Source organism: Rhinoderma darwinii, chromosome 2 (assembly GCF_050947455.1).
Source record: "Rhinoderma darwinii isolate aRhiDar2 chromosome 2, aRhiDar2.hap1, whole genome shotgun sequence".
NCBI classification, from domain to species: domain Eukaryota; kingdom Metazoa; phylum Chordata; class Amphibia; order Anura; family Rhinodermatidae; genus Rhinoderma; species Rhinoderma darwinii.
In genome coordinates this window covers 399,415,242-399,487,330 of record NC_134688.1, presented here as the reverse complement: position 1 = coordinate 399,487,330, position 72,089 = coordinate 399,415,242, and positions in this window count along the sequence as shown.

Here is a 72,089-nt window from a genome sequence, read left to right as displayed (position 1 = left end):
AAGGAGACCTAAAAATGTAGAAACATTACAAAAAATTTCAGCTCATCTCATTCAAGGTTGCAGTCAGGGCCGGACTGCCAATCTGGCAAATGCCAGATGGGCCATTGTCTTCAGTGGGTCGGTCTCCTGCTCATCCCAGTCAGGCTTTTGTAGCTCCTTTACTTTCTCTCTGACCTGTCTCTGCATGGGTCAGTCAACCAATCCCTACAGTCTCGGTTGTGCACCTGATAGGTATAACATCACAGCAAGGATTAGGGCCTCTTGAGAGAAAAGGTGGGGCCTCCCAGATTACAGTACTGTTTTTAACAGGAAGCAGCAGTGTGCTTGTCTACACATGTATACAGGTGAAGGGAGAAGAGTGAGGAACTGTAGGATGGGACTGTATGTTGGAAGGGGTGAAGGGATGGAAATTATGTTTTTTACATGGGATTGTATGTTGAAGGGGGCTGAAGGGAGAGGAAGGATGTTTTGCACATAGGACTATATTTTGGAAGGGGGTGAAGGGATGGAAATTATGTGTTTTACATGGGAAGGGGGTGAAGGGAGAGTAATGATGTTTTCCACATGAAACTGTATGTTGGAGGCAGTGCCGGCCTTCGGGGTGTGTGACCTGTGCAATTGCAGAGGGTGCATCACTCCTGCAGGTGAAAGGGGGAGGCAGGCTAGCTTCCTTGCCCTGCTTGTGATTCAGAAACGCCCGTGCACGGCGACTCTGCAGCTGCCTTTTCCGTCCGGGCGCTTATTCTCTCAGTGGCGTCACTACCACTGTAGCAGCCATAGTGGCTGCTATTGGCGACACCGGGCATGAGGGTGCCCGTGCCGCACGCCGGGACCACCCCCCCATGCCCGGTGGCGCCGCTAGCAGCCGATGTGGCTGCTACATTGGTAGTGACGCCACATTCAATAGTATCTGCGTCCTTAGGACGCAGATACTATTGAACACTATAGCAGAGCAGGGAGGTATGTTCCTGCTCTGCTAACTACTAGGCTACAGGCCATTCGGCCTGCAGAATATCAGGCGCGGGGCCAAGATCCCTGCGCAGGCGGGCGTATTGACATCACTGGATCGTGCCGGCCTACGCAAGGATCCCGTCGTCGGCATTGTGGAGCTGCTCCATTCATCGTGGGAACGGGGCCTGGGTGGGTAAAAAAAAATTGGTTTGGGGGGCACTGTCTACAAGGTGGGGGCTGTATGGCACTGTCTACAAGGGGGAGGTGGGGGGCTGTATGGCACTGTCTACAAGGGGGAGGTGGGGGGCTGTATGGCACTGTCTACAAGGGGGAGGTGGGGGCTGTATGGCACTGTCTACAAGGAGGAGGTGGGGGCTGTATGGCACTGTCTACAAGGGAGAGGTGGGGCTGTATGGCACTGTCTACAGGGGGAGGTGGGGGGCTGTATGACACTGTCTACAAGGGGGAGGTGGGGGGTACTGTGTACAAGAGGGAGGTGGGGGTCTGTATGGCACTGTCTACAAGGGGGAGGTGGGAGGCACTGTGTACAAGAGGGAGGTGGGGGCTGTATGGCACTCTCTACAATGGGGAGGTGGGGGATTATGGCACTGTCTACGAGGGGGATGTGGGGGGATTATGGCACTATCGAGAGGGAGGATGTATGGCACAATCTACAGGAGGGCACTATCTACAGGGCACTATCTACAAGTGCCCACTATCTACATAGTAGTCTTACTGGGGAAGGAAGGGCATATTTGTCAGCCAGACACACTTCAGGGCCACAGTCCCTGTCCCCAATTCCACTTACACCAGCAGCAGAGCCCTCTGTTACCTTCTACAGTCCAGGCCACACCCTAAAAACCCACCTCCTCTTTCCAAGAATCCCTGCTGTCACGTCCATATATGCAGCTCTTCCCCCTCCTTTGCTGACAGCACCCCCTGATTGCTCAGTGCTCAGCTTAGTGTGATCGTTGCCAACGGAGACAACGTGGCCGGCAGCAGAGAGGGAAACTCTTTTTCTAATGAGGTGGCTTAGTGGTTAGCACTTTCGCCTTGCAGCACTGGGGTCCTAGGTTCAAATCCAATCAAGGACAACATCTGCATGGAGTTTGTATGTCCGCCCTGCATTTGTGTGGGTTTCCTCCCACACTCCAAAAATATACTGATAGGGAATTCAGATTGTGAGCCCCAATGAGGCTAAATAATAAATATTACTATCTAGCTGCAGCTACGGGTAATCGCTCACCTGCAGCCACCACTGACACCAATGAAGATTCAAATTCAATCATTATATTTATTATTATTCAATTATTATAAACCAGCCAATTGAGAGTAGCCATATTACTGACACCCCCATACTCGGGTTTAGTGGGGGTATTTTTGTTATCCATGGGAAAACTCATTTAAATGTCACGAATGAGTAATAAGGGTATGTTCACACGAGGGCGTCCGTTACGGCTGAAATTACGGGGATGTTTCAGCCTGAAAACATCCCCGTAATTTCAGCCGTACCGGCATGTGCAGGCGCTTGAGCGCCGCGTCAATTACGGCCGTAATTGGCGCTGCTATTCATTGGAGTGAATGAATAACGGCTCCAATTACGGCCAAAGAAGTGACAGGTAACTTCTTTGACGCGGGCGTCTATTTACGCGCCGTCATTTGACAGCGGCGCGTAAATATACGCCTCGTGTGAACAGACAAACGTCTGCCCATTGCTTTCAATGGGCAGATGTTTGTCAGCGCTATTGAGGCGCTATTTTCGGGCGTAATTCGGGGCAAAAACGCCCGATTTACGTCCGTAAATAGGCCGTGTGAACATACCCTAAAGAAGGAAACCTCTGCAAATTTAATGTTGAAAAATCATCAGTAGACATATAAATAGATTCTATACCATTTCTATTTCTACTGATATGAGAATATTGTTGCCTATCGTTTCCTTTTAATGTAGAAAAAGAGACAGAAGAATAGGGAATTTGTGAAGATAACTGGAAATTGTTATGAGTAACTTAAAGGATTAAAGAAATGTTTTGAAAAGCAAAATGAGACAAGGGACATGTGGTGATCCTGGCATTCATGTGGTTCGTTAGCACTTGGTTAAAAAAAATATTTTGGCATGAGGATTCTTTTATTACTGTGTTTCTTTGGCATGTATCAACAAGCTCTGTTTGCTGCCGCGTGCTGTGACAATTTGTAGAAGGGCAGAAGGACTACATTGTTGTGGTCATATCAAATAAAAACTTAATGGTCTGTGGATATCTTGCATAATGAAAAACTATTACAGCTCATCTGCCTCTATTCATTGACAATTATGGCTAGTAATTCCGCTGATTTACCTTTGTGAGACTACCGCTTTGATGAAGATATTCAGAAGAAGAGAAGAGATGAGAAATATTATTAAGAGTTAAAATGAATATTACAATAGCGTTCACTCTCACCCAGATGTGAGCCAAGTCAGGAATTAGTAGATCACATATCAATTCCTTAAAAGATGTGATCAATATCAACTTATCATCTCTATGAAATACATGCTAGAGGTTGGCCACATTATAGAAAAAAAATCAGAAAAGGCAATAAGCAGTAAATTATACTTGTAACATCGCCTCTTATCTTCATATCATCCCCCCGCTGTGTAAAGAAAGGCTTCCAGCTGCCTATGTCTGTGCTGGGTAAACAATCTTGCTGGGTAAATACGATTTAAGATGGTGGCGGTCATGTGGATAAATCACCACAGACGCCGAACAGTAGCTTAACATGTTTAGCGAATACACAGATAAATGTGCTCAACTAGTGTTGCAGCGCACAGACGTGGGGCAGCCGGTGACCTTTATATGCACAGCAGGGAGATGATATAAAGATAAGTCATGATGTAATAAGTATACTGTAACGTCTATGGCCGCGGACCGTCGTTCAGACTAACCTGCTGACGGCTCCGGCCATGGACGTCTGTGTTTCCGGCACTCACTTCCGGGTTCTGAGACTGTTTTCCACAGGGCGCGCGCGCGCCCGCACATGCGCTGCCTTAAAGAGCCAGTAAATTAGCCCAGAATGCTGCTGGACTATAAAAAGGGCTCTGCCCACTTGTTCCTTGCCTGAGCGTTGTTGTATACCTAAGTTTGTCTTGCAAATGGTGTTTTCCAGTTCCCAGTTTTATCCGTTCCTGCTGCCTGTACCCTATATCCCGTGCTACCGTGCCTCTGTGCCATCTACAGTAAAAGTCAAGTCGTATCTTCCGCTGCATCTACTATGCCATCTACAGTGAGAGTCAAGTCGTGTCTTCCGCTGCATCTACTGTGCCATCTACAGTGAAAGTCAAGTTGTGTCACCGCTACTGTCTACATTGCCTCAAGGTACCCTTTCTGGACTATAGACAGTGGCGTAACTACCGCCGTAGCAGCAGTAGCGGCTGCTACGGGGCCCGCAGCATGAGGGGGCCCGTGTCGCCCACCGGCACGGGCCCCCACCATGGCCGCAGGCTCCGCTAGCAGCCGCTATGGCTGCTACAGCGGGATGCCACTGAACAGTACGGCAGAGCAGGGAGGTATCTCCCCGCTCTGCCATTAAACAAAAGACATGTATCCCCTATCCACAGGATAGGGGATACATGTGTGATCGCTGGCAGCGATAAAGAGAACGGGGGACTGAAAGTCCCCCAAGTTCTCCATCACAAACCTCGGACATCCGGGGTCTGTGTCGGCAGCTCCGGAGAAATGAATGGAGCGCCGGTCACGCTTGTGCACATGCGTGACCAGCGCTCCTTTCATTTTTAGTGAGCTGCCGACACAGACGCCGGAAGTCAGAGGTTAGTCATGGAGAACTTGGGGGACTTTCAGTCCCCCGTTCTCCCTATCAATGCCAGCGATCACACATGTATCCCCTATCCTGTGGATAGGGGATACATGTCTTTTATTAGGTCTGTAAAGTCTTTATCACACTGTAGGTCGCATTTTTTTGGGAGGGGGGAACGCTGTATGGCGTTCCCTACAGGGGGGGGGGCGCTGTATGGCATTCCCTACAGGGGGGGCTGTATGGCGTTCCCTACAGGGGGGGGGCTGTATGGCGTTCACTACAGGGGGGGGCTGTATGGCGTTGCCTACAGGGGGGGGGACGCTGTATGGCGTTCCCTACAGGGGGGGGGACGCTGTATGGCGTTCCCTACAGGGGGGGGCTGTATGGCGTTCCCTACAGGGGGGGCTGTATGGCGTTCCCTACAGACCCCCCCTGTAGGGAACGCCATACAGACTCCATGTAGGTAACACCATACAGTCCCTCCTGTAGATAACGCCAGACAGCCCCCTCTGTAGGGAACGCCATACAGCCCCCCCGTAGATAATGCCATACAGCCCCCCATAGATAACGCCATACAGTCCCCCCGTAGATAACGCCATACAGTCCCCCCTCTAGATAACGCCATACAGCCCCCTCTGTAGATAGCGCCATACAGTCCCCCCTGTAGATAGCGCCATACAGCCCCCCTGTAGATAGCGCCATACAGTCCCCCCTGTAGATGGCGCCATACAGTCTCCCTGTAGATAACGCCATACAGTCCCCCTGTAGATAACGCCATACAGTCCCCCTGTAGATAACGCCATACAGCCCCCCTGTAGATAGCGCCATACAGCACCCCTGTAGATAGCGCCATACAGCCCCCCTGTAGATAGCGCCATACAGTCCCACTGTAGATAGCGCCATACAGCCCCCCTGTAGATAGCGCCATACAGTCCCCCCTGTAGATAACGCCATACAGTCCCCCTGTAGATAACGCCATACAGCCCCCCTGTAGATAGCGCCATACAACCCCCCTGTAGATAGCGCCATACAGCCCCCCTGTAGATAGCGCCATACAGCTCCCCCTGTAGATAGCGTCATACAGCCCCCCCCTGTAGATAGCGCCATACAGCCCCCCTGTAGATAGTGCCATACAGCCCCCCCTGTAGGGAACGCCATACAGTCCCCCCTGTAGGGAACGCCATACAGTCCCCCCTGTAGGGAACGCCATACACCCCTTCTGTAGATAGCGCCATACAGCCCCCTCTGTAGATATCTAAAAACGGGGCTGTATGGCGTTATCTACAGGGGGGCTGTATGGCGTTATCAAAAGGGGGGGGTTTGTAAAAAAGGCACTATCTACAAGGGGGGGGGGGTTGTGTGACACCCGGGGGAGGGGGGGCCCCAGTCAAAATTTTGCTATGGGGCCCAGTCTTTCCTAGTTACGCCCCTGACTATAGACATTGTTTTGTACCTAGTTGGCCAGCTGCTATCCCGCTACGCGGTATGGCCCAGTGGGCCCACACCCCGCGCTGTGACAGTACGCTCTGGCCATGGACCCCACTGGTCAATTCAAGGGCATATCACCCTCCCAAGCCATGCAGGCGGACCTGCAGGATCTGCAAGCACGACAGGATCAACTTCTTGTGGCAGTAGACTCCATGGCACAGCAGCTAGGTTTGCTGGCTACTTCCTTCTCTGCTCCTATTCAAGCTCCTCCGATCGACCCTCCTGCTACACCTCCTGGCAGTTCCTGTTCGGATCCTCGGTTCTCGCTGCCAGTACGTGCAGGGGGTTTCAATGCCATATCCACTTCACTCGAGCATTTCCTTCGGACGGAGCCAGGATCGCCTTCATTATGTCTCTACGTGCCGGCAAGACCCTGGCGTGGGTGAATCCAATCTGGGAACGACAGGGACCCGAGACTTCCAGGGGTTCATGCGGTTATTCCTTACCGTATTTGAGGAGTCTGGGCGAGTCTCGTCGGCAGCCACTGCTATCTTTAACCGTCGCCAGGAGGACGTCTCCGTGGGTGAATACACCATCCAGTTACAGATCCTGGCTGGAGAACTGTCCTGGAACAATGAAGCCTTGGTAGCATTCTTCTGGCATGGCCTATCGCCCGAGATCAAGGACGAACTTGCTGCTCGAGATCTACCAGCTGCCTTGGACGACCTGATTCTACTTGCTACTCGAGTGAACATAAGGCTCAGAGAGAGATCACAAGAGATTCGACAGGAGAGACGGCTTCCCAGACTGGCACCCAACTTCCAGCAACCTCTCTTGCCTTCTTCTACTGCTCCGCCCGAGCTTCCGATGCAGGTGGATCGGCTTAAACTGTCTGTTCAAGAGAAACAGCGCAGGCGCACCTCTGACCTCTGTTTATATTGCGGCCTCGATGGCCATGTCGTGTGTCTGTGGTTGGAGAGATAACCCTGATTGGAGAGACAACCCTGGGAGATACTGCATTTTATAGAGAACTCTCCTCCAAACTGTTCATTCCTGTGACCATCATCGCTGGCGAGAGGCCCCATCCAGTCTATGCCTACCTGGACTCTGGCTCTGCAGCAATTTCATCTGCCAAGACCTTGTGGATCTTCTGCAGTTGCCCACTGTTCTGCTCGAAAGGCCGTTGATCGTTGCCTCGGTAGATGGACTGCCTTTGCCTGACCCAGTTTTGTCTGTGACCAAGCCGTTAAGACTCCAAGAGGGAGTTCTTCACTCTAAACTCATCTCCCTGTTTGTCCTGCCCAAGGCCGTCAACCCCATGCTGCTGGGTTTGCCTTGGCTCCGTCTACACGCCCCAGTCCTGGATTGGAACTCTGGAGAGGTTCTCCAGTGGGGTCCCAAGTGTCTCTACCGCTGTCTGGTGCACGTCCATCCGGCTCTGTCTCCTGCGCATCAGTCATTGGCAGGGTTGCCTCCTTGTTACTCTCTGTTCTCAGATATCTTCAATAAGAAGGAAGCAGAGACGTTGCCACCACATCGAGCATATGATTGCCCTATCGACTTGTTTCCTGATTCGTCCCCTCCTCGCGGTAGAGTATACCCTCTCTCGTTGCCTGAGACCCAGTCTATGTCAGCCTACATTAAAGAGAATCTGGAGAGGGGCTTCATACGTAAATCTTCATCCCAGGCCGGAGCCAGGTTTATCTTTGTCAAGAAGAAAGATGGATCCCTCTGACCCTGCATTGACTATCGAGGCCTCAACCTGATCACGGTGAAGAACAGGTAACCATTGCCTTTGATTTCGGAACACGTGATGGACTATGACTATTTGGTCATGCCCTTCGGCCTGTGTAACGCTCCCACTGTGTTTCAAGAATTTGTCAATTACATTTTTCATAGTCTCCTCTATGTCTGTGTTGTGGTGTATCTCGATGACATTTTGATTTTTTCCCCAGATCTTGTGACTCATTAGGGTCATGTCCTTCAGGTGTTGCTTCAATTGAGGGAGAATCGTCTTTATGCCAAGCTGGAGAAGTGTGTGTTTGAAAAGAAGTCTCTATCCTTCCTGGGCTATATCATCTCCAATCAGGGTCTCAAAATGGACCCTGAGAAGGTAAGGGCTGTCCTGAAATGGCCACACCCCCATGGCTTAAGGGCCATACAACACTTGGGATTCGCCAACTTCTACCGGCTTTTAATTCCCAACTTCTCTTCATTAACAGCCCCCATCTCCACCCTCACTAAAAAGGGTATGAATGCCAAGGGGTGTCACGGGCACTGGGTTTGTGGACCCATTAGGCCGCTCCGCCGTAGCGGGGAGGCAGCTTACCAGGTCACAGTCTATGTGAAAGTAGATAGCAGACAGTAATGTTTAGGTACCTGTAATAGTCTGGGCGGTGACTGTGGCCTCAGCACGGATGGAGACAGGTGCGGAAAGTGGCGCCAGACGTGGCGGGCAGTATCCGATGAGCCGATGGTACTTGACGTGGCAGATGGCACTTGACGTGGCAGATGACACTTGACGTGGCAGATGGCACTTGACGTGGCAGATGGCACTTGACGTGGCAGATGGTACTTGACGTGGCAGATGGCACTTGACGTGGCAGATGGCACTTGACGTGGCAGATGGCACTTGACGTGGCAGATGGCACTTGACGTGGCAGATGGCACTTGAACACGGGTAGGCACAGAAACAATGCGGAATACAGGAACGGTAACAGGGCACGGGTAACAGCAGGAACGGGAGACACTAAGGGACCATTTGCGAGACAGACAGGGAAAGACTAACAACGCTCAGGCAAGGATCAGAAGGGCTGGGGCATTCTTATAGAGCAGGGAATCACGTGGGTTAATGATAATTGATTCCATGTGCGCGCGCTGGCCCTTTAAGAGCGGGCGCGAGCGTGCGCGCGCACCCTACGGGACCCGGATGGACGGAGCGGAAGCGAGCGCTGGCATCTCCTAAGAGGGAGACGGAGGCCAGCGCTCACAGATCCATGGCTGCGGGAGTCGGGAGGTGAGTGAACCCGACGGCCCGCGGCCATGGGCGCTACAGTATCCCCCCTCTTACGCCCCCTCTTCTTGGGGCCAGAGTGAGAGAGGAACTTTTTAATAAGAGCAGGAGCACTGAGGTTCTCTTCTGGCTCCCAGGACCTCTCCTCAGGACCAAACCCTCTCCAGTCCACCAGATAGAAAGTCCTTCCTCCTACCCTCTTGCGGTCCAGGATCTCCTTTACCTCGAATACATCAGAAGGGCCACTGGCCGCTGGCCGCCTCTTTTAATAAGAGCAGGAGCACTGAGGTTCTCTTCTGGCTCCCAGGACCTCTCCTCAGGACCAAACCATCTCCAGTCCACCAGATAGAAAGTCCTTCCTCCTACCCTCTTGCAGTCCAGGATCTCCTTTACCTCGAATACATCAGAAGGGCCGCTGGAAGCAACTGTGGAACTAGAGGTCTTGCTGTAGCGGTTCAGGACCACTGGTTTCAGGAGGGACACATGGAAGGAGTTAGGGATTCTGAGGGTAGGGGGCAGCCGCAGCTTATAGGAAACAGGGTTAATTTGTTGCAGGATCTCGAAGGGACCAAGGAACCTGGGAGCAAACTTGTATGAAGGCACCCTCAAGCGAATGTTTCAAGAGGACAGCCAGACTTTAGTCCCAGGAAGATACTGAGGCGGCTCTCTTCTTTTGGTATCTGCCTTACGCTTCATGCGTTCGACCGCCTGCAAAATAGAGGACCGGGTCTGTTGCCAGATTTGCAGGAAGTCCCCATATGCAGAGTCAGCAGCGGGTACCTGAGATGAAGTCGACACTGGAAGAGGAACTCTGGGATGTTGACTGTACACGATGTGAAACGGAGTGGAAGTGGTGGACTCACTTGTGTGGTTGTTATATGAAAACTCCGCCCATGGAAGAAGCTGTACCCAGTTATCGTGCTGTGAAGAAATGAAGTGGCGGAGGTAATTTTCCATGATCTGGTTGATCCTCTCAACTTGCCCATTGGACTGGGGGTGATAGGCAGAGGAAAAGTCCAAACTCACATCCAGGAGTTTACAGAGGGCTCTCCAGAACTTGGAGGTAAACTGAACCCCCCCGGTCGGACACAATGTGAAGAGGCAAGCCATGCAAGCGGAAGATGTGCTGAATGAAGAAGCTTGCTAGTCAAGGAGCAGAGGGTAGGCCGGTTAGCAGGATAAAATGTGCCATCTTAGAGAACCGGTCCACCACCACCCAGATGGTGTTGCATCCTGCTGAGAGAGGAAGGTCAGTGACGAAGTCCATAGCGATGTGCTGCCAGGGGGCACTGAGTACAGGCAGGGGTTGAAGCAGGCCGGCAGGCTTGCTGTGAGCCACCTTGTTAGAGGCACACACCGTGCAAGCAGAGACAAAGTCCAGAACATCTTTAGGTAGCGTGGGCCACCAGAAGTGACGAGCGACCAGGTCTTGGGTTTTACGGACACCAGCGTGCCCAGCCAGTTTAGAACTGTGTCCCCAGTGGAGAATTCTTTTTCTGTCAGCCAACCGAACAAAAGTTCTCCCTGGAGGAATATCTCTAAGCTGCAGAGGATTGGTGGTGACAACGCAGGATGGGTCTATGATCGTCTGAAGGGACTCCACCGTGTCTTCCGTTTCGAATGATCTGGACAGGGCATCGGCCCTCACGTTCTTGTCCGCGGGACGGTAGTGGAGCAGAAATTGGAAACGGGTGAAGAACAGTGACCACCTGGCTTGACGAGGGTTCAGTCTTTGAGCGGACTGAAGGTAAGTGAGATTCTTGTGGTCGGTGAAGATCAGGATGGGGTGAGCAGCGCCCTCCAGAAGATGTCTCCACTCCTCCAGGGCCAATTTGATAGCCAGTAGCTCCCGATCTCCAATGGAATAATTGCGCTCAGCAGAGGAAAACAGTCTTGAGTAGTAGCCACACACTACTGCCTTTCCTTTGAAGCTCCTCTGGAACAGAAGTGCGCCTGCACCAACAGAGGAAGCGTCCACCTCCAGTGAGAACTGCCGAGATATGTCAGGGTGATGGAGGATCGAAGCTGAAGTGAAGACTTTCTTGAGGCTAATGAATGCGGACTCTGCCTCCGGAGTCCACACCTTGGCGTTCACACCCTTCTTGGTAAGGGTAGAGATGGGGGCCGTCAGAGAAGAAAAGTTCGGAATAAACTGCCGGTAGAAATTGGCGAAACCCAGGAACCGCTGTATGGCCCTTAGGCCTTGAGGACGTGGCCATTCCAGGACAGACTTTAGCTTCTCAGGGTCCATCTTAAGGCCTTGATCCGAGATGACATAGCCCAGGAAGGGCAGAGACCTCTTTTTAAATGTGCATTTCTCTAACTTGGCATACAAGTGATTCTCTCTTAGTCGCAGAAGAACTTGACGAACGTGCCTCCGATGGGTCATCAGATCTGGGGAGAAGATTAGAATATCATCGAGATAAACTACAACACACGTATAGAGGAGATCTCGGAAGATGTCATTAACGAACTCCTGAAATACTGCGGGAGCGTTACACAGTCCGAAGGGCATCACTCGGTATTCGTAGTGCCCATCGCGGGTGTTAAATGCCGTCTTCCATTCGTCACCCCGGCGAATCCGGATTAGATTATAGGCCCCTCACAGGTCTAGCTTGGAAAAAATTTTGGCTCCTCGCATGCGATCAAACAGCTCGGAAATGAGTGGCAACGGGTATTTGTTCTTGACCGTGATCTGATTGAGACCACGGTAGTCAATGCAGGGTCGGAGAGATCCATCTTTCTTTTTAACGAAGAAGAATCCTGCCCCGGCCGGGGAGGAAGATTTTCGAATAAAACCCCTCTCCAAGTTCTCCTTGATATAGGCTGACATTGATAACGTCTCTGGCAAGGAGAGAGGATATACTCGTCCACGGGGAAGAGAAGCATTGGGCACTAGTTCAATGGGACAGTCATAACTCCGATGAGGAGGCAATGTCTCAGCCTCTCGTTTGCAGAAGACATCCGCAAAACTGGCATACTGAGAAGGTAGGTCGGAGAGTGACTGAGGCAGAGGAGGCACAACAGGACGGACTTGTGACAGGCAATGGCTATGGCACCTGGAACCCCATTGAAGAACTTCTCCAGAACTCCAGTCGAGTGTCGGGGCGTGTAGACGGAGCCATGGCAGACCCAGCAGGATAGGATTGATAGCCTTGGGTAGTACCAGGAAGGAGATCTGTTCTGAGTGAAGAGCTCCGACCCGTAATGTCACCGGCTCAGTGATGAGCATGATTGGATCAGGCAGCGGTAGACCATTCACAGAGGCAACTGCCAGGGTTCTCTCCAGACGGACTGTGGGTAGTTGAAACCGATCCACTAGATCTTGGTGGATAAAATTAGCAGCCGCTCCAGAGTCAAGATAGGCGGAGGAAGGATGTGATGCCTGTCCAGTGACGATGGCCACAGGTATCGATAATTTGGAAGAGGTTTTAACGTTTGGAGACGTTCCACCTAGAGTTGCCTCTCCAACCAACCCTAGGTACTGGAGTTTCCCGGTTTCTGTGGGCATTGACGCACAAAATGACCCTTGAGGCCGCAATACATGCAAAGTTCAGAGGAGCGTCTGCGCTGCTTCTCCTGTTCAGATAACCGGACTCTGTCTACCTGCATGGGTTCCTCAGGTAGCGCACTAGGAGTGAACAATTGTGGTCTCTGGGCAGGGGGTGCTGCTCTGTGGACCCGGCTCTCCTGACGAACCTCTTGAGAGAACTCCCGGATTCTCATATCAACCCGGGTGGCTAACAGGATGAGGGCATCCAAGGTAGAAGGAAGGTCGCGGGCTGCCAGTTCGTCCTTGATGTGAGAGGACAGTCCCTGCCAGAAGGTCGCCACCAGTGCCTCATTGTTCCATGTCAGCTCAGCTGCTAGGGTACGGAAGGAGATCGCATACTCCCCTACTGTGGAGCCTTCTTGCTTGAGGGTCAACAGAGTGGCTGCGGCAGAGGATGTTCGACCCGGCTCCTCGAACACGGCACAAAAGGACTGCAGGAACAAGGCTAGGTCCGCGGATACAGCACCTTGTTGCTCCAAGATTGGGTTTGCCCATGCGAGGGCCTTGCCAGCGAGGAGAGAGATAATGAACGCTACTTTAGCCTCCTCGGAGGGGAAGAGATGAGGCCGTAGCCTAAAATGCACCGTGCATTGATTGAGAAATCCTCTGCATGCTCTGGGATCACCGTCATAGCGAAGAGGAAGAGGCAGAGGAACTGAGGATCCGGAACAAACAGGGGGAGCAACAGGCAGTTGCACGGCAACAGCTTCTGGAGGAAGATCCGGGGGTGGAACAGCGAGTAGATCCAGGCGGACCAGAATAGAATTCACCGCCTCAAGGAGTTGATCCTGACGAGTGCGTAGGTCATTCATCTCCGTCTGAATTTTCTGTACTGGGGTCTTGGGCTGGCCAGGGGGTTCCATGGCCTGAGCGTACTGTCACGGGCACTGGGTTTGTGGACCCACTAGGCCGCTCCGCCGTAGTGGGGAGGCAGCTGACCAGGTCACAGTCTATGTGAAAGTAGATAGCAGACAGTAATGTTTAGGTACCTGTAATAGTCTGGGCGGTGACTGTGGCCTCAGCACGGATGGAGACAGGTGCGGAAAGTGGCGCTAGACGTGGCGGGCAGTATCCGATGAGCCGATGGTACTTGATGTGGCAGATGGCACTTGACGTGGCAGATGACACTTGACGTGGCAGATGGCACTTGACGTGGCAGATGACACTTGACGTGGCAGATGGCACTTGACGTGGCAGATGGCACTTGACGTGGCAGATGGCGCTTGAAGTGGCAGATGACCCTTGACGTGGCAGATGGCACTTGACGTGGCAGATGGCACTTGAAGACGGGTAGGCACAGGAACAATGCAGAATACAGGAACGGTAACAGGGCACGGGTAACAGCAGGAACGGGAGGCACTAAGGGACCATTTGCGAGACAGACAGGGAAAGACTAACAACGCTCAGGCAAGGATCAGAAGGGCTGGGGCATTCTTATAGAGCAGGGAATCACGTGGGTTAATGATAATTGATTCCATGTGCGCGCGCTGGCCCTTTAAAAGCGGGCGCGAGCGTGCGCGCGCACCCTACGGGACCCGGCCGGACGGAGCGGAAGCGAGCGCTAGCATCTCCTAGGAGGGAGACGGAGGCCAGCGCTCACAGATCCATGGCTGCGGGCGTCGGGAGGTGAGTGAACCCGACGGCCCGCGGCCATGGGCGCTACAGTGTGGACTCCAGAAGCAGAAGTCGCATTTAAAACATTAAAAAAAGGCCTTCACGTCAGCCTCTAATCTTCATCACCCTGATGTGTCCCTACAGTTTTCATTAGAGGTGGCCTCTTGCTCTGTTGGTGCCGGTGCACTTTTGTTCCAGAGAGGTTCGAAAGGCAAGACTGTTGTAAGTGGCTACTATTCTAAGCTGTTTTCTCCCACAGAGCGCAACTACTCGATTGGGGATCGGGAGTTACTGGCCATCAAGCTGGCCCTGCAGGAGTGGAGACACCTACTGGAAGGCACAGCTTATCCTATCCTGGTCTTCACGGACCGCAAGAACCTGACCTATCTACAGACGGCTCAACGGCTGAATCCTTGTCAAGCCAGGTGGTCATTGTTCTTTGCTCGGTTTCGGTTCGAACTCCACTACCGACCTGCCAACAAGAATGTGAGGGCCGATGCCTTGTCTAGGTCGTTTGAAACAGAGGACACTGTGGAGTCCCCACAGAATATTATTGAGCCTTCCTGCATCTTCTCTGTTAAGCCCCTGCAAGTTAGAGACATTCCTCCGGGAAGAACTTTTGTACGTCTGGCAGACAGAGGAAGAATCCTTTGCTGGGGTCACAGTTCCAAGCTGGCAGGTCACGTGGGTGCCTGTAAGACCCGAGACCTAATTGCTTGTCAGTTCTGGTGGTCCACGCTGCCCAGAGACGTCATGGACTTTGCCTCCTCCTGTATGGTGTGCGCAGAAAACAAAGTTGCCCACTCCAGACCAGCTGGTCTATTCCAACCACTGCCTGTGCCCGATGCCCCCTGGCAGCAGTTTGATCTGGGTGCTGGTGGATCGATTTTCTAAAATGGCTCATTTTGTTCCCCTGACTGGCCTGCCTTCTGCTGCTCGACTGGCCAACCTCTTCGTTCAACACATCTTCCGTCTGCACGGCTTGCCTCTGGATATTGTCTCGGATCGAGGGGTCCAGTTCACCTCGAAGTTCTAGAGAGCACTCTGCGGCCTCCTCGGTGTAAAGTTGGACTTCTCCTTGGCTTATCATCCTCAATCCAATGGACAAGTCGAAAGGGTTAACCAAATTATGGAGAACTATCTGCGGCACTTTGCCTCCAGACGGCATGATGACTGGGTGCAACTGCTCCCGTGGGCTGAGTTCTCCTATAATAACCATACTAGTGAGTCCACCACCTCCAGTCCGTTCTTCATCGTTTATGGCCAACATCCTCGTATACCTCTTCCTGTCTCTACTATGTCCCAGGTGCCTGCAGCTGACTCAACCTTCAGGGACTTTCTGCAGATATGGCAACAGACACGATCTTCTATTCTGCTGGCGGTGGACCACATGAAGAGAAAGGCAGACACTAGAAGACGAGAACCTCCCCAGTTTCTTCTAGGTACGAAGGTCTAGCTGCTTTCCAGGAATATCCAGCTGAGGGTGCCGTCTTGCAAGTTTGCTCCCAGGTTCTTAGGACCCTTGGAGATTCTGCTACAAATCAATCCTGTGTCTTACAAGCTTTGCCTGCCTCCTACCCTCAAGATCCCTAACTCCTTCCATGTCTCTTTGCTGAAGCCCGTGGTCCTGAACCACTACTCCAGGACTCTTGGCGGCTCGTCAGGGACTTTCGAAGTGAGGGAGATCCTGACCACCAAGAAAGTGGGAGGAAGGACATTTTATTTGGTGGATTGGAGGGGATTTGGCCCAGAGGAGAGGTCTTGGGAGCCAGAGGAGAACATCGATGCCCCTGTCCTCGTGAAAAGATTTATCTCCCGCTCTAGCCCCAAGAAGAGGGGGCGTAAGAGGGGGGATACTGTAACGTCTATGGCCGCGGACCGTCGTTCAGACTTACCTGTTGATGGCTCCGGCCATGGACGTCTGTGTTCCCGGCGGGATCTCCCTCCAGGGAGACGCCGGCACTCACTTCCAGGTTCTGAGACTTTTTCCCGCAGGACGCGCGCACCCGCGCATGCACGACCTTGAAGGGCCAGTGCGCGTCCAGTTGTTAATAATCTATAATTAGCCCAGAATGCTGATGGTCCATAAAAAGTGCTCTGCCCACTTGTTCCTTGCCTGAGCGTTGTTGTTTACTTAAAATTTGTCTTGCAAATGCTCTCTCAGTGTTTTCCAGTTTCCAGTGTTACCCGTTCCTGCTGCCTGTACGCTGTATCCCGTGCTACCATGCCTCTGTGCCTTCTACAGTGAAAGTCAAGTCGTGTCTTCTGCTGCATCTACTGTGCCATCTACAGTGAGAGTCAAGTCGTGTCTTCCGCTGCATCTACTGTGCCATCTACAGTGAAAGTCAAGTTGTGTCACCGCTGCTGTCAACATTGCCTCAGGTACCCTTTCTGAACTATACACCGTGTTCCAAATTATTATGCACATTGGATTTAAGTGTCATAAACATTTAATTATTCGTTTTTCAATTAAACTCATGGATGGTATTGTGTCTTAGGGCTCTTTGGATCATTGTAATCAATCTCAGACATCTGTGATAATTAGTTTGCCAGGTGTGCCCAATCAAAGGAAAACTACTTAAGAAGGACGTTCCATATTATTAAGCAGGCCACAGGTTTCAAGCAATATGGAAAAGAAAAAGGATCTCTCTGCTGCCGAAAAGCGTGAAATAGTGCAATACCTTGGAAAAGGTATGAAAACATTGGATATTTCAAGAAAACTTAAGCGTGATCATCGTACTGTGAAAAGATTTGTGGCTGATTCAGAGCACAGACGGGTTCGTTCAGATAAAGGCATAATGAGGAAGGTTTCTGCCAGACAAATTAATAGGATTAGGAGAGCAGCTGCTAAAATGCCATTGCAAAGCAGCAAACAGGTATTTGAAGCCGCTGGTGTCTCTGGAGTCCCGCGAACCTCAAGGTGTAGGATCCTCCAGAGGTTTGAAAGTGTGCATAAAGCTATTATTCGGCCACCCCTAAACAATGCTCACAAGCAGAAACGGTTGCAGTGGGCTCAGAAATATATGAAGACTAATTTTCAAACCATGTTGTTTACTGATGAGTGCCGTGCAACCCTGGATGGTCCAGATGGATGGAGTAGTGGATGGTTGGTGAATGGCCACCATGTCCCAACAAGGCTGCGATGTCAGCAAGGAGGTGGCAGAGTCATATTTTGCACTGGAATCATGGGGAGAGAGCTGGTAGGCCCCTTTAGGGTCCCTGACGGTGTGAAAATGGCCTCTGCAAAGTACGTAGAGTTTATGACTGACCACTTTCTTCCGTGGTACAAAAAGAAGAACCATGCCTTCCGTTGCAAAATTATCTTCATGCATGACAATGCACCATCTCATGCTGCAAAGAATACCTCTGTGTCTGTCATTGGCTGCTATGGGCATAAAAGGAGAGAAACTCATGGTGTTGCCCCCATGTTCCCCTGACCTCAACCCTATAGAGAACCTTTGGAGCATCTTCAAGCAAAATATCTATGAGGGTGGGAGGCAGTTCACATCAAAACAGAAGCTCTGGGAGGCTATTCTGACATCGTGCAAAGATATTCAAGCAGAAACTGTCCAAATACTCACAAATTCAATGGATGCAATAATTGTGAAGGTGATATCAAAGAAGGGGTCCTATGTTAACATATAACTTGGCCTGTTAAGTTTTTTTTGATTGAAAGAGCTTTTGATTGCTGTAAATATGACCTCCTGATGCTGCAAATTCAACAAATGACCATTTTAGTTCTCTTTACAACCTTTAAAATGTTTTGATCTCTGTTGTGCATAATAATTTGAAACAGTGCATTTTGAGTTTTTTACTTCTAAAAAAAAATCTGTTATCATTAGGAGATTTGTTCAATAAAATTCGCATTATACTCCAACGGTTGATGGCTTGAAGATTATACTGACTGTCATTTGCATCGACTATTTAGGAAAATCAGCGAAAAATAACATTTGCATAATAATTTTGAATGCGGTGTAGACATTGTTTTGTACCTAGTTGGCCAGCTGCTATCCCGCTACGCGGTATAGCCCTGTGGGTCCACACCGCACGCCGTGACATATACAGTTTATTGCCTTTACTTATTTTTTTCAATTAAGCAGCCAACCCCCAGCATTTTTTGTGTGTGATACTGCATTTCTCAGCTACACTCAATGTCCCTGTATAAATACTATCCGAGCAAGCAATATGGTGCAGAATTTACTGATTTCAGCTCATGAGGTTTATGTACAAAAAATAATTCAAGCTTCTGACATATCCAAGCATTTTTGTTAATTCTGAAATTGTTTCAGCTGTAGTTTTTCCAGATAAACTAAAGTTACTAAATAATACCCTAATGAAATCAAGAGAAATTAAAACTACACAATTGTTCCTGATTTGTTTTTCACATTTATCACAGTCTTGGGCATTATACATATGTACAGCCTTCAGTAATAAACACAAATAAAAAAAGGAGTCGAAACACTACTATTGAAAAAGTAGAAAACATCAGTAATGTAGCAAAATTTTGAAAAAAAAGAAGAAAATGTAGCATAGTCCTAACACTGTGCTGCCCCATTATATGGTGTTCTGGGAACCTTCTTAATTTACCAATACAGTAAATGCTACCCTGCGTTTTATTTAATAAATGCTGAGTATTTATTTTATTTTTTTTGAGAGGGAAGTAGGTTTTGACATTATGTTATCAACACTCCTGGACTACAATGCCTAAGGTTTCGATTTTGGGGGATTAATTTGAGTTTTATAGAAAATATAATGGGCGTAGATATAATAGGGAAGAAAGTGAATATGAACGTAATCAGGAATGAAATTGTCTAGAGCTGTTTAAAACAGTAATTTGCTTTAAATTGTCTACTAAATAAAATAATACCCACAGACATTACATGACTATAGCACTATCCAGCAAATTTTATGAGGTAACATTCTATCAATAAAGTTCTAGTTTGGTAGAATGCTTCGATTTATCACAATATAACCAGATACTCTCCTTGTTGCATCTGAATAGTGACAGACGTTGTTTCTACATTGGTTACTTCGCCACCAGGAGACACTACTTTATATTGAGTTGAAGCATTATACAAACCTTTATTAGTAAATTTATTAACAAAACTTTTTACACAATTGCTACGTGAGTGCATTGGATTTTGTAGCACCAATATTCTGCGACTGTTCATTCCATTGAACACTGTCATTGTATGGATTGCCAACTTACTTTATACAACTATCTGTGGGTACCAACAGATACTTCCCAGCCAAATGGTCTTAAGATGGCCTTTGACATTAGTTTTTTGTCGAGGCATCCTATTGACTTCAACAGAACGCGTTAAGATTTAATGGGTTGGATGTTATCCTTTCCAGTTGTTTTTTTCCTCCACAATTAAATAACGGCAATGATCTCTGGCAATCCCTTATTCTCACTGTTCTAATAAAATTCCATGAATTTTTGGCTGATCCGAACATGTTAATAGAGGTTGAAGGTAATGGCCACTGGTCAAGCCATCATTCTATACAGCCAATATACTATACATCTATGGCCAGCTTTAGGGGAAATATGTATGGGAGTTGGATATCTTCATCCAGTTGCTATTACAGGACTGAATTTATAAGAAGAAAATCCATGCTCCTGGTTGCTCCTTTTCATCCATTTTAATGATTTTGACATTTAAATATGTTTTCATATGTAAACCCAAAATTTAGATAACAAGCTTGGATGCTGTACGAGAAATCTATTCACCAAAAGTTTTTCCACAGATTACGTACATGTAATGTTTGTAAGCAAATCCTGTTTCTAATTAGGACCATGCAGTATATTTTTTAATTGAAATTGGCATTTAACGTGCTCAGAAACTTGCATTATTGAAAAAGCAGAATCATTTCTGTGGAAATTTTTCATGCCATGTAGAGTAATTACATGTACTGAACAAATGTTCTAATAATTTGCCAATATACAGTTTTGGATCCCAATTAAGTACAGCACAAAGGTGGGCATAGAAGATTATACAGACTGTATAGATATAACAGATTTTCTACAATGTAAGACGTTTTTACATTTACAGTATATACGGAGCTAACATTTTAAGTTCCCAGAATGCATTGTGTATGGGCACATATTGTTCACAAATGGTATGACATATATCTACTTCATGGTTCAAACGCCTCTTAGAATTCTGTTCTTAGTATTACAGGTCGATTAAGAAGAGTAGGTTGGGAATAATAACACAATCTGCTTTGACATAAGGACCATCGATTTGATTCATCTAACGTTCAAAATTTTAATTGTTGGACTATCCATTGGATAAGAGGAGCATGGAAAATATATCCTATTATGTAATGTATTATAAACCACCCATTCTTGTAAGTGGATGCAGCCTTTAGTCTTGTTTAAATGGTTTCATTGTATCTGTGTTTTAAAAAATAAATTTCTCCTTGTTGAATGGCCACTACGTACTAACTGAGAACTTCATATGAGATGACTACTTGAATAGGTTTAATTGTACACACCTTCAAAAAGATTTTTCAAAAGATTTCACAGTACAAACTGCATACATTTATAAATAGATCTCTTAGACCTTATTAAGCTGGTGTACTTAATTTGAAATTCTTTGTAAAGGTCCTCTTACACGGCCCGTCCTGGTCCATGTAAAAGAGACGAGCTAGTATGGCTCGTTACTCCGATCTCTCGTCCCCATACATTTGTATCATGTCAGCAGCACGTCTCCCTCTCCATGTGCTGCCGACAACAATAATATTTTTAATTTTTAATAAGATACGATCAGCAGATGAATGAGCAAACACTCGTTCATCTGCTGATCGATGCCCTGTTTACACAGGGCAATAATTGTCAATGAGCCTTCTTTGAACAAGCGTTTGCCCATTAATTGGCCTGTGTAAAAGGGCCTTTAGAATGTCTGTATAATCTTTTCTCAAAGATTGTCAAGTGTGTTCATGAGATAAACTCAATCTGACCAGGGAGAACAAGTAATGTGAGATTTGCAAAGTTTTCCTGGGGGACTAGGGCCAGACACAGCAGACATTTCCTCACAGGATAGCAAGCTGTCACCTGATAGAAAGTGGAGAACTCTACATTTACCTGTTCTCCACTATCGTTTAAGAGGTCCTGAGGGAAAACATGAGTTTCCCAGAATATGGAATAATAGAGAGGGGGCAAGGGAAACTTAAAGGCAATGTGTCGCTAGAAATTTTTTTTTTTAGTTAAGCTGTTAGTAAATAAATGATTACATATTGTTCTATTTTTTTTTATTTTTTCACAAGTCAGGAAATATTATAAATTAGATTCTAATTTATAACATTTCCATGTGCTGGTCACTAGAGGGAGCAATTCCCAAAATTGCAGCATTGGCATGTGGTAAAGCAACCTCATTGCTTTATGCTGCAAAATTGGAGAAGACACACTCGCTCTAGCGTCCTCAAACAATCCCCCCTCCTTTATCCTGGCTAGTGCCAGGAGAAAGGAGGGGGTTGAATGTTCAGTGTAGGAGGATTAGAAACAGTGGTAATCAGACAGTATAACACGAACATACACACACATCACATACACAAACCTAACTTACCTGCTCCTGCTGCCGCCGCTGTCACTGCCGCTGTCGCCGCTCCCTCCGCTCCTAGTCCTTGCTTCTGAACATATGGACGGAAGTCGTGACCGGAAGTAGTCATCTTACTGTCCGGCCGCGGCTTCCGGTCCACATGAAAATGGCTCCGAATGTCGCTATGCCGAAGACCTTCCTTTTGGACTGTGTGGGAGCGGCGCATGCGCCGTTCCCACACAGACGGCGTACACTATAGTGCATGGAACGGCTCCCGTTCGCATTCTCTATGGGGATGTATGTGCCGTATTCCATCTCGGTATGTGTCGTTAATCGACACATACAGAGATAAAAAAAAAATGGCAGCCCCCATAGAAAAGTAAAAGAAAGAAAAAAGTACAACACAAAAACACAAATAAATAACATTTATTTTAATGACATCATAAAAGCAATAACATATATATATATATATATATATATATATATATATATATATATGTATATATATATATATATATATATATATATATATATATATATATAAAAAATTGTGACACCTTCCCTTTAAATAGGAACAGAATTAGTGTAGGGCCTATGGTGGGATATCAGAACACCATCACCTCACCATGAGAGTAATTGTAGTGGCAGGGATGAGAAGGATTGTTTCAAAGGGACCCCATGTCTGCACTTACCTATAACCCTTTAAGGTGAAAAGATTTATAGTATTTTTGTAAATCCAGTAGAAAACCTGCGCCCCTGTTTTTCAGCAATAAAAAAAAAGGGAATGAGTTTTTCAGGCCAGTTTTTCTGCCACGATTTTGTTAACACACAACAACAGCAATATCAACAGACCAATAGGGGGCTGAGGGAATCTGACCCTTCCACATCAGAGAGTGAAACAACAGACTCTGAAAGAGTGGGCCCTTTCTTTGGTGGTAGTGGTGGGAAACAAAAATTCAGGGGAGGACCTAGAGGTAGAAATAGAGGTCGTGCTAGAGCCTCTTCTAACAGTGGCAATAATTTTTTAGCCAACAATCCCCCCATTTCCCGCTATATGCTGAGGGGACAAAAGGATTAGTGAAGGGAAACAACATGGATAGGCTACAAATCGTTAACCTGTCTGAATATATTTTGAGTGCATCAGAGAGTACACTATTAGAAAAGGGACTTTCCTTTGTCCCCACAGTTAAATTTGACTCTTTTTCTTGGATAAAGGATCTTAATTTATTTGCTCGCAAACTTAAATGGATCAAATTCTTTAAACACCATAATAGGAAAAAATGCATGGAACTAGGGTTGGAAGAGTCTGATATGGAAGGCCTTGTGGCCTTGGAGGGGCTTTTAGAGGAATCTGGTAGAGCCCCAGGTTTAGGTCCTTTTACCAATCTTAAAATGAAGAGTAGGAAGCTGCCACCTATAGGAGACTTTACCAATGTGGATTTATTTGTGGAGATGGTAGGAGATGAGATCAATAATCTCAGTCAGGAAAGTAGGGGCATAGATAATAACTTGTCTTGGTCCGAACGATTAGCTCTGACCACGTTAGAGAAAAAACAAAATATTGTTCTAAAGGCATCTGATAAAGGTGGGAACATCGTGGTCATGAGTAGGGATGATTATAAAAAAATGTGCGAGGACATTTTACTTAACCCTGACTGTTACACCATTTTAAAGGATAACCCAACAGCACTATTCAAGAAAGAGTTGCTGGGCATTCTGAGTGATGCAAAAAGCAGATCTTTGATTAGTGCGAGTGAGTTTGGGTTCATGTACCCACAATTTCCCATCATGGCGTGTTTTTATAGCCTGCCCAAAATCCACAAAGGGTATCCCCCCTTACGTGGCAGACCTATTGTTTCAGGCATTAATAATTTAACCCAAAATGTGAGTACATATGTTGATCAGGTGTTGCGCCCCTTTGTTTTGAGTCTCACATCATATGTACGTGACACTATGGATGTTTTGAAACAGATTGACGGTATTTCTTTGGAGAAAGACACACTCTTGGCTAGCCTGGATGTTGAGGCGTTGTATTCATCCATACCTCACAAATTGGGTTACAAAGCGATCGAGTACTATCTGGGATCAAGAGGTACTCAGTTTGCAGCCCATAACCAGTTTGTTTTGCAGTTACTACAGTTTGTTCTTGAAAAAAATATATTTATCTTTGAAGACAAGATCTTTCATCAGCAATGTGGTACTGCAATGGGGAGTCCTGCTGCTCCCACCTATGCAAATCTATTTCTTGGCTGGTGGGAGGAGACAATTGTCTTTGGGGACAAACTGGCTAAATGGACTTCATCCGTTGGATTATGGATTAGATATATTGATGACGTGCTGATTCTCTGGAACTCCACAGCGGATGAGTTCCATAGTTTTGTAGCAGCCCTCAACAAAAATGATGTAGGGCTAAAATTCACATGCGAGATCAGTGAAAAAGAATTGTCTTTTCTGGATTTGAAAATTATAAAAACAGAAGAAGGTACAATTCGTACAAAGGTATATCGGAAAGAAACAGCAACCAATAGTTTCTTGCAATGGAATAGTTGTCATCCTTATCCCCTCAAACGTGGCATTCCAAAAGGCCAATTTATGAGAGTACGCAGGAATTGTAGCTCTATGGGTGATTTTGAGTGCCAGGCCCAGGAACTCAAAACAAGATTGAAGGATAGAGGTTTCCCCAAGAGTGTCATTAGGAAGGCCTATGAGGGAGCAAGGGATGCAGACAGACAATGTCTCCTGGTCCCTAAAAAACGAAAAGAAGAACAAGTTACGAGACTCATAGGCACCTATGATTCCAAACAAAATGATATTATGCAGATCCTGAAAAGGTATTGGCGTATTCTCAGTTCTGATACAGATTTGGTAGATCAGATCACACAGTGGCCTTCTGTCACGTATCGGAGAGGGAAAAACATCAGGGACAGAGTCATGCACAGTTGTTTTGACCCCATTACACCCAGGGGTACGTGGCTGGATAGACAAATACCAGGCACTTTTAGATGTGGTAGCTGTAAAGCTTGTGATTTCATTTTCAAAGGGAATAGTTTCACCAGTGTTGCAACACAGAAAAAATACAACATTCGGGATTTTGTCAATTGCAAGACAGCGGGAGTGGTTTACCTAATTACATGCCCATGCCCCCTGAATTATGTGGGCAAAACATCACGACAATTTCGACGCCGGATTAGGGAGCATGTTGGAGATATTATCCATGTTAGGGACACCCCATTATCCAAGCATGTGCATGCTAAACATCAAGGCCAGGCAGCATGTTTAAAGTTTCAAGCAATTGAACTCATTAGACCCCCTAAAAGAGGAGGTGACTGGGATAACCTTATTTTACGTAAAGAAGCCCAATGGATCCATAGACTGGCATGTATACAACCAGCGGGTTTAAACGAGCAGACTAATTATACATGTTTTATTTAATATGCAAAACCTTCCCTCTTTAGGTGTCCAACCTTTACCTTGGGTTGTCTATTTGCATAATGTACCATTTTTTGAGATGGCCATATTGGCCAGTCGACATATAAAGAGATCAATTGTCAGTTTTTCTTAATGTGAGGGACTCAGTAATCTTGTCAACCCTATATGTGTTCATTTACTTTAGAGTTGCTTTATGAGGTAGTCCGCTTGCGGTGGGTAACTGTCCCGCAAGACATACTCAATAAAATATATTATCGTTTTGCGCTTACCTTCCTCGTGCATGGCAGTCCGGGCGACACGTCCTTGGCTTCTACTGCGCCTGCGCGTTCGGCATGATGCGGCCGATGATGACCCCTGGCTGTCAGCTGACGGCGGGGGGTCACATGGGCAGGTGTCACGAATCGAGAGGGTGTTGTGGTTGGTCAGTTCATGTTCGCCGCCTAATACGAGGGGTGGAGTTTAGGTGTTTATAGTAACCCAGTGGCTGTAATGGAGTATGCCGTTGACATCGATACGTGCATCTTCCCGTGACGCACAGCAGAATATCTGCTGTTGAATACTATTATCGCTGGTGATGAGGCCAGAGTTACCAAGATACGGACCCCTGAGGATGAGTATCTGAAACGCGTAGGGTCGTTTTATTGTATATGGAATGTTTGCATAGGGGACAGTAACATTGTGTTACACCCAGCACTAGGAGATCCGATTTTTCTTCGGACACTTGTGTTCTACTTGGGGATTGTACTATTGTTGTGCCCAGGATATATGCTGGTTCCAGACAAATATTGTTATAAACACTGAGATATATTTATCATAATGACTCAGTGTTTTTTGTTTAATACATTTTTTAATTCACGGTGAGGCTATTTCACAGTGGTGTGTTACCCCTGTTTTTAAATGAGTTACTAATAAAAGGTATTTTTTACTCAGTTGTCACTTCAGTGAACCATATAATAATTTTTTCATATTGTGGGAGCACAATTAGATTTATATCAAGTTATACAGTGAATTCATATTGAGTCCATACAGTTAATTATTTCATTATATCTGGGTATGGCAGCCTTTGCACTCTCTGATTTAAACACAGAAGGGTGGATGAGTGAGGCAAAAAGTGTCTTTTCTGAATGTGAACTGGTGTATACAGCACAGGGTGCATCTCTTAAATCTACCTTTAAAAACCTTAATAGATTGCATAAGGATTACACTAGAAGCTGGTGGGAGATTCAGAGTCTGGAAAACTATTTAAAAAATAACATAGTTCCCAGAGGCCTTAGGGTCCCCATTGTTCCAGCATCAAGATTAAAAACCGCTAATATAAAAGAAAGGTGGGAACAGGAGATCACAGGTAGTTCACTTAGGCTTATGCAGATTTTAGTAGAGGAAGAGAAAGTCCAGTTTGACTCTATTAGTGCTGAGCTTAAAAAAGAGATCGAGGCAGCTAAGTCTTTGGTAGATACCCCTGGTTTTGATAAAAAAGATAAAATCCTTCAACAAACTTTAGAAAGGTTTACTAATCATTTAAAGGAACGTAAACACTTCCAATTCCAGAGAGACCTACAGGAATTTAGGGAGAAAAAAGCTTACGATTTTGTTAACACACAACAACAGCAATATCAACAGACCAATAGGGGGCTGAGGGAATCTGACCCTTCCACATCAGAGAGTGAAACAACAGACTCTGAAAGAGTGGGCCCTTTCTTTGGTGGTAGTGGTGGGAAACAAAAATTCAGGGGAGGACCTAGAGTTAGAAATAGAGGTCGTGCTAGAGCCTCTTCTAACAGTGGCAATAATTTTTTAGCCAACAATCCCCCCATTTCCCGCTATATGCTGAGGGGACAAAAGGATTAGTGAAGGGAAACAACATGGATAGGCTACAAATCGTTAACCTGTCTGAATATATTTTGAGTGCATCAGAGAGTACACTATTAGAAAAGGGACTTTCCTTTGTCCCCACAGTTAAATTTGACTCTTTTTCTTGGATAAAGGATCTTAATTTATTTGCTCGCAAACTTAAATGGATCAAATTCTTTAAACACCATAATAGGAAAAAATGCATGGAACTAGGGTTGGAAGAGTCTGATATGGAAGGCCTTGTGGCCTTGGAGGGGCTTTTAGAGGAATCTGGTAGAGCCCCAGGTTTAGGTCCTTTTACCAATCTTAAAATGAAGAGTAGGAAGCTGCCACCTATAGGAGACTTTACCAATGTGGATTTATTTGTGGAGATGGTAGGAGATGAGATCAATAATCTCAGTCAGGAAAGTAGGGGCATAGATAATAACTTGTCTTGGTCCGAACGATTAGCTCTGACCACGTTAGAGAAAAAACAAAATATTGTTCTAAAGGCATCTGATAAAGGTGGGAACATCGTGGTCATGAGTAGGGATGATTATAAAAAAATGTGCGAGGACATTTTACTTAACCCTGACTGTTACACCATTTTAAAGGATAACCCAACAGCACTATTCAAGAAAGAGTTGCTGGGCATTCTGAGTGATGCAAAAAGCAGATCTTTGATTAGTGCGAGTGAGTTTGGGTTCATGTACCCACAATTTCCCATCATGGCGTGTTTTTATAGCCTGCCCAAAATCCACAAAGGGTATCCCCCCTTACGTGGCAGACCTATTGTTTCAGGCATTAATAATTTAACCCAAAATGTGAGTACATATGTTGATCAGGTGTTGCGCCCCTTTGTTTTGAGTCTCACATCATATGTACGTGACACTATGGATGTTTTGAAACAGATTGACGGTATTTCTTTGGAGAAAGACACACTCTTGGCTAGCCTGGATGTTGAGGCGTTGTATTCATCCATACCTCACAAATTGGGTTACAAAGCGATCGAGTACTATCTGGGATCAAGAGGTACTCAGTTTGCAGCCCATAACCAGTTTGTTTTGCAGTTACTACAGTTTGTTCTTGAAAAAAATATATTTATCTTTGAAGACAAGATCTTTCATCAGCAATGTGGTACTGCAATGGGGAGTCCTGCTGCTCCCACCTATGCAAATCTATTTCTTGGCTGGTGGGAGGAGACAATTGTCTTTGGGGACAAACTGGCTAAATGGACTTCATCCGTTGGATTATGGATTAGATATATTGATGACGTGCTGATTCTCTGGAACTCCACAGCGGATGAGTTCCATAGTTTTGTAGCAGCCCTCAACAAAAATGATGTAGGGCTAAAATTCACATGCGAGATCAGTGAAAAAGAATTGTCTTTTCTGGATTTGAAAATTATAAAAACAGAAGAAGGTACAATTCGTACAAAGGTATATCGGAAAGAAACAGCAACCAATAGTTTCTTGCAATGGAATAGTTGTCATCCTTATCCCCTCAAACGTGGCATTCCAAAAGGCCAATTTATGAGAGTACGCAGGAATTGTAGCTCTATGGGTGATTTTGAGTGCCAGGCCCAGGAACTCAAAACAAGATTGAAGGATAGAGGTTTCCCCAAGAGTGTCATTAGGAAGGCCTATGAGGGAGCAAGGGATGCAGACAGACAATGTCTCCTGGTCCCTAAAAAACGAAAAGAAGAACAAGTTACGAGACTCATAGGCACCTATGATTCCAAACAAAATGATATTATGCAGATCCTGAAAAGGTATTGGCGTATTCTCAGTTCTGATACAGATTTGGTAGATCAGATCACACAGTGGCCTTCTGTCACGTATCGGAGAGGGAAAAACATCAGGGACAGAGTCATGCACAGTTGTTTTGACCCCATTACACCCAGGGGTACGTGGCTGGATAGACAAATACCAGGCACTTTTAGATGTGGTAGCTGTAAAGCTTGTGATTTCATTTTCAAAGGGAATAGTTTCACCAGTGTTGCAACACAGAAAAAATACAACATTCGGGATTTTGTCAATTGCAAGACAGCGGGAGTGGTTTACCTAATTACATGCCCATGCCCCCTGAATTATGTGGGCAAAACATCACGACAATTTCGACGCCGGATTAGGGAGCATGTTGGAGATATTATCCATGTTAGGGACACCCCATTATCCAAGCATGTGCATGCTAAACATCAAGGCCAGGCAGCATGTTTAAAGTTTCAAGCAATTGAACTCATTAGACCCCCTAAAAGAGGAGGTGACTGGGATAACCTTATTTTACGTAAAGAAGCCCAATGGATCCATAGACTGGCATGTATACAACCAGCGGGTTTAAACGAGCAGACTAATTATACATGTTTTATTTAATATGCAAAACCTTCCCTCTTTAGGTGTCCAACCTTTACCTTGGGTTGTCTATTTGCATAATGTACCATTTTTTGAGATGGCCATATTGGCCAGTCGACATATAAAGAGATCAATTGTCAGTTTTTCTTAATGTGAGGGACTCAGTAATCTTGTCAACCCTATATGTGTTCATTTACTTTAGAGTTGCTTTATGAGGTAGTCCGCTTGCGGTGGGTAACTGTCCCGCAAGACATACTCAATAAAATATATTATCGTTTTGCGCTTACCTTCCTCGTGCATGGCAGTCCGGGCGACACGTCCTTGGCTTCTACTGCGCCTGCGCGTTCGGCATGATGCGGCCGATGATGACCCCTGGCTGTCAGCTGACGGCGGGGGGTCACATGGGCAGGTGTCACGAATCGAGAGGGTGTTGTGGTTGGTCAGTTCATGTTCGCCGCCTAATACGAGGGGTGGAGTTTAGGTGTTTATAGTAACCCAGTGGCTGTAATGGAGTATGCCGTTGACATCGATACGTGCATCTTCCCGTGACGCACAGCAGAATATCTGCTGTTGAATACTATTATCGCTGGTGATGAGGCCAGAGTTACCAAGATACGGACCCCTGAGGATGAGTATCTGAAACGCGTAGGGTCGTTTTATTGTATATGGAATGTTTGCATAGGGGACAGTAACATTGTGTTACACCCAGCACTAGGAGATCCGATTTTTCTTCGGACACTTGTGTTCTACTTGGGGATTGTACTATTGTTGTGCCCAGGATATATGCTGGTTCCAGACAAATATTGTTATAAACACTGAGATATATTTATCATAATGACTCAGTGTTTTTTGTTTAATACATTTTTTAATTCACGGTGAGGCTATTTCACAGTGGTGTGTTACCCCTGTTTTTAAATGAGTTACTAATAAAAGGTATTTTTTACTCAGTTGTCACTTCAGTGAACCATATAATAATTTTTTCATATTGTGGGAGCACAATTAGATTTATATCAAGTTATACAGTGAATTCATATTGAGTCCATACAGTTAATTATTTCATTATATCTGGGTATGGCAGCCTTTGCACTCTCTGATTTAAACACAGAAGGGTGGATGAGTGAGGCAAAAAGTGTCTTTTCTGAATGTGAACTGGTGTATACAGCACAGGGTGCATCTCTTAAATCTACCTTTAAAAACCTTAATAGATTGCATAAGGATTACACTAGAAGCTGGTGGGAGATTCAGAGTCTGGAAAACTATTTAAAAAATAACATAGTTCCCAGAGGCCTTAGGGTCCCCATTGTTCCAGCATCAAGATTAAAAACCGCTAATATAAAAGAAAGGTGGGAACAGGAGATCACAGGTAGTTCACTTAGGCTTATGCAGATTTTAGTAGAGGAAGAGAAAGTCCAGTTTGACTCTATTAGTGCTGAGCTTAAAAAAGAGATCGAGGCAGCTAAGTCTTTGGTAGATACCCCTGGTTTTGATAAAAAAGATAAAATCCTTCAACAAACTTTAGAAAGGTTTACTAATCATTTAAAGGAACGTAAACACTTCCAATTCCAGAGAGACCTACAGGAATTTAGGGAGAAAAAAGCTTACGATTTTGTTAACACACAACAACAGCAATATCAACAGACTAATAGGGGGCTGAGGGAATCTGACCCTTCCACATCAGAGAGTGAAACAACAGACTCTGAAAGAGTGGGCCCTTTCTTTGGTGGTAGTGGTGGGAAACAAAAATTCAGGGGAGGACCTAGAGTTAGAAATAGAGGTCGTGCTAGAGCCTCTTCTAACAGTGGCAATAATTTTTTAGCCAACAATCCCCCCATTTCCCGCTATATGCTGAGGGGACAAAAGGATTAGTGAAGGGAAACAACATGGATAGGCTACAAATCGTTAACCTGTCTGAATATATTTTGAGTGCATCAGAGAGTACACTATTAGAAAAGGGACTTTCCTTTGTCCCCACAGTTAAATTTGACTCTTTTTCTTGGATAAAGGATCTTAATTTATTTGCTCGCAAACTTAAATGGATCAAATTCTTTAAACACCATAATAGGAAAAAATGCATGGAACTAGGGTTGGAAGAGTCTGATATGGAAGGCCTTGTGGCCTTGGAGGGGCTTTTAGAGGAATCTGGTAGAGCCCCAGGTTTAGGTCCTTTTACCAATCTTAAAATGAAGAGTAGGAAGCTGCCACCTATAGGAGACTTTACCAATGTGGATTTATTTGTGGAGATGGTAGGAGATGAGATCAATAATCTCAGTCAGGAAAGTAGGGGCATAGATAATAACTTGTCTTGGTCCGAACGATTAGCTCTGACCACGTTAGAGAAAAAACAAAATATTGTTCTAAAGGCATCTGATAAAGGTGGGAACATCGTGGTCATGAGTAGGGATGATTATAAAAAAATGTGCGAGGACATTTTACTTAACCCTGACTGTTACACCATTTTAAAGGATAACCCAACAGCACTATTCAAGAAAGAGTTGCTGGGCATTCTGAGTGATGCAAAAAGCAGATCTTTGATTAGTGCGAGTGAGTTTGGGTTCATGTACCCACAATTTCCCATCATGGCGTGTTTTTATAGCCTGCCCAAAATCCACAAAGGGTATCCCCCCTTACGTGGCAGACCTATTGTTTCAGGCATTAATAATTTAACCCAAAATGTGAGTACATATGTTGATCAGGTGTTGCGCCCCTTTGTTTTGAGTCTCACATCATATGTACGTGACACTATGGATGTTTTGAAACAGATTGACGGTATTTCTTTGGAGAAAGACACACTCTTGGCTAGCCTGGATGTTGAGGCGTTGTATTCATCCATACCTCACAAATTGGGTTACAAAGCGATCGAGTACTATCTGGGATCAAGAGGTACTCAGTTTGCAGCCCATAACCAGTTTGTTTTGCAGTTACTACAGTTTGTTCTTGAAAAAAATATATTTATCTTTGAAGACAAGATCTTTCATCAGCAATGTGGTACTGCAATGGGGAGTCCTGCTGCTCCCACCTATGCAAATCTATTTCTTGGCTGGTGGGAGGAGACAATTGTCTTTGGGGACAAACTGGCTAAATGGACTTCATCCGTTGGATTATGGATTAGATATATTGATGACGTGCTGATTCTCTGGAACTCCACAGCGGATGAGTTCCATAGTTTTGTAGCAGCCCTCAACAAAAATGATGTAGGGCTAAAATTCACATGCGAGATCAGTGAAAAAGAATTGTCTTTTCTGGATTTGAAAATTATAAAAACAGAAGAAGGTACAATTCGTACAAAGGTATATCGGAAAGAAACAGCAACCAATAGTTTCTTGCAATGGAATAGTTGTCATCCTTATCCCCTCAAACGTGGCATTCCAAAAGGCCAATTTATGAGAGTACGCAGGAATTGTAGCTCTATGGGTGATTTTGAGTGCCAGGCCCAGGAACTCAAAACAAGATTGAAGGATAGAGGTTTCCCCAAGAGTGTCATTAGGAAGGCCTATGAGGGAGCAAGGGATGCAGACAGACAATGTCTCCTGGTCCCTAAAAAACGAAAAGAAGAACAAGTTACGAGACTCATAGGCACCTATGATTCCAAACAAAATGATATTATGCAGATCCTGAAAAGGTATTGGCGTATTCTCAGTTCTGATACAGATTTGGTAGATCAGATCACACAGTGGCCTTCTGTCACGTATCGGAGAGGGAAAAACATCAGGGACAGAGTCATGCACAGTTGTTTTGACCCCATTACACCCAGGGGTACGTGGCTGGATAGACAAATACCAGGCACTTTTAGATGTGGTAGCTGTAAAGCTTGTGATTTCATTTTCAAAGGGAATAGTTTCACCAGTGTTGCAACACAGAAAAAATACAACATTCGGGATTTTGTCAATTGCAAGACAGCGGGAGTGGTTTACCTAATTACATGCCCATGCCCCCTGAATTATGTGGGCAAAACATCACGACAATTTCGACGCCGGATTAGGGAGCATGTTGGAGATATTATCCATGTTAGGGACACCCCATTATCCAAGCATGTGCATGCTAAACATCAAGGCCAGGCAGCATGTTTAAAGTTTCAAGCAATTGAACTCATTAGACCCCCTAAAAGAGGAGGTGACTGGGATAACCTTATTTTACGTAAAGAAGCCCAATGGATCCATAGACTGGCATGTATACAACCAGCGGGTTTAAACGAGCAGACTAATTATACATGTTTTATTTAATATGCAAAACCTTCCCTCTTTAGGTGTCCAACCTTTACCTTGGGTTGTCTATTTGCATAATGTACCATTTTTTGAGATGGCCATATTGGCCAGTCGACATATAAAGAGATCAATTGTCAGTTTTTCTTAATGTGAGGGACTCAGTAATCTTGTCAACCCTATATGTGTTCATTTACTTTAGAGTTGCTTTATGAGGTAGTCCGCTTGCGGTGGGTAACTGTCCCGCAAGACATACTCAATAAAATATATTATCGTTTTGCGCTTACCTTCCTCGTGCATGGCAGTCCGGGCGACACGTCCTTGGCTTCTACTGCGCCTGCGCGTTCGGCATGATGCGGCCGATGATGACCCCTGGCTGTCAGCTGACGGCGGGGGGTCACATGGGCAGGTGTCACGAATCGAGAGGGTGTTGTGGTTGGTCAGTTCATGTTCGCCGCCTAATACGAGGGGTGGAGTTTAGGTGTTTATAGTAACCCAGTGGCTGTAATGGAGTATGCCGTTGACATCGATACGTGCATCTTCCCGTGACGCACAGCAGAATATCTGCTGTTGAATACTATTATCGCTGGTGATGAGGCCAGAGTTACCAAGATACGGACCCCTGAGGATGAGTATCTGAAACGCGTAGGGTCGTTTTATTGTATATGGAATGTTTGCATAGGGGACAGTAACATTGTGTTACACCCAGCACTAGGAGATCCGATTTTTCTTCGGACACTTGTGTTCTACTTGGGGATTGTACTATTGTTGTGCCCAGGATATATGCTGGTTCCAGACAAATATTGTTATAAACACTGAGATATATTTATCATAATGACTCAGTGTTTTTTGTTTAATACATTTTTTAATTCACGGTGAGGCTATTTCACAGTGGTGTGTTACCCCTGTTTTTAAATGAGTTACTAATAAAAGGTATTTTTTACTCAGTTGTCACTTCAGTGAACCATATAATAATTTTTTCATATTGTGGGAGCACAATTAGATTTATATCAAGTTATACAGTGAATTCATATTGAGTCCATACAGTTAATTATTTCATTATATCTGGGTATGGCAGCCTTTGCACTCTCTGATTTAAACACAGAAGGGTGGATGAGTGAGGCAAAAAGTGTCTTTTCTGAATGTGAACTGGTGTATACAGCACAGGGTGCATCTCTTAAATCTACCTTTAAAAACCTTAATAGATTGCATAAGGATTACACTAGAAGCTGGTGGGAGATTCAGAGTCTGGAAAACTATTTAAAAAATAACATAGTTCCCAGAGGCCTTAGGGTCCCCATTGTTCCAGCATCAAGATTAAAAACCGCTAATATAAAAGAAAGGTGGGAACAGGAGATCACAGGTAGTTCACTTAGGCTTATGCAGATTTTAGTAGAGGAAGAGAAAGTCCAGTTTGACTCTATTAGTGCTGAGCTTAAAAAAGAGATCGAGGCAGCTAAGTCTTTGGTAGATACCCCTGGTTTTGATAAAAAAGATAAAATCCTTCAACAAACTTTAGAAAGGTTTACTAATCATTTAAAGGAACGTAAACACTTCCAATTCCAGAGAGACCTACAGGAATTTAGGGAGAAAAAAGCTTACGATTTTGTTAACACACAACAACAGCAATATCAACAGACCAATAGGGGGCTGAGGGAATCTGACCCTTCCACATCAGAGAGTGAAACAACAGACTCTGAAAGAGTGGGCCCTTTCTTTGGTGGTAGTGGTGGGAAACAAAAATTCAGGGGAGGACCTAGAGTTAGAAATAGAGGTCGTGCTAGAGCCTCTTCTAACAGTGGCAATAATTTTTTAGCCAACAATCCCCCCATTTCCCGCTATATGCTGAGGGGACAAAAGGATTAGTGAAGGGAAACAACATGGATAGGCTACAAATCGTTAACCTGTCTGAATATATTTTGAGTGCATCAGAGAGTACACTATTAGAAAAGGGACTTTCCTTTGTCCCCACAGTTAAATTTGACTCTTTTTCTTGGATAAAGGATCTTAATTTATTTGCTCGCAAACTTAAATGGATCAAATTCTTTAAACACCATAATAGGAAAAAATGCATGGAACTAGGGTTGGAAGAGTCTGATATGGAAGGCCTTGTGGCCTTGGAGGGGCTTTTAGAGGAATCTGGTAGAGCCCCAGGTTTAGGTCCTTTTACCAATCTTAAAATGAAGAGTAGGAAGCTGCCACCTATAGGAGACTTTACCAATGTGGATTTATTTGTGGAGATGGTAGGAGATGAGATCAATAATCTCAGTCAGGAAAGTAGGGGCATAGATAATAACTTGTCTTGGTCCGAACGATTAGCTCTGACCACGTTAGAGAAAAAACAAAATATTGTTCTAAAGGCATCTGATAAAGGTGGGAACATCGTGGTCATGAGTAGGGATGATTATAAAAAAATGTGCGAGGACATTTTACTTAACCCTGACTGTTACACCATTTTAAAGGATAACCCAACAGCACTATTCAAGAAAGAGTTGCTGGGCATTCTGAGTGATGCAAAAAGCAGATCTTTGATTAGTGCGAGTGAGTTTGGGTTCATGTACCCACAATTTCCCATCATGGCGTGTTTTTATAGCCTGCCCAAAATCCACAAAGGGTATCCCCCCTTACGTGGCAGACCTATTGTTTCAGGCATTAATAATTTAACCCAAAATGTGAGTACATATGTTGATCAGGTGTTGCGCCCCTTTGTTTTGAGTCTCACATCATATGTACGTGACACTATGGATGTTTTGAAACAGATTGACGGTATTTCTTTGGAGAAAGACACACTCTTGGCTAGCCTGGATGTTGAGGCGTTGTATTCATCCATACCTCACAAATTGGGTTACAAAGCGATCGAGTACTATCTGGGATCAAGAGGTACTCAGTTTGCAGCCCATAACCAGTTTGTTTTGCAGTTACTACAGTTTGTTCTTGAAAAAAATATATTTATCTTTGAAGACAAGATCTTTCATCAGCAATGTGGTACTGCAATGGGGAGTCCTGCTGCTCCCACCTATGCAAATCTATTTCTTGGCTGGTGGGAGGAGACAATTGTCTTTGGGGACAAACTGGCTAAATGGACTTCATCCGTTGGATTATGGATTAGATATATTGATGACGTGCTGATTCTCTGGAACTCCACAGCGGATGAGTTCCATAGTTTTGTAGCAGCCCTCAACAAAAATGATGTAGGGCTAAAATTCACATGCGAGATCAGTGAAAAAGAATTGTCTTTTCTGGATTTGAAAATTATAAAAACAGAAGAAGGTACAATTCGTACAAAGGTATATCGGAAAGAAACAGCAACCAATAGTTTCTTGCAATGGAATAGTTGTCATCCTTATCCCCTCAAACGTGGCATTCCAAAAGGCCAATTTATGAGAGTACGCAGGAATTGTAGCTCTATGGGTGATTTTGAGTGCCAGGCCCAGGAACTCAAAACAAGATTGAAGGATAGAGGTTTCCCCAAGAGTGTCATTAGGAAGGCCTATGAGGGAGCAAGGGATGCAGACAGACAATGTCTCCTGGTCCCTAAAAAACGAAAAGAAGAACAAGTTACGAGACTCATAGGCACCTATGATTCCAAACAAAATGATATTATGCAGATCCTGAAAAGGTATTGGCGTATTCTCAGTTCTGATACAGATTTGGTAGATCAGATCACACAGTGGCCTTCTGTCACGTATCGGAGAGGGAAAAACATCAGGGACAGAGTCATGCACAGTTGTTTTGACCCCATTACACCCAGGGGTACGTGGCTGGATAGACAAATACCAGGCACTTTTAGATGTGGTAGCTGTAAAGCTTGTGATTTCATTTTCAAAGGGAATAGTTTCACCAGTGTTGCAACACAGAAAAAATACAACATTCGGGATTTTGTCAATTGCAAGACAGCGGGAGTGGTTTACCTAATTACATGCCCATGCCCCCTGAATTATGTGGGCAAAACATCACGACAATTTCGACGCCGGATTAGGGAGCATGTTGGAGATATTATCCATGTTAGGGACACCCCATTATCCAAGCATGTGCATGCTAAACATCAAGGCCAGGCAGCATGTTTAAAGTTTCAAGCAATTGAACTCATTAGACCCCCTAAAAGAGGAGGTGACTGGGATAACCTTATTTTACGTAAAGAAGCCCAATGGATCCATAGACTGGCATGTATACAACCAGCGGGTTTAAACGAGCAGACTAATTATACATGTTTTATTTAATATGCAAAACCTTCCCTCTTTAGGTGTCCAACCTTTACCTTGGGTTGTCTATTTGCATAATGTACCATTTTTTGAGATGGCCATATTGGCCAGTCGACATATAAAGAGATCAATTGTCAGTTTTTCTTAATGTGAGGGACTCAGTAATCTTGTCAACCCTATATGTGTTCATTTACTTTAGAGTTGCTTTATGAGGTAGTCCGCTTGCGGTGGGTAACTGTCCCGCAAGACATACTCAATAAAATATATTATCGTTTTGCGCTTACCTTCCTCGTGCATGGCAGTCCGGGCGACACGTCCTTGGCTTCTACTGCGCCTGCGCGTTCGGCATGATGCGGCCGATGATGACCCCTGGCTGTCAGCTGACGGCGGGGGGTCACATGGGGAGGTGTCACGAATCGAGAGGGTGTTGTGGTTGGTCAGTTCATGTTCGCCGCCTAATACGAGGGGTGGAGTTTAGGTGTTTATAGTAACCCAGTGGCTGTAATGGAGTATGCCGTTGACATCGATACGTGCATCTTCCCGTGACGCACAGCAGAATATCTGCTGTTGAATACTATTATCGCTGGTGATGAGGCCAGAGTTACCAAGATACGGACCCCTGAGGATGAGTATCTGAAACGCGTAGGGTCGTTTTATTGTATATGGAATGTTTGCATAGGGGACAGTAACATTGTGTTACACCCAGCACTAGGAGATCCGATTTTTCTTCGGACACTTGTGTTCTACTTGGGGATTGTACTATTGTTGTGCCCAGGATATATGCTGGTTCCAGACAAATATTGTTATAAACACTGAGATATATTTATCATAATGACTCAGTGTTTTTTGTTTAATACATTTTTTAATTCACGGTGAGGCTATTTCACAGTGGTGTGTTACCCCTGTTTTTAAATGAGTTACTAATAAAAGGTATTTTTTACTCAGTTGTCACTTCAGTGAACCAGTTTTTCTGCCAGTTACATTTTGTCAAGCCTGTAGATAATAATTTGAAGAAATACAGTCAACACATTTATTTTGTAGATGGCACAATGGCTAAACTATCACCATTCACCTTCTCCATCGCCATCTGTTTCTGAAAACCACCGCCCCAAAAAGTCTTGTGGCGTGGCTGGCAATCAGAGGATGCCACAGATGTGAACACAGTCTTAGTTGCTAAAATTGGTCCTTTCATGTGAGGTGCAGTTTTCAAGAACAAGATTACCAAGAAATAATATTTATATCTCAGCACATCAATCATTGGAAATAAAAATAAATAATTCATTATCTTTATATTTCCACCACCAGTTTCTTAGATGAACTCCTTTCTTGTGGTTTCACAGCTATTTTTTTCTGCAAGTGACCTTTGTGTATTACTCATTTACCATCTGCCTTCATGCACTTTACAGGTCAAACATTGCAGTGAAATCATTAATATAACAGGAAGTTATACATTGTAACAATGTTGTATTAGCCTGTTAGTTCAATTGACTAGGATAAATGTTATGGTTTTTCCATATGTGCATGTTACAGTTGTGAAGTGTCTCCACATTTTAATATTAATGGATTGGAATGGGAGATCATGATATTTTAGGTAGATTGCAGGAAAAATATATAGTGTAATATTTATATGATATTATGTGAAAACATGTTGTGTGCACGCCACATACATGCCCTTGAGGCCATTATTGTGATGTATACCGTGGCCACCTGTAATTTCAAGTAAATATATTTCATAGTTGAAACAAGCAAGCTAGGACTCAACCAGCTGCTTCCAGTACCAAAAGTAACCAAGTCCATTAAAATCATCTATAAGAAATAAGAGGAAGGAAGGTGCAAGCCATAACTGTATATTACATAGGTATGGTAGGAACACATGGAGAACAAAAATAATAATTTCATAGGAATAAAGCGCTGATGCAACATAATATCATGCAGAGGTTTTATTTTCACATAGGCTTGGATTCTCCTATCGGAACTTTTTCGATTGTCAGGAGATAAGACATGAAAACATTAGGAAAGCATTTCTAACTCTCCAATAAATAAAAAAAAACCTTCAGGACACAGCCTGTTTTGGCCTTTTGGACACATCTAATTTTTTTCAAATCTGACATTTTTACTTTATGTGGTAATTACTCTGGAATGCTTTTACCTATCCAAGAGATTCTGAGATTATTTTCTCATCCATATTGTACTGTAGGTTAGTGAAAAAATTTGGTTGATTAAATTCAATATTTATTTGTGAAAAAACACCCAAATTTTTAGAAAATTTGCATTTTTTTTTAAATTTAAATGTATCTGCTTTTAAAACAGATAGTAATAGCACACAAAATAGTTACTAGTAAACATTTCCCATATGTCTACTTTATGTTTTCATCGTTTTTTGAACATACTTTTATTTTTCTACGACGTTACAAGGCTTAGAACTTTAGCAGCAATTTCTCAAAAGTGACCCTATTTTGAAAGCTACAAGGAATTCCTCAAATAATTTTTCTAGGGTTATAGTTAGCAGTCTGTGAAAATGAAGATCTACTTTTTGGCTGAAACAACATAGAAATTTTTCATTTTTACAAGGAATAAAGGAGAAAAAGCACACCAACGTTTGTAAAGAAATTTTTCCCGATTACGGCAATACCCATATGTGGTAATAAACTGCTGTTTGGACCCACGGCAGAGCTCAGAAGAGAGGCACCATTTGGAGTACAGATTTTGCTGGAATTGTTTTCGGGTGCCATGTCGCGTTTGCAGAGCTCCTGAGGTACCAGTACAGGGGAAACCCCAAAGAAGTGACCCCATTTTGGAAACTGCACCCCTGAAAGAATTTATCTAGGGGTGTAATCACTTTTATGGCCCTATAGTTTTGTTTCTGAAATTAGTGGAATTCTGGCATAAAAAATAAAATGTTAAATTTTTCACAAATGGTCAATTATTCGACTGATCCTTCAGACACAGAACACGTAAGTGAAGGAAAGCACCACAACATCTATTGGACTATTTGTTCTGAGTTTATAAATACCCCGTAGTGGTATAAATATGTTGTCTGGACACAAAGCAGTACCTAGAAGTGAAGGAGCACCACAAGGATTTTGAGGCTTTATTTTTACTTGGATGATTTTTAACCAAAAGCATAGGCCTAAAAAAAATTCTGCGGATCATACACATTTGTTATAGCATTAGGTATTGATCTAGGGGTATAATGAGAATTTTTCATTTCGTTATACGTTTTTTTAAAGTATCCAATTTTAAAGATGGGTAAAAGACCAGAATGATAAAGGGAGGAAGTAGGAGTTTTAAAAGTATAATGTTTTTAATCCAGGGAGGTCTGGTAGATTCAGAAGTAGTCTTTCATGCAGAGTCCGGGTTTGGATGGACAAGTGTCGCACTGATATATGGTATCCTTTCAGATACCCCTTTTTGCGCAGACATTGCATCATTTTTGTGCCCTGCGTTTTTTTTAGGTGTGGCAGGCACTTCATTTGGAAAGTGCTGCCCAGGAACTATACATCAAACACTACTTGAACCAGCAGAAGTTTCCCCCACCTCGTCTCCAAGCAAAAGATTGATACTCCAGGTACGTACCCGGATGGCCAGCTTTTGGAAAAATTAGAAATGAATTATATAGTGCCATCTGGACAAGGTACACTGCCAATTTCTTGTACCAGATTTTGCTTTTCCTCATGGCACTAGAGGGTTTTAAAACCTGATCATTAAGTTAAACCTTCCCCATGAATTTATTATATGCCTATATGCATATAGGCTTCATCGTGGGCGATGTGAATCCACGTGTGGGGACAGGGGTGCAGCTGGTGTCATGCATAATGTCAACATACAGACATCATTTTTGTTTCTAAATTTGAGACACAGGATCCCATCCTGCAGCAATGCCCTGCTTTCGCCAATTTGCAGGGATTGGCCAATGAGGGTCTTGGGAAGGTGCCTCTGTTTTTTTCGGACAGTCCCACACACCACAGTTTTTTGTCTAGAAGAGATTTGAACAGGGGTACACTTCTGTAACAGTTGTCCAAGTGCAAGTTGTACCCTTGATCAAATAGTGGGTGCAGGAGGTCCCACACTATCTTCCCACTGGTTGTAATGTAGGGTGGACAGTCTGGGGACTGTATTGTCCTGTCCTTCCCTTTATAAATCCAGAAAGCATGTGTGTATCTGGTCCCAGAATCACACAGCTTGTAGACCTTGATCCCATACCTGACGCGCATATAGGGAAAATATTGGCGAAACTTTAGCCTGTCGTTGAAGTGCACCAGGGATTCATCAATTGAAATCTCTTTTTGGGGGTGTAGATTTAAAAAAATATTAACGAGGAGCCTAATTTTAAAAAGTCTGTCGGAATTGGGGTCATTCTGGGGGGCATTGGCAGTTGTCACTAAAGTGCAGAAACTTCTGAAGGGCCTCAAAGCGGAGTTTAGTCATTTTATTTAGGAACAGTGGACAATGATACAAAATCTCCGTTGACCAGTAGGATCTCACTTTGGGCTTTTTAGTGAGACCCATGTTGAGGACAAACCCCCTATACTTCTGCATTTCTGTACAATTAGTTGATTGCCACCCATTGGGCTGGGCATAAAAGGAGTTGGGGTGTTCAGAAATAAATTGGTGGGCATAAATGTTGATTTGGTCCACCCTAAGCTGGATCAAATTGTCTGTGAAGAACAATTTGAAAAAAGCCCATAACAGGCAGCCCATCCGTTTGCACATAAACTCCTGCCGCAGCAGTAAATTCTGGGATGTGGGGGGTGTAATTGGTTGGGGTGACCAATCAATGCTGGCAGTACCAAGGTCAGGCAGAACGGCAGTTTCAGGGTCAGGCAGAAACTGGGCACTAACCCTCCTGCGACTACAAGGAGGTTCCTTACTGTCACTGGAGGAGGACGAGAGAATGAACTCTAGTTCCTCATCGCTCGCTGAGTCTGTAGCAGACGCGATCATGTCATACACCTATTCAGTGCTGTAATGTCTCACTGACATTTGATAAATGTGTGTGCATATATATATATATATATATATATATATATATGTGCTGTATATACATATATAGCTCACTGAGATGTAACAAACAGTTGTATAACAAAGATTATTTTTTTTTCACATAAAACACTAAAAACACTAACTAACGCATGGTAACACTAACACTGACACACTAAGATTTGAGGGTTTTTTAAAAATGTTCCCGTAAAACACCAAACACTAAGGCCTCATGCACACGAACGTGTTTTTGCGTCCGCAATTCATTCCTATGGGCCCATGCACAGGACCGTGGTTTCCACAGTCCGTGCATTGGCCGGACAAGTCATTTTGCGGGCCGAATTTGTGGTCCGGGCTACTAAAATTCAATGCACATCTTGTATATGTACAGTCCGTGATTGCGGATGGCCCACGGATGAAAATCCGCGGCCGTCCGTGCCCATAAGCACGGACCGTGCACACGGCTACGGCAGTGTGCATGGGGCCTAACACTGGCAAACACAAATTTATTATTTTGTTTTTTTTATAACACTTAGTAACACTTACTACACTTACTAACTGACACTCACTAACTGACACTTACTGACGCTGACTAACTGACAAATGACGTGACTAATAGTGACGGATTGATGCTGACTAACTGACAAGCGACGCAACTGACAGTGACGAATTGACGCAGACTAACTGACAAGTGACGCAACGGACACTACGAATTGACACTGACAACTGACATAACAGATTGACGCTAAAAAAATTATGCGACAGATTAACGCTGACTAACAACTGACACAACGAATTGATGTAGACGATCTAGACAACTACCTAACAACTAAATCTAATTATTATTTTTAGTGAATTATGAAAAAAGAAAAAGAAAAAATCTCCCTACACCATTCAGAGTAGGAATCATTGACCACAACTCTCTGGATACGGTCCTTGAGACAATTTTCTATTTAATTACAAACTATATTTTCTAAACCTATAGTCCTTAATTTACCCATTACCCATTAGACGTCTATGGGGGACAGTGTCAAATGCCTTTGCAAAGTCCGAAATCACTATATCCACAGCGGCCCCTGTCTAGGCTTCTGCTCACCTCTTCATAAAAACAAATCAGGTTGGTTTGACAACTTCTGTCCTTAGTAAAACCGTGCTGGCTGTCACATAATACTATTTTTTGTCACATAATTCTGTATATAGTCCCTCAATAGCCCCTTAACCCCTTAATGACCAGCCTATTTTAGACCTTATTGACCAAGCCATTTTTTACGTTTTTTCCATCGTCGCATTCCAAGAGCTATAACTCTTTTATTTTTGCGTCGACATAGCTGTATAAGGTCTTGTTTTTTGCGGGACAAGTTGTATTTTTTAATAGCATCATTTTGGGGGACATATTATTTGTTGATTAACTTTTATTAACTTTTTTTGGGGGGGGAATAGAAAAAAACCTGAAATTTCGCCACGCTTTTTCGCGTCTTAAATCTACGCCATTTACCGTGTGATATAAATAACACAATAACTTTATTCAGCGGGTTGTTACGATTGCAACGATACCAAATTTGTATAGTTTTTGTATGTTTTACTACTTTTACACAGTAAAAACGCTTTTTTTTCAAAATTATTTGTTTTTGTGTCTCCATGTTTCAAGAGCCGTAACGTTTCTATTGTTCCGCCGATGCGGTTGTATGAGGGCTTTTTTTTTGCGGGAAGACTTGTCGTTTTTATTGGTACCATTTTGGAGTAGATGCGACTTTTTGATCACTTTTTATAACATTTTTTTTAAGTCAGGATTCACAGAAAACAGCAATTTTTCCATAGTTTTTTATTACATTTTTTACGGCGTTCACCGTGCGGGTTAAATAATGTAATAGATTTATAGTCGGGGTCGTTACGGACGCGGCGATACCAAATATGCGTAACTTTTTAAATTTATTTTGGTTTTTTAATAGTAAAGGAGTTTGTAAGGGGAAAAGGTGGGTTTTTCATTTTTTTTTACATTTTTTTTTAAATTAACTTTATTAAACTTTTTTTTTACTTTTTTACTAGTCCCACTAGGGGACTATAATATGCGATTCTGCGATCGCTATTATAATACACTGCAATACTTCTGTATTGCAGTGTATTACTGCCTGTCCGTTTAAAACGGGCAGGCATCTGCTAGGTCATGCCAGAGGCATGATCTAGCAGGCATTCATGACAGGCAGACCTGGGGGCCTTTATTAGGCCCCCGGCTGCCATAGAAGACACAGACACTCGGCGATCTTATCGCCGGGTGTCGGTGGGAGAGAGAGGGAGCTCCGTCCCTCTCTCCAAAACCACTCAGATGCGGTGCTCGCTATTGCGCACCGCATCTGAGGGGTTAAACATGTGAGATTGATACTTATATCGATCTCACACGGCAGAGCAGGGACGCTCCCAGCCCTCAGCTGCCTCTGGCAGCTGAGAGCAGGGAGATTTGACGGCTCCCTGCTCTGTTTACTCATCCTGATGCAGTGCCGTAAAAAGGCATATGCATCAGAATAAAGCCCGTTAGTGGCCGCCGTTAAAAGGCGTATTGGCGGTCACTAACGGGTTTTAAACATTTTCCCCACGATGGATGTTAAAGGGGTTGTCCCAAGTTGATAAATGGTGCTAGTTAGCTCCCCCATGTAAAAATAAGAAGAATTCTAATTACCTGTCCGTCGTCCAGCGATGTCGTTTTCTTGATATCGTTGATTGAAGTTGCGGTCGGTCCCTCTTTGTATCCTGCTCGTTGCCTAGGTTCCCGGCCACCGCTATTTACCTTTAGCGGTGGCCGCGCATGCGTAATGACATCCTCTGCGTCCGGAGCAGAGGATGTCATTTACTCATGAACGCGCATCTCGGCGCATGCGCATGCGCAGGAGATGCAAGGAGATGAAGTGGAAGGCACCCGTCGCGAGAAGTCTGCGCTCCGCTAAAGGTAAGTGTGTGTGTGTGTGTGTGTGTGTGTGTGTGTGTGTCTGTGCTTGTATATATATATGGGTGTGTTTGTGTATATGTGTGTGTGTTTATGTGTGAGTGTATATATGGGTGTATTTGTGTGTATATGTTTGTGTATATTTTTGTGTATATTTGTGTGTGTGTATATATGGGTGTGTTTGTGTATATGTTTGTGTGTGTGTGTGTGTGTGTTTTTGTATATGTGTGGGTTTGTGTATGTGTTTGTGTATATATGGGTGTGTTTGTGTACATATGTTTGTGTGTATATGTTTGTGTGTATATGTGTGTGTGCTTTTTTGGTGTGTTTATGTGTGTGTGTTTGTGTATATATGGGTGTGTTTGTGTATATGTGTGTGTGTGTATATATGGGTGTGTTTGTGTATATATGTATATGTTTGTGTATATGTGGGTTTGTTTGTGTACATGTGTTTGTGTATATGTTTGTGTGTTTGTGTATATGTTTGTGTGTGTGTTTATGTGTGTGTGTGTTTGTGTATGTGGGTGTGTTTGTGCATATGTTTGTGTGTATATGTTTGTGTGTTTTTGTATATGTATATGTGTGTGTATATGTGTGTGTTTGTGTATATATGGGTGTGTTTGTGCATATGTGTATATGTATGCATATGTGTGTGTGTATATGCAAGGCCGCCATCAGGAATTTCAGGGCCCCCTACAGCTAAATTTTCTGGGCCTCCCTACCGTGGCACCGCCTGTTAATGGTACTCCGTCCAGCACTATATCATGGTACCCAGGGCCGCCATCAGGGGGGGTATTAGGGGTACTGATGTGAGAGGCCCGGCCAAACCTAATTGAAAGGGGGGCCCGGCAAACTGCCGCGACTTGCCTTTGGTAGAAAAAAAACAGGCCCCTGCAATGGGGCCCGTTTATTTCACCAAAAGAATGTCATGAGCTGCGGGCCCCCCTTTCAATTAGGTTTGGCCAGGCCTCTCACATCAGTACCCCTAATACCCCCCCTGATGGCGGCCCTGGGTAGCATGGGGGCCGTCAAACACCGCCGCCCGTGCGACCGATAGCGCGCACCCGCAAACTCCCGCGCATGCGCTCCGGCGACCGCCTGGAACCGCGCACCGAATTTTGAGGCAGATTTTGACCTGCCCACACTATCTTGCCGCGTTTTTTGCCCGCGGCGATTGAGGACAGCAGACAGAAAACGCAGCGAAAAATGCATTTTCTGCCTCCCATTGATTTCGATGGGAGGTCAGAGGCAGAACCGCCGCAACAAAGGACGTGCTGCTTTTTCTTTTTTCCGCGACTGGCTCCCATTGATTTCAGATTAAATCAATGGGAGGCGGTTTTGGAAGTTGTTTGGTGCTGATTCTGACGCAGTGTCCGAGTCAATATCAAGGGCCAAAAACTCTGTGAACTGGGCCTTATTGTTAGGGCTTATTCAGACGATCGTGTAATACGTCCGTGCAACGCGCGTGATTTTCACGGGCCTCGCACGGACCTGTTACTCTATGGGGCCGTGCAGACTGTCAGTGATTTTCATGCAGCGTGAGTCCGTGTGTCCGCTGCGTAAAACTCACGACATGTCCGATATTTGGGCATTGTTCGCGCATCACGCACCCATTGAAGTCAATGGGTGCGTGAAAATCCCGCCCAGCACTTCCGCAGCCGTATAAACTATGAATGAAAACAGAAAAGCACCACGTGCTACAAACATACAAACAGAGTGTCATAATGATGGCGGCTGCGCGAAAATCACGCAGCCGCGCATCATACGCTGCTGACACACGGAGCTGTTATGGACCTTTTGCATGCGCAAAACGCCACGTTTTTTGCGCGTGCAAAAAGCACACGCTTGTGTGAATCCGGCCTTAGGGTAGGCACACACTAGGCATGAACGCTGCGGATTTTATGCAACACATTTTATTGTGGATAATCCGCAGCGTATCACAGTCGCAGCAGAGGGGGGTCAGATATGAACAAATCTCATCCACACGCTGCAAAAATAATGGACCTGCAGTGTGGCTTTTGGCTTTTTAAGCAGCAGCGTGTCAATGTATTCTGTGGAATCGCTGCTCCTCTGTTGCGGAAATGCTGCGGTTCTGCCGCAAAAATCACACATGAGAAAAAAAAAAAAAGGCACTTTTTTAAATTTATAAAAAAGTTTAGACTTGCCCCGGCCGTAGTCCTGGTGACGCGATCCTCTATTCTTAGCGCAGCCCCGCCTCCTGTCATGACGTTTCATCCCATGTGACCGCTGCAGCAGTCACATGGTCTACAGCGTCATCCCAGGAGGCGGGGCTACGTTCAGAAGAGAGAGATGCGTCACCTAAACTACGGCCGGGGTAAGTCTAAACTTTTTTTCCCTGCAGGATTCCCGCAGCGGACACGCCTCACCAAACCTGCGCCACTATTTGGTGCGGTTTTGCTGGCAGAATTCCCTGCGGCTACCGGGGCGGATAAGCTGTGTAGTTTTACTCAGCATATCCGCCTAGTGTGTCCCTTATGATGTCGCTCCTGGAGCTGCTGCCGGTCTCTAAATAGGCAGTTGGTCCAGTAGAATTTGGAATTATTTTTTTTTGTGAACCAGCTTAAAAAAAATACAAAACTTTTGTGTTAGGGCCTGTTCACATCACCGTTCGCTTCCGCTCCGGGGTTCCGTCTGAGGTTTCTGTCGGGTGAACCCCGCAACGGAAAGTGAAAGTGATAGCACAGCTTCCGTTTCCATCACCATTAGCGCAGTCGACTGCGCTATTGATTCCGTCCGAAAACCAGCCGGAATGGTGACGAACGGAAACCATTAGCGATATTTCCGTCACCATTGAGATTAATGGTGACTGAAACGGAAGCTGTGCTGTCACTTTCACTTTCCGTTGCGGGGTTCACCCGACGGAAACCTCAGACGGAACCCCGGAACGGAAGCGAACGGTGATGTGAACAGGCCCGAACACAAAAGTTTTGTATTTTTTTAAGCTGGTTCACAAAAGAAAATAATTCCAAATTCTACTGGACCAACTGCCTATTTAGAGAGCGGCAGCAGTTCCAGGAGCGACATCATAAGGGACACACTAGGCGGATATGCTGAGTAAAACTACACAGCTTATCCGCCCCGGTAGCCGCAGGGAATTCTGCCAGCAAAACCGCACCAAATAGTGGCTCAGGTTTCGTGAGGCGTGTCCGCTGCGGGAATCCTGCAGGGAAAAAAAGTTTAGACTTGCCCCGGCCGTAGTTTAGGTGACGCATCTCTCTCTTCTGAACGTAGCCCCGCCTCCTGGGATGACGCTGTAGACCATGTGACCGCTGCAGCAGTCACATGGTATGAAACGTCATGACAGGAGGCCGGGCTGCGCTAAGAATAGAGGATCGCGTCACCTAAACTACGGCCGGGGCAAGTCTAAACTTTATCAATTTAAAAAAGTACCTTTTTTTTTTCTCATGTGTGATTTTTGCGGCAGAACCGCAGCATTTCCGCAACAGAGGAGCAGCGATTCCACAGAATACATTGAATCGCTGCGGCTTAAAAAGTCACACGGCAGGTCCATTATTTTTGCAGCGTGTGGATGAGATTTGTTCATATCTGACCCCCTCGGCTGCGACTGTGATACGCTGCGGATTTTCCACAATAAAATGTGTTGCATAAAATCCGCAGCGTTCATGCCTAGTGTGTTCCTACCCTAAGGCCGGATTCACACAAGCGTGTGCTTTTTGCACGCGCAAAAAACGTGGCGTTTTGCGCATGCAAAAGGTCCATAACAGCTCTGTGTGTCAGCAGCGTATGATGCGCGGCTGCGTGATTTTCGCGCAGCCGCCATCATTATGACACTCTGTTTGTATGTTTGTAGCACGTGGTGCTTTTCTGTTTTCATTCATAGTTTATACTGCTGTGGAAGTGCTGGGCGGGATTTTCACGCACCCATTGACTTCAATGGGTGCGTGATGCGCGAACAATGCACAAATATAGGACATGTCGTGAGTTTTACGCAGCGGACACACGGACACATGCTGCATGAAACTCACTGACAGTCCGCACGGCACCATAGAGTAACATAGGTCCGTGCGAGGCGCGTGAAAATCACGCTCGTTGCACGGATGTATTACATGTTCGTCTGAATAAGCCCTAACAATAAGGCCCAGTTCACAGAGACTTTGGGCCTTGATATTGACTCGGACACTGCGTCAGAATCAGCACCAAAAAACTTCCAAAACCGCCTCCCATTGATTTAATCTGAAATGAATGGGAGCCAGTCGCGGAAAAAAGAAAAAGCAGCACGTCCTTTCTTGCCGCGGTTCCGCCTCTGACCTCCCATCGAAATCAATGGGAGGCAGAAAATGCATTTTTCGCTGCGTTTTTTGCCTGCTGTCCTCAATCGCCGCGGGCAAAAAACGCAGCAAAAAAACGCGGCAAGATAGTGTGGGCAGGTCAAAATCTGCCTCAAAATTCTTTAAGGAATTTTGAGGCAGATTTTTTTTTGCCTGCAAAATACTGTGTGAACAGGGCCATACATAAACAGCACTTTAAGATAATTTACTCACTGTGTCAGAAGAGCTGCTCCCACTCTAGTCCTCTTCCGGCGATGTCTTCCAGGCGAGGTCTTCGGGTTAGACGTCCAGTCCTTCACCTCCAGCCAGGCTCCAGGTAAGTTTTGTCCATGTGTGTCCGCGGCTGCGCGCGCGGCCGATCGCGGGTGCGCGCGCGGGCGGTCTCCAGTGCGGGCGTTCGTGGGTGCGCGCTCGGGAGTTTCCTTGGGCGCGCGCTCGGGAGTTTCCTTGGGCGAGCGATCGGGTGCGCGCGCGCGGGCGGACGGTTTGACGGCCCCCCATGACGAGGGGAGGGGGCCCGCAGCAGCAGCAGCAGCTCACGACATTCTTTTAGTGAAAAAAACGGGCCCCATTGCAGGGGCCCGTTTTTTCCTACCAAAAGAATGTCGCGGCAGTTGCCGGGCCCCCCTTTCAATTAGGTTTGGCCGGGCCCCTCACACCAATACCCCTAATACCCCCCTGATGGCGGCCCTGTGTATATGTGTGTGTGTGTTTGTGTATATATGGGTGTGTTTGTGCATATGTGTATAGGTTTGTGTGTATATGTTTGTGTGTGTTTTTGTATACGTGTGTGTTTGTGTATATGTGTGTGTGTTTGTGTATATATGTGTGTGTGTGTATATATGTTTGTGTATATATGGGTGTGTTTGTGTACATGTGTGTGTGTACATGTGTGTGTGTACATGTGTGTGTGTATATGTGTGTGTGTATATGTGTGTGTCTATATGTGTGTGTGTATATGTGTGTGTTTGTGTAATATATGGGTGTGTGTTTATATGTGTTTGTGTATATGTTTGTGTGTGGTTGTTTGTGTGTGTGTAGGTGAGTATAAGTATCGGTATTGTTCACATTGCTAACTTTTTTTTAATGTTGTTGCAGATTTTGATGTACCGATTGGACTACGTCTTTCGATTCGTTGGACTACTGCGTAGATCTACGTTTTTTCACATTTTAATAAAATGGTTAACGAGGGTTTTGTTGGGGATTTCTTATTTCAATAAAAAAAAATTGTCTTTGTGTTTTTTTTTCAAACTTTATTAGTGCCTAGATAATGGCAGTTGGCTGATTGACAGCGTCCATTATAAAGGCGGTACTTAGTGTTAGCCAGTGCAGAGGCTAGCACTAACCACCCATTATTACCCCGGTACCCACCACCACCAGGGGTGCCGGGAAGAGCTTGGTACGATCCAGTACCCGACCATCTGTTGTGATGGTCGGGTACTGGGGCGGCCGTAGGCTGGTATTATGAGGCTGGGAAGGGCCAAAAACAGTGGACCTTCCCACCCTTGTAATGCTAGGCTGCTGCTGCTGTGTTGTATCGGGCTGGTTATAAAAATGGGGGGGACCCCCACGTCGTTTTTTTGTAAAATTTAACAATAGACGTTGGGTCCCCCACATTTTTAATAACCAGCCATATACAAGGCCGCAGCAGTCTGGCATTACACGGGTGGGAGGGGCCACTGGTTTAGTACATTCCCAGGCTAATAACACTGTGTTGTATGTGGCTGGTTATGATAAATTGGGTGGAACCCCATGTCTTTTTAATAAAAATAATAAATAAATAATAAAAAAAAATGACGTGGGGTCCCCCCCATTTTTATAACCAGCCAGATACAACACAGCAGCAGCAGCCTAGCATTACAAGGGTGGGAAGGTCCACTGTTTTTGGCCCTTCCCAGCCTCATAATACCAGCCTGCGGCCGCCCCAGTACCCGACCATCACAACAGATGGTCGGGTACTGGATCGTACCCAGCTCTTCCCGGCACCCCTGGTGGTGGTGGGTACCGGGGTAATAATGGTGTTTAGTGTTAGCCTCTGTACCGGCTAACACTAAGCCTCCCCTTAGTAATGGACCTTGTCACTCAGACAGCGGCCATTACTAAAGTGATAGTAATAAAACTTGAAAAGAAAAGACAAAGATATAGATAAAATATTTTATTGAAATAAAGCACCCCCAACACAACCCTCATTAACCATTTTATTGATGAAAAAAAAAGCGTCATCTAAGTAGTCCTCGAAACCGACGTAGTCCAAACACCAAACCTGTAAAAAATCAAAAATATAAAAAAAAAAATGAAATAAAACATGTCGTAGGCTTACTTTCACTTTCATGTGTGATACTGACTGTTATACCATGTATAGAAGCCTGCGGCAAAGTTGGCTTAGATACAGGGTGCCAGCAGACAGTATCATACATGGCCATACAGACATATATACAAACAAACATACATACATACATACATGCAAACATACATGCACGTATACACATACAAACATGACAACATACATACATGAAAACATACATACAAACATACATACATGCAAACATACCTACATGAAAACACATACATGAAAACACACACATACAAACATGACAACATACATACATACATGCAAACATACATACATGAAAACATACATACATGCAAACATACATGCACATATACACATACAAACATGACAACATACATACATGAAAACACATACATGAAAACACAAACATGACAACATACATACAAGAAAACATACATACAAGAAAACATACATACATGCAAACATACATACATGAAAACATACATACATGAAAACATACATACATGCAAACATACATGCACATATACACATACATGCACATACAAACATACATACAAGCAAACATACATACAAGCAAACATACATACAAGCAAACATACAAGCAAACATACATACATGCAAACATACATACATACAAGCAAGCAAGCATACATACATACATACATACAAGCAAACATACATACAAGCAAACATACATGCACATATACACATACATGCACATATACACATACAAACATGCAAACATACATACATACATGCAAACATACATACAAGCAAACATACGTATATGCAAACATACATACATGCAAACATACATACAAGCAAACATACATACAAGCAAACATACATACAAGCAAACATACATATATGCAAACATACATACATGCAAACAAACATACATACATACATACAAGCAAACATACATACCTACAAGCAAACATACATACAAGCAAACATACATACAAGCAAACATACATACAAGCAAACATACAAGCAAACATACATACATGCAAACATACATACATACATACATACAAGCAAGCATACATACATACATAGAAGCAAACATACATACAAGCAAAAATACATGCACATATACAGATACATGCACATATACACATACAAATATGCAAACATACATACAAGCAAACATACATACAAGCAAACATACATACATACAAGCAAACATACATACATGCAAACATACATACATGCAAACATACATGCACATATACACATACATGCACATATACACATACAAACATGACAACATACATACAAGAAAACATATACATACATACATACATACATACATAACAACATACATAACAACATACATACAAAAATAAACTCACCTAAGACGTTCCCACGAAGAGCTGAACGGTCCCGTCACTTTTCTTCTCCCATTCACAATAACAGAGCGGTGGGCGCAGACGAAGTAATCACGTGGGCCTGATATGATTACGTCATCTGCGCCACAACGCATTGTTACTATGAATGCGAGCGGCGCCAAGAAGAAGGAAGATGGCAAGTAACGGGACCGTTCAGAGCGCCGTTAGAACGTCTTAGGTGATTATTATTTTATTTTATATATTTTTAGTTGTTCGCCGGGTGCTGATGCAGCACCGATGCAGCGGGTACAAAAATGTAGTGACAGGGTGGGGGAGGGAAAAGTGGCTTGCCGAAACGGGGTGAATGTAGTGTAGTGTAGTGTAGTGTAGTGTAGTGTACAGTACATTCACGGTAAGTTCGTCTCAATCGGGCTTACCATGCCCGCTTGAGACGAACATTCTCCCGATGTTGCTAGAACTACAGTATCTAGCAACATCGGGAGCGCGCACACTGCAGAGCGGAGCGGCTTGATTGACATCGAGCCGCTCACGCCCCTTTTTAGAAAAGATAACCAGCACTTGCTGAGTTATCAAGTGTAAAAAAAAGGCACTTAGGAAATGAATTTTAAATTTTTTTTAACACCAAATGTTTTAAAATTCATTTCCTGCTTAGAATGTATAAAAAAAAAAATTTGAGTCAACTTGGGACAACCCCTTTAAGCTTACTGGTCTGTAATTACCCGGGAAAGACTTTGAGCCCTTTTTGAAAATAGGCACCACATTTGCCCTACGCCCGTCCCTTGGCACTATACCAGTCACTAGGGAATCTCTGAATATTATGAAGTGGGGGACAGAAATAACTGAACTAAGCTCTTTAAGAACTCTAGGGTGTAACCCATCTGGTCCAGGAGTCTTGTGCACATTTATTTTATTTTATTTAGCTTGGATCATAGCTACATTCAGCCAATCAACTATATTAATTGATGTATTAACAGCACTGGCACCGGCTACATCAGCTGTTCTTTCTTCTGTTGTATATACAGAGCTAAAGAACCCATTTAGTAAGTCTGCCTTCTCTTGATCCCCTGTGACCAACTCCCATTACCACTATTTAGTTATCCATCGCCGCCCTGTATCCAGCTTGCTATTGCTATCTGTGGTTAGTCTGTATCCGGCTATCAATTACCAGCCTGTATCCAGTCCGTTATTGCTATCTGCGAGTATCCAGCTATTCGCTACCTACCTGTGTCCAGCTACCGTCTACCTGCCTGTGTCTAGCTACCGGCTACTTGCCTATGTCCAGCTACCCGCTACCTGCCTGTGTCCAGCTACCCGCTACCTGCCTGTGTTCTGCTACCCACTGCTTGCCTGTGTCCAGCTATCTTCTATCCACCTGTGACCTGCTATCGGCTTCCATCCTTCAAGGTGCCATCTACCAGTGCCTGTTTGTAGTCTGTTCTGCCAGCAGCTACTCTGCCGGGACCACCTCAAGAGGTAGCGACCTGGTAGCCTCCCCGCAGCAAAGACCAGATCCCTGTATATGGGTCAAAGGGTAAAGACCGAGTAGCCTACTTAGATAACGCCCCTAGAGGTGGCCCTAAGCAAAACCAGTGGAGTAGCCCAGTGGGTCCACAACCTGCTGGTCATAACACTTACCATCAGTTATATAGGTTGTGTGTGTGTGTAATCTATTTCTTTCTCAGTTTCTGCAATCGGATGAAGTTAGTTACATGTCTTTACTCTGACCACCCACCAGGTACATGAGTTTCTGCTCAGACTGGAGGTTCACGATGTGCCTGACTTCCATTAAACTATATTGGATACCAGGGGCGTAGCTAGGGTGGGCACAACCCGGAGGATAGGGAAGGGGGGGGCGCCGAAGAGCAGCTGATCGCTGCTGACAGGCGCCCCGTATGTCGGACACCTGCAGCAGCTTTAGGAAGAGCCAGGAAATTACGGCGTTCTGACTGGGGTCTGTGACGGCCAGGGAGTGAACCAGTCCAGTCACCTGACTTGTCACCAGACCTCACATCAGTGACATGAGGTCAGATGAGACTCATGTCAGGGGACAGGTCCACTCCCGTGCTGCAGCCTTCCAGCTCTGCTGTTACACAGCCGAGAAGCAGAGAGGAAGCTCCGCCCACAGCTCGTCCTGACCTGTGATGCTGTCAGCAAGGAGACATGGTGAGTGTATGTGTGTGTAGTGTGAATACAGTGTGTGTCTCTGTGTTTGTATGTGTATATGTTACACTGTGTGTTTGTGTGTGTGTGTGTGTGTGTGTGCGCGCGCGCGCGTGTGTGTATGTGTGTGTGTCTGTCTGCCTGTGTCTCTACATGTGTTTGTCTCTTACATTATCTGTACTCAGAGAGTTATCACTGTGTTATTTGTGGTGTTACATAGGACTGCAGGCAACACTACTACATTATCTGTAATCAGAGAGTTATCACTGTTATTTGTGGTGTTACATAGGACTGCAGGTAACATCTGCTACATTATCTGTAATCAGAGAGTTATCACTGTTATCTGTGGTGTTACATAGGACTGCAGGTAATAATACTACATTATCTGTAATCAGAGAGTTATCACTGTGTTATCTGTGGTGTTATATAGGACTGCAGATAACACTTGTAAAGGATTTGCCAGACACAGGTTCTGTGTCGACGCCCGTGGGCAATCAGTCTGCACCTGCTCCTATGTCTGTGAGACTGACTCCATCTTCCACCACTCAGGATGGCAGGCTTAGGAGTGGGAGAGCCTATCACAGCCTGGCCAGACAGAGCTAGTTCCCGCCCACTGTCTATTTATACCTGCCTTTCCTGTTCCTCCTTTGCCTGTGATTCTTCTATGCTTGTTTCCTGGCTTGCTGCTGCTGCTGCTTGTACTACTGATCCTCTGTTTGTTATTGACCTTGGCTTTCTGACCACTCCTGCTCAGCGGTTTGTACCTCGCTCACTCCTGGTTTGACTCGGCTCGTTCACCACTCTTGTTGCTCATGGTGTCTCCGTGGGCAGCTGCCCCGTTTCCCTAGCTTCTGTGTACCCCTGTCTGTTTTGTCTGTCTTGCACTTACTGAGCGTAGGGACCGTCGCCCAGTTGTACCCCGTCGCTTAGGACGGGTCGTTGCAAGTAGGCAGGGACTGAGTGGCGGGTAGATTAGGGCTCACCTGTCTGTCTCCCTACCTTGTCATTACAACACTACTACATTATATGTAATCAGAGAGTTATCACTGTTATCTGTGGTGTTACATAGGACTGCAGATAACACTACTACATTATCTGTAATCAGAGAGTTATCACTGTTATCTGTGGTGTTACATAGGACTGCAGGTAATAATACTACATTATCTGTAATCAGAGAGTTATCACCGTGTGTTATCTGTGGTGTTATATAGGACTGCAGATAACACTACTACATTATCTGTAATCAGAGAGTTATCACTGTGTTATCTGTGGTGTTACATAGGACTGCAGGTAACATCTACTATATTATCTGTACTGAGTTATCACTGTGTTATCTGTGCTGTTACATAGGACTGCAGATAACATCTACTACATTATCTGTACCCAGAGCGTTATCACTGTGTTATTTGCGGTGTTACATAGGACTGCAGGTAACATCTACTACATTATCTGTACTCAGAGAGTTAGCGCTATGTTATCTGTGGTCTTACATAGGACTGCAGGCAACACTACTACATTATCTGTACTCAGGGAGTTATCACTGTTATCTGTGTTGTTACATAGGACTGCAGGTAACATCTACTACATTATCTGTGCTGTGTACATATGTGCCTGTGTGCGTATATATGGGTCTGTTTGTGAATGTGTCTTTGTGCTTGTATATATGTGCCTTTTATGTATTTGTATATGTTCCGGTCTGTGTATTTATCTGCCGGTGTGTGCGTATATGTGTCTGTACGACTATATATTTACCTGTATGTATATATTCCAGATGTGTGTATGTATATTTGCCTGTATGTCTAAATATCTATCTTTATGCATGTACAGTATATATGTTCCAGCGTGTCCATATATGTGGTTAATTTTTGGTTTGTGTAGGGGGCGGCAATAGAGAGTCCCGCACAGGGCGCAATCCAAGCTAAGGCCGGCCCTGGCTGTCACCGAGCCTGGTCAGAAGGAACTCCGTCGCTGCCTGCGCCGAATCACCACATCGGCTTCTCCGGTAAGTCACACCAGGCAGAGCAGAGAGTGGTAGCGGTAGGCTACCGCTCACCGGTCTGTTCACAGTGTGGCGCTAAGTACAAGGGGGGGGAGTGTGGCGCTATTTAAAAGGGGGGAATGTGGCGCTATTTACAAGGGGGAGAGTGTGGCGCTATTTACAAAGGGGGAAGCGGGCTGTGTGTGGCACTATCTACAAGGGGGGCTGTGTGGCGCTATCTACAGGGGGCTGTGTGTGGCTTCTTTAATTTATTTTCTTTTAATTTATTTTTATGTTAATTACATTATAGAACTACATCGCTTGTAAAATGTAGAAATGCTTTTAAAAAAAATTACACCTCATTGATTGGTAGGGAAAGAAAACATGGCGAGGGGGAAGGAGATGGAAATAAATGGGGGGGGGCGCCAATCTGAATCTTTGCCCCGGGTGCAGGAGAACCTAGCTATGCCTCTGTTGGATACCATGGCAGGCAGTACCCGGCCATTATGCAGCTGATCTAATGAAAATAGATGGAACCTGCAGATGGGGAAAACTGCTGAAAAATGCATCATACAGGTGACTGTGTAATATTTTTATCAACAACTCAAGCACAAACACATGATGGACACACATGATTGCTTTTTCTGAAAATTCACCTGGAATAATAGGTACGCTTTAATTGCTAGTGAACACTTACTAAATTATCAATTAGTACTCTTGGACCAAGGAGTGACGGTATAGAGATTACTCCTGACTTGGAGGGATTCTTGTGTTATGCGCTCTGCATGGATTATTCCACATTCTATTAATAAATGCATATATACATTTATTTGTAATTATATTCTCCAATTATACATACACCTGCCCCCACAGTTACATGTAAGAGGCACCGATATAATGTATGATTACTATTCACAAGATCAGAATTATATGTTTTTAGAAATAGCATGTAATGTAACACATAATGAAGGAATTCATAGACATAACTAGGTTTACTATTAGTGCTACAGTGACTGTATAAAATTCAAAGGATAACTCTACTACTAACTTCACAGATACAAAGAGATAATACAAACTGATAACTTTTTATTTTGTGATCGTTCACAACAGAACATGTTTTCCCCCTTATAAAACCACTTCTTGATGATGCAATTAAATTATAGTATATAAAAGTAGTTTTAAAAAATGACCACAATTTACTTCTAAGTTTGTGACATTTATCTACTTATGTGTAAAATCAAAAATGTACCTCATGCTTTGGCCTTGCTAGAAACTCCAGGACAGTTATGGAAGGCGGCTGTGAGTGCATTCCGCTATTATAAAAAATGTATATAAATTCACCATTAACCTATGTGTATCTCAAAATAGTCTCTAAACCATCTAAAACTAGTTTGCAAAAAACATTATCTTATAAAGCTACACCAACATTAAAAAAAATTAAGTCATGGCTGTCGGAATGTGAGGAGGCCAAAACATATAAAATTTGTTGTCTAGAAATGGCTTAGTCTTTAAAGGGGTTGGCCCATGGAAGACAGGTGTATGATCTCTGGGAGTCCCATTTCAATCTCTATGGGACTGACGGGGAAACCGAGGCAGTGTACAGCGCTTGGCTATCACGGTTTCTCCCTATAGACATTGAATGGAGCAGTAGTGCACATACATGATCGCCGTTCCATTTAAACGGGGACATGGGATCCTCGTTTTCACGCAGCAATCATACATTTATCAACTAACCTGTAGATGGGTGATAAAAGTTTCTCATGGGCAAACCCTTTTGGGGTGAATTTCCATGCAGTGTTATTTCTTGGTGTTTTTGCTACCTTTTTATCAGCAAAAAAACACTGCAGCCAGAGTTATTTTAAGTCGCTTTCTTTTATTTTAACTTGTGCTTTTTTGGGCAGTGGTTTTTCTCCAAAATTGTGGCATTTTTTTCCTATAGACCTTTTTAAGAAAAAAAAGCATGTGTTGCAAAGATGAATTTTTGAATTATATGATCTTTGAATCACATGATTTGCAATGTGAAAGACGCCACCTAAAAAAAACATAGGTTGTAAAAGACACTATGTTCAAAAAACAGCCACCAAAATCGCCATAAAAAACACATGTACAATTTGCCAAACTGAATGTGAAAACTGTAATCTCTATAGCTGAATACTGTTACAGTAGCAGAATCCTGTATATTGTATACACTAGTTCTGTACATTGACAAAGGGACTTGCAGACAAATAGACTTTTGGGTTGCAATTCATGTGTGGTATAAAGCTTTCATAAAACACAAATATCAAAAGGAAAAGTACAGTCCATATGACCCAAAAAAAAACTAAATATGACATAAATTGGAAAAAAATCTGGACACAATGTTGTTTACACTTCAAACAGAGTTTACAGATTAGGAATACTTTACATTTCTATAAAGTCATTATGGTTTAGTTTATAAAAATTATTCAATGAAACAGCAAAAGCAGCACATCTGTATTCTATATATGAATATCAAAATACTGAAGGAGCTGCTGAGAAGGCAACTGAAAGTAAAATATACCATTTAAATCCAATATATATAGTTAAAGAGTAACTGCACTTTCAAAAAACCTTTTATATCTCATAGAGACATATCAAAAGTTTTGATTGGTGGGGGTCCAAGTGCTACGTGTTGTGCACCTTTGGTTGTCATCGGCGCTCCTTGTCAGGCCGACGACTGCTCATATAGAACCTCTATGTAAGACGTCTTCAGCCTAACGAGAAGCGCCGATCACAGCCAAAAGGTGCAGGGCGCTCAGTTCAGCAACTTTGCACCTTCGTTTCAGAGCTGGCAGGGGTTTCAGCACCCTGACCTCCACCGAACAAAACTTCTGATATGTCTCTATGAAGCATCAAAAGTTTTTTGAAAGTGTAGAAACTCTTTAGTGCTTCTTATAGCAGTGAATAGTTATTACTCTAGTTTAGTGTTATAACATGCCATGTAACATTATTGCAGTCATTTTCCTGGCTGATGCGTCTTGTTTGCTGCAAATGATGTCCTCCTGTCTGCATCTGTCAATAAAATGACATTGCTTCCTCTCTCAGTGACTATAGAGTGTAGTCTTCTAACAGACCTAACTGTTGTGGTCACGGACAATAATTCACATAGGGACCTTGGAGAGAAGTGTTCGCCGTGAATCCACCCATGAAGCCAGAAGCAGTTATGGAAGATAGCTCCCAGTACTGGGCTAAGATCAGAGAACATGTGTGTGTGTTTAGAGATGGTGGTTCCGATCGCTTGGTAAATGAAAGTTAAAAAAAAAACTGCACATGCATCCCCTTTTAGGGCATGACCACACGTGGCGGATTTCCTCCGCAACTGTCCGCATCAATGCCGCACAGAATCTGCGTTGCAGATTCTGCTGCGGATCTGCACAAAATGTGCAGTAAATTGATGCGGACTAGCTGCTGCGGACTGCGGTAAAAGTACTTCCCTTCTCCCTATCAGTGCAGGATAGAGAGAAGGGACAGCACTTTCCCTTGTGAAAGTCAAAGAAATTCATACTTACCGGCCGTTGTCTTGGTGACGCGTCCCTGCTTCGGCATCCAGCCCGACCTCCCTGGATGACGCGGCAGTCCATGTGACCGCTGCAGCCTGTTATTGGCCTGTGATTGGCTGCAGACGTCACTTAGACTGAAACGTCATCCTGGGAGGCCGGACTGGAGACAGAAGCAGGGAGTTCTCGGTAAGTATGAACTTCAATTTTTTTTACAGGTTGCTGTATATTGAGATCGTAGTCACTGTCCAGGGTGCAGAAACAGTTACTGCCGATCGCTTAACTCTTTCAGCACCCTGGACAGTGACTATTTACTGACGTCTCCTAGCAACGCTCCCGTAATTACGGGAGCCCCATTGACTTCCTCAGTCTGGCTGTAGACCTAGAAATACATAGGTCCAGCCAGAATGAAGAAATGTCATGTTAAAAAAGCAAGACGCATCCGCAGCACACATAACATGTGCATGACAGCTGCGGACTTCATTGCGGAATTTAGAATCTCCATTGAAGTAAATGGAGAAATTCCGCCATGAGTCCGCCACTGCTCCGCAACAGACAGAGCATGCTGCGGACACCAAATTCCGCTCCGCAGCCTATGCTCCGCAGCGGAATTTTACGCCTCGTCTAAACGAACACTTCTAAATAGAAGTGGAAGGCAATGGAGAAACGGCTCCGCTGCGGATTAACGCTGCGGAGTGTCCGCAGCGGAATTTAAAGAGGCTCTGTCACCAGATTTTGCAACCCCTATCTGCTATTGCAGCAGATCGGCGCTGCAATGTAGATTACAGTAACGTTTTTATTTTTAAAAAACGAGCATTTTTGGCCAAGTTATGACCATTTTCGTATTTATGCAAATGAGGCTTGCAAAAGTACAACTGGGCGTGTTGAAAAGTAAAAGTACAACTGGGCGTGTATTGTGTGCGTACATCGGGGCGTGTTTACTACTTTCACTAGCTGGGCGTTCTGACGAGAAGTATCATCCACTTCTCTTCACAACGCCCAGCTTCTGGCAGTGCAGATCTGTGACGTCACTCACAGGTCCTGCATCGTGTCGGCACCAGAGGCTACAGTTGATTCTGCAGCAGCATCAGCATTTGCAGGTAAGTAGCTACATCGACTTACCTGCAAACGCTGATGCTGCTGCAGAATCATCTGTAGCCTCTGGTGTCGATGTGTCCTCGCTCGTCTGACACGATGCAGGACCTGTGAGTGACGACACAGCGTGATCTCTGGAGAACACGGCTGTGTCTGCACTGCCAGAAGCTGGGCGTTGTGAAGAGAAGTGGATGATACTTCTATACACAACGCCCAGCTAGTAAAAGTAGTAAACACGCCCCGATGTACACACATAATACACGCCCAGTTGTACTTTTACTTTTCAACACGCCCAGTTGTACTTTTGCAAGCCTCATTTGCATAAATACGAAAATGGTCATAACTTGGCCAAAAATGCTCGTTTTTTAAAAATAAAAACGTTACTGTAATCTACATTGCAGCGCCGATCTGCTGCAATAGCAGATAGGGGTTGCAAAATCTGGTGACAGAGCCTCTTTAAGTGAAATTCCGCCACGTGTGAACCCAGCCTTACCGAAGTAATTTTTTTTATGTTAGAAAAATGTTAAGACATCTGAAAATGTATAAATTGCAGACCTGGAAAGGATTTTCCCAGTTTCTCACATACATGTTGTGTGTGCAGGTGGATCAGAACATGATCTGAATGGATCAGGTGTGGGATTTAGATCTAGCTTAGTATTAACTGGCAGACTATTAGTAGATATATTAGCTTTCTAGTGCAAACACCCGCATGTGGGGAACAATGACACCCAATCAGCTGTTTAAAGAAGAGGAGCTAAAGTTTCCCTGCAGTAGGAAACTCAGCATGACAGGTGTTCCCATCAAAATTAATGCACATCTATGCTCTCCCTTGTTAATGGGAATGTATCATCAGGTTTTTATAATAAAAAAATTATGTTTTTTTTGTGTTGATTTTTTTTTTCACACTGGTCATTAGAGCAGTTACAATAGGTTGAAGCTTCCTGTTTTCTGTAGCTTGATTTTCAGCTTTGCTGTGTACACTGGGTGAGAGGAAGCAGGGGGTGGGAAATGAAATGATTAATGTACTGCTGGAAGCCTAAATACACATAATTTTAACACTATTGTAATGACCGCTGCTCCCTGTCACCGCCGTATACTTACCTCTACACAGCTTCTTCTGGCTCCTGGTGGGCGCAGCGTCCCTACCTCTCTCCAGTCTGGTCGCAGCCTCCATCGTCTCTGCATGTTCCTAGTGCACTAACACCACTACCTTGCCTGAGCAATTAGGTACTTCTTAGCTTGCTAATGATACCCTGCATTATACTTTCTTAGTATTTACTGTGATTGATCTTTGCCTGTATTTTTGACTATCTTTGCCTGCCGCCTGCCCTGATGTCTTGTTTGAGATCAGTGACAAACCTCTGCTGTCTGCCCTGACCTTCGACTCTACCAACTGTGAGTGCCCGCTCTGATCTATGCTATTCCTGACCTTGCATCACATTTACTGTTTCTGTACTTCACGTGTTTTTGTTGGCCTTCGCCAAGGGAGACTACTCTGACGTTCACCAGCATTGGAATCTAGATCCCTATATAGGGGTTAAAAAGTGAAGTGACCTAGAGGTTCCCGTATAATCTCCTCCTCGGTTTAGCACCACATCAAATCCCTTGGTGACAGAGTGGGTTCACACTATCTTCTGTAGGCCCCGTGACAGTCTCACTTTTCACGAGCCCTGTGGCAATTTTCTCAGGTCATGGACCCCACTGACGTAACACTTTCTGAAGTTTCTGACCTGGCTTAAAAATTATCTAGGCAACACGGCACCAGGATTAACTGGATAAACTATTGCAGAATGTTCCCTCACGATATTCAAATGCTTTATCCACTCCAGCCACTCCTGTGGTGAAACCGCCACCATAAACTGCTGCAGTCAGTCCTGGATTGCGTCTACCGACTCCCTCTCCTTATAAAGGCGATTCCAAGTCTTGTCGAGAATTTTTGAACAAAGGCAGGATCCATTTTGGGGTTATGTCATTTCAATTTGCTTCTGACCACGCCAAGGTAGCCTTCATATTTTTTCTGATGCCTGGTGCTGGCCTGGGCATCACTATTATAGAAAAGGAGAGATTCCATCATGTTTGACATCCAAGGATTACTTACGACTTTTTTAAATGTGTTTGAAGAACCTGGCTGGGCATTATCTGTGGCTTCGTCACTACTCAAACTTTGCCCAGGGCACCTCTACAGTAGGGCATAATGCCAACTAGTTCTGTACCCTACTACGGAGTTACAGCTGAAGAATGAAGCTCTTGACGCTAAAAAAAACTGAAAAAGTCCACTCATCCTGGATCTGCCGCCTTGATTACGAAAACACTCTCCAGTGATATAATGGACTTCAACTCAGATAATCCGATGGGGTGAAACCTCTCATCAGCAATGTCTGCCTGTCACCCGTCCTACTAGGCCTTTGCCTGTGGAATAAGTTTCAGACAATTGTATTTTGTAAATGCCAAGCAGAGACTCTTTCAACTCACAGACCGTATGATTGCATTATTGTCTTGATTCACAATTCCACTTCTCCTCGGTGTAGAGAATACGTATTGTCTATCCCATAGACTGAAGCAATGTCGCAGTACATTAAAGAAAATCTGGAGAGGGGTTTTATTCGCAAATCATCATCTCCTGCTGGAACAGGCTTCTTCTTTGTCAAGAAAAAGGATTTTACTTTACGGCCCTGTATTGATTACCGTGGGTTAACTGAAATCATGGTATTAAACAAGTACCCTCTGCCATTAATTTCCGAGCTCTATGAAGGTTTGCAAGGAGCTAAGATTTTCACCAAGCTACAGTGAAGTCCAGATCCCTGTATAGGGATGAATACCTGGAGTTCCCATTGACTCTGCTCTTCGGTTTATCCCTACATTAAATCCCTTGGTGACACAGTGGGTTCACAGCATCCTCTATAGGCCCAATGACAGTCGCACTATCCACAGGCCCAGTGACAACTATACACACAGATAAGGTTCTGTATGCATTTACCCTGTCCCTCCCTGATCACACACACCCTGCTGCACTGTCTATACATATAATACAGGAAGGAAGTTCGTGTTTCCAATGTGGCCATCCAAGGCAATGCTTAAAATATAAATAAATAGCTACTTTAAAATAAAATAAACACATTATCCCTCTTCCACAACACTGGGCTCCTTCCCTCTTAGCACTCAGTTTTAGCTAAAAGAGATAGAAATAGCTAAAAATGCCATCAAAGAGCAAATGCAAAAAGAAGTTGTCTGAATGTAGATTGCTCCTTTAAAGAGACTCTGTCACCACATTATAAGTGCCGTATCTCCTACATAAGGAGATCGGCGCTATAATGTAGGTGACAGTAATGCTTTTTATTTAAAAAACCGATCTGATAAATGGGAGATTTTCAAATCTACTTTGAGTTATTATAGTGCAAAATTTATTCCTACAGGTAATAAGTATAAACGACTCAAATTAAACCCCACATGGCTTACACCTTCTGTGAAAGGGGCAATACATGACAAAAAAAGGGCATTTAAAAAATACAAATCTGAGGGTACAGCTGTAGCCTTTGTAAAATATAAAGAGCTTAATAAAATCTGTAAAAATGTAATAAAATTAGCAAAAATACAAAATGAAAGGCAGGTGGCCAAGGATAGTAAAACAAATCCCAAAAAATTCTTCAAGCATATAAATGCTTAAAAGCCAAGGTCTGAACATGTAGGACCCCTAGATAATGGTAATGGGGAGTTGATCACAGGGGATCAAGAGAAGGCAGAGTTACTAAATGGGTTCTTTAGCTCTGTATATACAACAGAAGAAAGAGCAGCTGATGTAGCCGGTGCCAGTGCTGTTAATATATCAGTTGATATACTGAATTGGATGAATGTAGAGATGGTCCAAGCTAAATTAAATAAAATAAATGTGCACAAGGCTCTGGGACCAGATGGGTTACACCCTAGAATTCTTAAAGAGCTTAGTTCAGTTATTTCTGTCCCCCTTTTCATAATATTCAGAGAATCTCTAGTGACTGGTATAGTGCCAAGGGACTGGCGCAGGGCAAATGTGGTGCCTATTTTCAAAAAGGGCTCTAGGTCTTCCCCGGGTAATTATAGACCAGTAAGCTTAACATCCATCGTGGGGAAAATGTTTGAGGGGCTATTGAGGGACTATATACAGGATTATGTGACAATAAATAGCATTATAAGTGACAGCCAGCACGGTTTTACTAAGGACAGAAGTTGTCAAACTAACCTAATCTGTTTTTATGAAGAGGTAAGCAGAAGTCTAGACAGAGGGGCCGCTGTGGATTTAGTGTTTTTGGACTTTGCAAAGGCATTTGACACTGTCCCCCATAGACGCCTAATGGGTAAATTACGGACTATAGGTTTAGAAAATATAGTTTGTAATTGGATTGAGAATTGGCTCAAGGACCGTATCCAGAGAGTTGTGGTCAATGATTCCTTCTCTGAATGGTCCCCGGTTATAAGTGGTGTACCCCAGGGTTCAGTGCTGGGACCACTATTATTCAACTTATTTATTAATGATATAGAGGATGGGATTAATAGCACTATTTCTATTTTTGCAGATGACACCAAGCTATGTAATATAGTTCAGACTATGGAAGATGTTTGTGAATTGCAGGCAGATTTAAACAAACTAAGTGTTTGGGCGTCCACTTGGCAAATGAAGTTTAATGTAGATAAATGTAAAGTTATGCATCTGGGTACCAACAACCTGCATGCATCATATGTCCTAGGGGGAGCTACACTGGCGGATTCACTTGTTGAGAAGGATCTGGGTGTTCTTGTAAATCATAAACTCAATAACAGCATGCAGTGTCAATCAGCTGCTTCAAAGGCCAGCAAGATATTGTCGTGTATTAAAAGAGGCATGGACTCGCGGGACAGAGATGTAATATTGCCACTTTACAAAGCATTAGTGAGGCCCCATCTAGAATATGCAGTTCAGTTCTGGGCTCCAGTTCATAGAAAGGATGCCCTGGAGTTGGAAAAAATACAAAGAAGAGCAACGAAGCTAATAAGGGGCATGGAGAATTTAAGTTATGAGGAAAGATTGAAAGAATTAAACCTATTTAGCCTTGAAAAAAGACGACTAAGGGGGGACATGATTAACTTATATAAATATATTAATGGCACATACAAAAAATATGGTGATATCCTGTTCCTTGTAAAACCCCCTCAAAAAACAAGGGGGCACTCCCTCCGTCTGGAGAAAAAAAGGTTCAAGCTGCAGAGGCGACAAGGCTTCTTTACAGTAAGAACTGTGAATCTATGGAATAGCCTACCGCAGGAGCTGGTCACAGCAGGGACAGTAGATGGCTTTAAAAAAGGGTTAGATAATTTCCTAGAACAAAAAAATATTAGCTCCTATGTGTAGAAATTTTTCCTTCCCTTTTCCCTTCCCTTGGTTGGACTTGATGGACATGTGTCTTTTTTCAGCCGTACTAACTATGTTTTCACCACTTTATTAGCGATTTTAGATTTATGCTAATGAGTTGCTTAATGCCCAAGTGGGCGTGTTTTTACTTTAGACCAAGTCGGCGTTGTAAAGAGGAGTGTATGATGCTGACCAATCAGCGTCATGCACTCCTCTCCATTCATTTAGTCAGCGCATAGGGATCCTTTTTAGATCGCTATGTGCTGTCTTATACTAACACATTAACAATACTGAAGTGTTTAGACAGTGAATAGACATTCCACGGGATGTCTATTCACAATCCCTGCACTTCATTACTCTGTCTGTGGTAGTTACAGCAGAGGAAGAGTAATCTCGTTGTAACCTGTCATCTACAGCGTAATCTCGCGAGATTACGCTTCCTCTGCTGTAACTACCACAGACAGAGGAAACAAAAGTGCAGATTGTGAATAGACGTCCCGTGGAATGTCTATTCACTGTCTAAACACTTCAGTATTGTTAATGTGTTAGTATAAGACAGCACATAGCGATCTAAAAAGGATCCCTATGCGCTGACTAAATGAATGTAGAGGAGTGCATGACGCTGATTGGTCAGCCTCATACACTCCTCTGTACAACGCCCACTTGGTCTAAAGTAAAAAAACGCCCACTTGGGCATTAAGCAATTCATTAGCATAAATCTAAAATCGCTAATAAAGTGGTGAAAACAGATCTTTTTTAAAATAAAATGCACTGCTGTCACCTACATTATAGCGCCGATCTCCTTATGTAGGAGATAGGACACTTATAATATGGTGACAGGGCCTCTTTAACAAGGATCTGTCACTCGTTTATTCATTCCCTATCTCCTAACTAATATAATAGGTGCTATGGTGCTGATAACTACAGTGGGATTTTTTTTCAAAATATTTATTAATTACAAAGTTATGGCTATTCTTCTAAATATGCTAATTTGGCTATACTTTCCAAATGGGAGGTTACTCTTTCTTTTCACTCTGTTTTCTGTATGACGATGTCCAATCAGTGCCATACAGTTTTCTTCACAGCCCAGCAACACAGCGTGATCATATAGTATACAACTTCCATTCCCGACTGTGTTTTCAACTGGTGATATCTCCGGTTGTTTCACAACTATAACTGCGATCCTGGTGCCATATGAAAGATTAGAATGCCTCCAGAACCACTGTTCTAGGTGGTCCACAGCCCGAGATATGGCTGTTTGAAGTGATCCTCCTTCTCTTCAGCCTCAGTCTCTCACACTGTGTGAAGCAGCTTCATGCTGATAGGACAGTGCCAGAGGCTGTGAGGAGGCTCCACCTCAGGAGAATCACTGCTGTTACCTTCCTCTTCTCTATATAGCCTCATTTACATATTTAGAAAAAAAGCTCATAACTTTGCAGTGCCTATTAGATTAGCTAGGAGATTGGGCATTACGACATAAGTGACAGATCCTCTTTAACCCCTTCCCCCTGCTTGCATTCTGGGCCCTAATGACCAAGCCATTTTTTACGTTTTTCCATCGTCACATTCAAAGAGCTATAACTTTTTTTATTTTTGTGTCGACATAGCTGTATAAGGTCTTGTTTTTCGCGGGACAAGTTGTACTTTTTAATAGCACCATTTTGGGGTACATATAATTTATCCATTAACTTTTATTAACTTTTATGGGGGGGGATAGAAGAAAATCTGAAATTTCGCCACTCTTTTTTTGCGTCCTAAATCTACGTTGTTTACCGTGTGGTATAAATAACACAAAAACTTTATTCATCGGGTTGTTACGATTGCAAAGATACCAAATTTATATAGATTTTGTATGTTTTACTACTTACACAGTAAAAACACTTTTTTTTCAAAATTATTATTTTTTGTGTCTCCACATTTGAAGAGCCATAACTTTTTTACTGTTCCGCCGATGCAGTTGTATGAGGGCTTTTGTTTTGAGGGACGACATGTAGTATTTATTGGTACCATTTTGGAGTAGATGCGATTTTTTGATCACTTTTGATCAAATTTTTTTTAAGTCAGGATTAACAGAAAACAGCAATTTTTCCATTGGTTTTTATTGTATTTTTTACGGCGTTCACCGTGCGGGTTAAATAATGTAACAGCTTTATAGTCGGGGTCGTTATGGTCGCGGCAATACCAAATATGTGTAACTTATTTGCTTAATTATGTTTTTTTTAATAGTAAAGCATTTTGTAAGGGGAAAAAGTGGGTTTTTCTTTTTTTTTTCACTTTTTTTTTAATTACCTTTATTCAACTTTTTTTAACTTTTTTACTAGTCCCACTAGGGGACTTCACTATGCGATCATCTGATCGCATTTATAATACACTGCAATACTTTTGTATAGCAGTGTATTATTGCCTGTCCGTTTAAAACAGACAGGCATCTGCTAGGGCATGACCTAGCAGGCATTTACTACGGGCAGACCTGGGGGCCTTTATTAGGCCCACGGCTGCCATCGGAGACACAGACAGTGGAAGCTCCCTCCCTCTCTCCAAAACCACTCAGATGCGGTGCACGCTATTGAGCACCGCATCTGAGGGGTTAAACCGGTGAGATCGATACTAATATCGATCTCACGCGTTCGAGCAGGGATGCCCCCAGCCCTCAGCTACCTCTGGTAGCAGGGAGATTTAACGGCTCCCTGCTCTGTTTACTTTATTTTGATGCAGTGCCGTGAAACAGCTATTGCATCAGAATAAAGCCCACCAATGACCGCCGTGAAAAGGCTTATCGGCAGTCATTAAGGGGTTAAGAAGGTACCTGACTTGATATTAGCCCTGCTGCCAATGCTTACATTCATTCTGTTGTATTCAGCTATTTCTTCACGTTACCAGAGTATTTTATTTTTAGTTATGCCAGCATTAAGGGGGCACATCTATATTTTATACAAAGCCAATAAAGATTTAGCTCACTTTTTCGAGTCCTCAAAACTGCTTATAGCGATTTATAGGGAGAGGAGAGGGCATGTTGTCTCGATCATGCAAGCAAGATACATGATTGAGAAATCGAGGCCGTGGACGCACGCGCCACTGAGGCGGCCCCTTGAAGTGCAAGTGCTCCTCCTTAGAGATTGCTGCCAGCCCCTCCCCTCTGAGTGACAGCTCTAGCAGTCTGCTGATTTGGCGCTACATCCGTCACTTAGAGGGTGGCACTTGTGACTGTGGCATCAGGGAAGTTAAACATCGATTTCTTGGTCATGCAACTCACATGACCGAGACAACAGATGTGGTTGCAATGCTCTCTCCCTCCCCTATATAGCGCCGTCAGCAGTTTTGAGGCTTCAAAACTGCTGACAGATTTCCTTTAAACATATTTTTCATGGCTTTACAAGGGTAGGGTAAGGCCCACTCTGTCTGTGTTGTGTAGCTTGTATTAGCCATGGAATTATACAGATATTAATGATATTATTTCTTTATTAGATCATGTTAAATTAGATACTGAAATTCGTACCCCGGCCTGAAATTACTTTCCTACCATTTTATCTACAATAATAATCATGCTCGATTTCTGTGTGCTCAATATTCATTTTTATTGTCCTCCATTGCACAGTTTTCTTTTTCCTGTGTTTAATGGGTAGTTGAAGTGCTGTTCTAGCAGAAACCCTGTTTTCTTGAGCATTTTTTAATGGCCGCCTGTAATCTTTATGGAAAGTAGCTAGACAAGGGCTCTCACTACAAAAGTACAACTGATGTATTACATTAAAAAGCTATTATCTTTCCCTTCAAGTCTATTTATGGAAGATCTGCTCAGATATTTTTATTGTTGGACAAAAACATGACAGAAAATAATTTTTTAGCACCAAATACCAAAATTTCAATGTTGTTTAGGACAAACTACATTCTCTTCAATTGGTTGCCTATACCCTTTCTATCATAGAGAAGCAATATCATAATGTCACCAACACACAGCGTCCAAAATAATGAACACCATTCTGATTTTTGCATAAGTTCCCTGTCATATAGCTAGAAAAAAGATGGTAAGATTAAAAAGAGTTTTTACATTTTCCAATACCTTGATCCACATTCACCATTCTTCTTCAACACAGCGAAAATATTGAGAAATCGGAGAATAAAGATTATAAGTAACCAGCAGTTACCCGGCTTCACACGGGTCTATTTGTTTGTTGTTTGTGTGTGTGGTTA